Below are 67741 nucleotides of genomic sequence, written 5' to 3'. Positions count from 1 at the left end.
ACACTGTTCGTCCTTTATTTGCCTTGATCTGCTGACTGAACAAAGTCTTCCTTTTGTTCGTCTTGTCCTTTACTCGTGTGGAATCTATTGAGAGTTTGTCTGTTACTCATCTTGAACTGACCGAAAGAGTGTGTCCATAGCTGGTCTGGGATCTACTGACCAGAGTGTGTCCTTATTTATCTTGAATCTACTGAATAATAGTTTCCCTTTATTTGTCTAGTATCTACCGAACAAAGTTCGTCCTTTATTCGTCTGGGATCTACTGAACAGAGTTTATCTTTTATTCGTCTTGAATCTACTGAACACAGTCTGACCTATATTCGTATTGAGCAAAATGAACACAATTTGTCCTTTACTCGTGTGGAATCTACTGAACAGAGTTTGTCTTTTACTCATCTTGAACTGACTGAAAGAGTGTGTTCATACCTGATCTGGGGCCTACTGAACAGAGTTTGTCCTTATTTGTCTTGAATCTGCTGAAAAACATTTGTCCTTTATTCGTCTGGAATCTACTGAACACAGTCTTGCATTTATTCATCTTGAATTTAATGAACATAGTTTGTCCTTTATTTGCCTTTAATCTACTGACAGAGCAGAGTGTGTCGTTTGTTCGTCTTGAATCACTGAACAGAGTTGACTGCCACTAGAACATCAAACGGAATTCAGATACTTTTTTTAAAACTTTTTTTAATTTAAAAATACGTTCTGAAAGGGGGAGAATTTGGCGATAAGCTTCTGTGACAAAACGCATTTAACAGTCACTGACACTCTCCAAGTAGATCTTCAAGTCTACCGGTTGTCTCAGCGGGAACGGTCAAAACTTGGATTCTTTGATGTTAACAAGCTATGGCGTCTTTTTTGGTCTTGTATGAAGTAGGGCATCCGTTGTCCGGTGTAACACGAAATTTTTACTCCACGAAAAATTTACTCTGGAGTAAATATTTCGTACGAAATTCTAACTCCGAGTACACTTTTCGTACGAGAAAAGAACTCCCCAAGGCACGAAAAAATTACTCCCTCCACGAAATTTTTACTCCCCATTTTATTTTACTTCCAGTAAAAATATCGTACGCAAAAATGGGATGCGGGCGAAGGGATTATGCCAATAAGTGATCTCGCGCACACGAATGTCGCGCTACCCTCCTTCCACCCCTTCCACCACCAAGACTAACAGGGGACAAGGGAGTACAAATTTCGTACACCTGGCATGGGAGGTTAAATTGCTCGTGTTGGGGTGAAGTAATTTATTCGTTTTTTATTCGTGAGGGGAGTAACATTTGTGTACGAAATGTTTACTCGGAACTCACCTGTCTTGGGGAGTAATTTTCTCGTGCAATGGGGGAGTGCTTTTTTTCGTAAAGGGAGTAACTTTTTCGTACGAAATGTTTACTCCGGAGTAAAAATCTCGTGGGAGTAATTTTCTCGTGTTACACCGGCCAGAGTTTTGATAGTTGTTCAGATTTTCCCCTCAAAGAACAAAACTGAGCAAAGCTTACTACGAGCCGGGAACCTTGCAAAATATGTAACTCTCAAGAACTAATTCTTCCTGTCTTCTGTAGGGTTCTTCTTCTTTTGACTTACTTTGACTTATTCCTGTAGACTCCCTGTGGAGCATAGTGCCGCATCTTCTTCTTTACCTTTTCTCTTTTTTTCTTCTTTATGTCCAAGTGTGTACATTTTATATCTACAACTGCAGTCTTAGAGTATTATCGCTTGCAAAAGTACAGAAAAGAGAAAGAAAAAAAAAGAAAAACGTAGAATAAAATCCACTTACCAACGATTAGTATAACAAGCTTCATGGTTTTGTTTCTGAGGTAGCTAGAATATCCTTCACGGAACACAACGAAGACACTGAAGCCTGACACACAAGTCGAATTAGAAAAATACCCCCGAATCACTGGATTTGCTGACCATAAGCTTCACTGAGGACACAATCCAACGTCCACAAGGAAACACAAACAACCCAAACGTCATCAAAATTAAAATCTCGTCCTCCTTTAATTCATTGTCTAGCCGACAAAGTCATTCATTCGGTCAGGCTGATGGTCGAGGGATTTGTCACAAAACACTAAAAGGAAATCTTGCCAATAATAGTACAACCTTCAACACCAACACAGTAACACGAGCACAAGAACCTGTTGAATCGTTCAGCAGAGACTTGTCGAGTCCTCGACTCAATTGATCAACGCTTGTCATAGTTGAAACGCTTACGTATTTTGTCCCGGCCTTTTCCGGGAGCCCCGCGGAGATCATGAAACGGCTTAGCTCACGGCGAAAGTCCATCGCAAGAGTTGACCTCGTGGTCAGCAATGTTTGGCAACGCCTCAACCTGGGGAACGAGAGAGGAGTGGAGCCGAGCGCGTGCTGTACACAACCTCCCGGCGCGTTGGACGTGCTGTCCCCTGCTTTCAGCGTCTTTGTGTCAGCGGCCATTTTTGCTACATCGCTGCACGAAAGATGTCCTCGTTCGAGGCTGCGACACACACCGTAATAGTCGTTTCGGGGGATTATAAAAGAATAAACAACGATTTTTGTTTTCTAGGGGAGGAGGGGCCAGGGAGGGGGGTACAAGAGGAGGACTGTTGGGCGCGGGGTTAGTGGTGTGCATAAAGGTGTGTGTGTGTGACTGGGCTTCCGTGTTTTGTGGGTGTGTTCTCTCTCTCTCTCTCTCTCTCTCTCTCTCTCTCTCTCTCTTTCCAAATCCCCACTCTCTCTCTCTCTCTCTCTCTAAGCCTCCGTCTATCGCTCTCACCCTCTCTCTCTCTCTCCCCCCCTCTCTCTCCAAAAACATGTTCATTTTTACATTTAGTCAAGTTTTGACTAAATGTTTTAACATAGAGGGGGGAATCGAGACGAGGGTCGTGGTGTATGTGTGTGTGTGTGTAGAGCGATTCAGACTAAACTACTGGACCGATCTTTATGAAATTTGACATGAGAGTTCCTGGGTATGATATCCTCAGATGTTTTTTTTCATTTTTTTGATAAATGTCTTTGATGACGTCATATCCGGCTTTTCGTGAAAGTTGAGGCGGCACTGTCACGCTCTCATTTCAAGTTCAACCAAATTGGTTGAAATTTTGGTCAAGTAATCTCCGACGAAGCCCGGACTTCGGTATTGCATTTCAGCTTGGTGGCTTAAAAATTAATTAATGACTTTGGTCATTAAAAATCTGAAAATTGTAAAAAAATTATTTGTTTTATAAAACGATCCAAATTTACGTTCATCTTATTCTCCATCATTTTCTGATTCCAAAAACATATAAATATGTTATATTTGGATTAAAAACAAGCTCTGAAAATTAAAAATATAAAAATTATGATCAAAATTAAATTTTCGAAATCAATTTAAAAACACTTTCATCTTATTCCTTGTCGGTTCCTGATTCCAAAAACATATCGATATGATATGTTTGGATTGAAAACACGCTCAGAAAGTTAAAACGAAGAGAGGTACAGAAAAGCGTGCTATCCTTCTCAGCGCAACGAATACCCCGCTCTTCTTGTCAATTTCACTGCCTTTGCCATGAGCGGTGGACTGACGATGCTACGAGTATACGGTCTTGCTGCGTTGCATTGCGTTCAGTTTCATTCTGTGAGTTCGACAGCTACTTGACTAAATGTTGTATTTTCGCCTTACGCGACCTGTTGTATATTGTAGAAAAGCATGTTTTGCTTTAATATATCTTTACCCTGTGTATGTGTGTGTGTGTGTGTGTGTGTGTGTGTGTGTGTGTGTGTGTGTGTGTGTGTGTGGTGTGTGTGTGTGTGTGTGTGTCTCTCACTCTCTCTCTCTCTCTCTCTTCAAAGAAGGATTAAAACCAGGAAGCAGGTTGACTTTGAACTGAGCTTAATCCTTTTCCTACTTTGTCTTCGCCTTTTGTACCTCAGTGTAATGCCTTTTGTGCACTGTGTGTGCATTCTGCGGTGCATTTCACAGTTGCAGGTAAACATCAGTGACAGCATTCCTTCATGGGGGTTCAAGTATTTAAAGTTACGTAAATGAACAAAGCTTCGTGTTCCAGTTGAGACTTGGTTGCGGTTGAACAGTATGAAGTCCACATGTTTGTTCGCTGTGTTTTGTGTCGGAGATATTTAGATACATTTGACAAGCACTGACCAAGATCAAGTAAATCATAGTTTATCCGAGGTGTTATTTATCGCACATTCATATAGTCTCCTCTGACCCGGCTGTCCTTTTAGCATTCGGCTCTTGGGAAAAAAATCTCATTCTCTGACTCCTGGTTGGGTGTTTTGTTTTGTTTTGTTTGGTTTGGTTTGGTTTGGTTTCTTTCTTTCTGTCACCCTTTCTTTATTTTCACATTTTAGTCAATATTTGACTAAATGTATTCTGGTAGACAAGGAATCGAGACGAGGGCGATGGTATATACACAATTATATATGTGCGTGAGCATGCGCGCGTTTGTTTGTAGGAAGGTAGGAAAGTACTGTGCATTTCTTCATGAAACTTTACATGTGAATTCTTCCATAGGAATCTTTTTTTTCGATAAATGTCTTTTTGACATCTCTGAAGACGTATCAGTGAAGACGTTATACTTCGGCTTTCACCAAACAAAAATATTCAGGCGGCACTGTGATGACTTCATTACTCAATCAAGTTAATTGAATATTGGGGATACAATTTTTGACTCAGTCCGGATTGTAGGATTGTATTTCAGCTTGGAAGCTTCAAATGTGATTAATTAGTTTGTTCATTATCAATCTCAAAAATCTAATTAAAACTGAAATTGTAATAACAGATTTAGAATTGTTTGCATTGCATTCTTTGTCATTTCTTACATCCCAAAATATAATATGGAGGTCATGTTTACTCTCAAAATGTGCTCAAAATTAAAGACAATCGGTCCTATGTTTGCATGCTTCGCGGAGACCAGCTCAATCCCGGCGTTACGGTGTACGGGTTTGGGCTAGCCGAACCAAAGTAGTGTCAGTGCATGATGAATCAGTGGACCTAGGTTTTTAGTGTCGATCTTTTAGTTTCAGGTCGATAGACTGACTAAATGTTTTGATATCGCTTGACGCGACTTGCTTTGTTTTGTTTTGTGAAGATAGGCTTACTAATCAAATCCGTCCCTGTATGTCACATTACATCGGCATGTGACATCCGAAAAAAACGACTTGTCTTTCTGTGGTATGAGTAGGCTACTCTAGTCTCTGATACCATCATTGCCTACCAGTAAAAACACTACTTTGATGAGACGGTGACTGCTGCACAGTCCGAATGTAAATGTAACCCGCATTTTGCATTTGATTGTATTTCGGCATGAAACTGCACTCTGAAACAAACACGCAAGCACGCACGCACGCGCACGCACGCGGCACGAACACACACACACACACACACGCACACACACACACACACACACACACACGCACACACACACACACGCGCGCGCGCGCAAATAAAATTACAAGCAAGAACGGTATCGTCAGTTCTATTCCGTTAACTTTCAGTTTAAGACCCCTGAAAGCACAAAACGCGTGACAGTCAAGAATGTTGATGTATAAAAGAATGTATGTGTTTATTCAATATTTTTGTCAGTGTTTCCTTGATCTACCCCAAACAGACAAGTCGCTCGAAAACTGTGATTGGCTTAAATGTTAAGCGGAATAAGTGTTGAGTGACACATACCTCACACACACACACACACTCGCACTCTGCACCAAGCACGCACGCAATCACGGCTCACACTCCACACGCACACACACACGCACACACACACACACACACACACACACACACACACACACGGAGAAAAAAAAATCAAGAACCGCCATAAGTTTCTGTTAAATTCGTACGTTTGACAAAAAATAACAGCAACAAAGCAAAACTCTACGTAACCAAATCGATTTCACAACGGTTTTATTCTTCAAAAACTATATGTTGACACTTCCACAAAAGCGTATGTGTTTCTACAATAGGAGTTGGCTGGTTTTAAGGAGATGGGGCATGTGTCACTATAATCAAACAAAATGAACAGAATTCCAGCATTGGTTGACCACGAGTATCTATGTGTTTTATGTGCTGGTGCGCCACAACATTGGTTGACCTTTACATTACTTCCACTTTTATTTGAAAATACAAAAATTAAAACAAAACAAGAAAGTGTACTAGTTCATTCTATGTAACGAGTGTGTTTCGTGCGATTATTTTGTTCAGAGACACTGCTAACCGTTTTCCTTGTAACAACATGTACCCTGTGTTCCAACTGAAGGTAGGGGTCCAGTGGCCGCGGAGGCCCCGGTCGGGTGCAGGGGCAACGCCCCGCTGGGGGGTCTGGGGGGCAAAGCCTCCCAGATACTGAGAACATTTGCATTTGTGAGGTCATTTTTTGGTCTTTCCTTGCAACTGGGAATCAAAATTACACATTTTCATAATTTGAAATAGTTTTAGAAGACCAAATAAACTAAGGGAGTTGGGGGAAGAGCTTAAAAAGTCCACATATTTTTTTTCTCTCTGAGAGGTACATCGGATGGCCGGGGGGGGGGGGGGGGGGGGGGGGGGGGGGGATTCCGGAACCCCCCCCCCCCCCCCAGATCCGGCCCTGCGCCTAGACTATGTGTGACAGCTAGGTGGTTTTTTTTAAGTTCTTTAATTTGTTGTTTAAACAGGATAGTTACTTGGGAAAGAAGAAGACGAAGAAAAACTGAATAGGTGACAGGTGACCAAAACAAAATCGGGGTGAATATCTATTGTTCACTTCACTTCATTCTGCTATGATGTTCAAAGATGATGTTCAAGGGAAGTAAGTTTATGGCTAACTGTTGAAGAAACAAAATCTGGGACACTGGAGTCGAGTAATACACACCTGACAAGAAGCAAAAAGAAAATCACCTTCCAAATGCCTTATTGTCTGAAAGAAAGTTCGTACTCTTGTTCGTGTCTGTTTGTCAGTGTGATGACACCCCGATGACGAAGTTATGAGAGAGAAAAATCAACAAAACTTTGTGGAAAAATCACATATGCACTATGACAACGAACACAAAACAATTGACGACAACAACCACACACAAAAAGAAACAACCAAAGAAGCAACCATTGAAACAAAGCAGCAGCGAAAACAAAAAAGCACAGATTTTAAACTACCAAACAAAACATAAAAACATCCAAACAAAGAATAAAAACATCCAAACAAAGAATAAAAACATCCAAACAAAGAAACAACCTAACAAAGAAACAACATACACTAAGAAACAACCCACACTAAGACACAACCCAACAAAGAGGCAAACTAACATTGTAATAAAGAAGCTAATCAACCATCGCAAAGCGGCATAGCTACCTAGGGGGTGTCCCGAAGGTGGTCGCTTGTCAGTTTCTAGTCGTTCAAAACTCTCTGCCAGTTTTGCTCTCTGAAATTTCAGAACCCTTTAGTGGGCAGTGATTTTGGATCAACGCAACTACAAGACCACTGAGTTATAAGGCGTGTATACAACTCAGTGTACATAACCAATAATACGACTTGCACCTCCTTGCTTTCGATATCAAGTGCTCAAGTGAATCCATAATCCAGTCCAGAAAAAGAAACTGATTTTTTTTAAATGTCTATGCTGTAATTAAAATGTTAATGGAGCTTACTGACGTTTTCTCTCTATACATTTGCTCCCTTAATTGATTGTACGGAATCTTTTTTATTTTTTAATTTGTAATTTTTGGTGCACTGTCATTGACTGCGAAACTGGAACGTTTTAACATGGCGGCTGTTACCACCGAAGCGACGATGAAAGAGAAAATAGCGAATTATTCCAGTTTTTAGTTCCTTCAAGAAGCACTTACTCTTTAAAAAGTCTGTAAAAGATACACAAGAATCGAGAGCTGTAAAATAAGTCAAAGATGGCAGACAAAGCACCTGAATATTTGAGTGCTGAAGAGCTCAGAAATCGACTCTACCACAGTTTGCGAAACCGCGGGCTGGTAAATTCTATCAAAGTAAGTTTGCAGGCAACCCGTTGTATTTTCCCTTCATCTTTCGTGTTTTTTTGTGTGGAAACTATTACAGTTACATGTTAACGAACCACTTGTTTGATGATTTTAATGCCAAATGTTTGTTAATTGATTGGTCCACTGTTCTTGCATGTCGAGACTTGTCAGTTTGAAAGTTTCACTTTCAACTTCAAGTAATTACTAATAGTAATAGCATTGATGCAAAGAACTGAAAGAAACAACATAAAAAGTGCGTGCGTACCTTAATGGAAACACAGTGTTTTGAGACAGTAGGCCTGAGTGCATAAAGCCTTTAAAGGACAACATCACTGATCAGTTCAAGTTCTATACTTCTAACATTTAAATCTATGGAAGTAGATCAGTTTGATTTCCACTCTTGAGCAGCATTTAAAAATGTGTGTCGGTCATCTGACCGACTATCAATAATCATTTTAGATATACATATCAATTTGTCAATGACAAAAAGTTGTGATCTTAAATTACATGTCCTGAATGTGGTGTTCATCTATAATTCAGTTGAATTATCTCATTTGTTTGTACACACACAACAAAACACGCACACACACACTCGCAATGGCAATTATGATTTTGTAAATTTACGTGTGTGTATATATACCTGTATTCAAAACTGAGGAATTTGTGTATTACTAGTAACACATGTATTCACGTAAGGCCTAAAAAAAAAATAGGTGTGGTTACGGTAACCTGACCTACCCTATTTTTAGGGCCCGACCCTATAACTTTTTAATACATTTGTCAAAAAACCAAAAAAAAAACCGAGTGCAGAAAACGCAATAAAAGCGAAAGCGCTTGAGTCGCACACTTATTTCCATGTCAAGGAGGTTTAATTTGTACACATTAAAAAAAAAAAATGTAATTATACCTTCCTACCCTATTTTTTTTGGCTATGTTACCGTAACCACACCAATTTTTTTTGTTGGCCTAATGAAAAATGCAACTACTAGTTTAAGAATGTTATTAATAAGAATGTTCTTATTCTTACGGGGAGTGGCTACAGAAGATAAGCATCTGTGTGACTGTGAAATAACCTATTAACTATACACACCTGTTGATGTTTCTTTGTGTGCATCACTATTAATATTACATGTAGTATTGGAATGGTGTACTCGCCCTTAGTGGCCTTACAGGCCTCAAATCACTGATCAAGTCAAATTAAATTACCATTTAACGTCTTGAAAGAGTCCTGCATGTTCGTTTAATTTTATGGCCCAGAACATATACCTGAATTGTCTACTCCCTGACATCACATAATTATGCACCAAAATGATGTATAATTTCTGACTGTTCTTTTTCCAGTCACAACTTCGTACCAACCTCATAACTGAGCTTCAGCAGTCGGTTCAAGGACCCTTGACCATTCGTGACTTGGAGCCGTCAGAGAGTGATCCTCTGCTTTTGCGGGCAGCAAACAGTCTTGTTGCTGACCATCTGAAGAGGGCCAAATATGAGTACACACTGGGTGTCTTCCTACCAGAGAGCGGTCTAGCTCAGGATAAAGTGAGTGGGAGTGGTCCAGTGAGTGAACAGGTTTTGTAAGCTGAACCTGTAGTTTGCTGACATCAGCTGCTTGATATTTCAAGATGTGTTGTGCTTTTTTAATTTATTTTTTCATACACATTATTCAGTTTATTGGAAGGACGATTCAAGGAAATCTCTTATTTGGGAACTACTGTGACAGTTTTTTTCTGTTTGGCCAAATAAAGATATATGTTGGTTTAGGGTAACCCGACCAACCCTATTTTTTCCTGCCGACCCTAAAACTTTTTTTCATTTCTAAAAAAACCCCAAAAAACCCACTTTTGGCTCATTTTGCGAACCATACCTAAGAGAAGTAACCTCCTTTAAAATCAACTAAAAAAAATTGTACATTTAAAAAAGCCGACCTACTGACCCTATCTTTTTTGGTCACTTTACCCTAAACCAACATTATAAGATGTTTGGTGGCTTGTTGACAGACCAGCTTTTTTGTTGGTCAAAGGGGACCATATCGTCTTTTGTTTCATCTTTATCGACCAAGGCCGAAGGCCGCGGTTGATAAATATGAGACAAAAGGCGATATACTCCCCGAGGACCAACAACAAAATGCTGGTCTGACAACAAGCCACCAAACATCGTTTTTGTCATCATTTTGGTTGTGCAACAAAATGCACAATAACCCACAGGGAGACGAATTTTTAGAATCCAACTCCGGGCCACAAAGCATCGTCACAGTAGCACGAGATAACACGTCAAACTTGTATGTGACGTCAAACGTAGCTTGTTGACGCTTTTCTTCCAGTCTGAAAATGTACAGAGCTGCGATCATACCTGTGAGTTCAGTAAGTGTTGAGCATATTTCTTTTCTTTTAAGTGTTTATGACTTTTCGTTGTGGATTTTGCGATTACAGAGATAAGTTGCAAATTGACCATGAGTCGCCGCGGTAATTATCAACATTGATTGGATCTTTGAGAGTGAATGCTTACAATCGTTGTCCTCGGAAACACAAATCCAAAGCCGCGATGGTTCCACACATCAAACAATCAGCCTGATTGGCTTTTACTTTGACAATCCACGTTTCACCTGAAAGCTCAAACCCATTCACCACCTCGAGTTATTGCATGGGGAACATGAGATTTATTTCCCAGGTGTTTGTGAATGAAAACTCGTGAAAATGATGACAAATATTTTTGTTTGGCCTTTTGCAAAGTGAAAGTTGTTGGGTTTGATTGGGATACAAGCTGTACAAGATTGCCAACTGGGCAGAGAGGATGGACGGCATATCTACGTATGTAGCAATAATAGTAGCTAATAACATGTTTCTCGGAAGATGTTGTACCACATCTTTTCATGGTAAATGTGTGACTTTTTTTTAGAATGACAGGCTGTTTCAAACACTCACAGTTTATGTACTCAAATGCTTCCTTTCAGATGTTCAAACCAGAAGACTTGATGAGGCTGTTACACATCAGCCCTCAGTCTCGTCTCTACAAACAGCTGGTGAGACCACTAGACATTTACAACATTGACATAGCGAGTCAAGTATCTTGAAGATCAAAAAAAAGAGAAGAAAATTAACACAGAGCGCCTTGTTTTCCAAAAAAGGGGACTGGTTGTAGTGCTGGAAGAAGAAGGAAAGCTGTGCATCCAGTTTTCAATAACTTTTTAAAATGTTGCTAATCTTTTTATGCTCAAGATATTTTGAATGTTAGTTACAAACACGTTACTATGGAGAACAGCTAAACGAGATAAAAGTCATTTTCACTGTATACAGTCATTACAAACTTACTCTGTAACACAGATGTGTAGATTTGACTTGAAATTAAACAAATTAAAATATCATGACTTGTTTCAGTGGATGAAAGCAGAGGTGGATGCTGATAAAGGTAGGCTTTGTCCAATGAAACAACCTTGAAGATAAACACAGGAACACTTACCAACTAAAAACGGAAGCCTTTTTCAAAATATTCCATCCCACACAAAGACAGGCACACACACACATACGCACACATTCTGTCTCTTTCCTTGTTTGCTTTCTCCCTTTCTTTTTATATTTAGTCAAGTTTTGACTAAATATTTTAACATCGAGGCGGAATCGAAACGAGGGTCGTGGTGTATGTGCGTGTGTCTGTGTGTGTGTCTGTGTGTCTGTGTGTGTGTGTAGAGCGATTCAGACTAAACTACTGGACCGATCTTTATGAAATTTGACATGAGAGTTCCTGGGTATGAAATCCCCGAACGTTTTTTTCATTTTTTTGATAAATGTCTTTGATGACGTCATATCCGGCTTTTCGTGAAAGTTGAGGCGGCACTGTCACGCCCTCATTTTTCAACCAAATTGGTTGAAATTTTGGTCAAGTACTCTTCGACGAAGCCCGGGGTTCGGTATTGCATTTCAGCTTGGTGGCTTAAAAATTAATTAATGACTTTGGTCATTAAAAATCTGAAAATTGTAAAAAAAAATAAAAATTTATAAAACGATCCAAATTTACGTTTATCTTATTTTCCATCATTTGCTGATTCCAAAAACATATAAATATGTTATATTCGGATTAAAAACAAGCTCTGAAAATTAAATATATAAAAATTATTATCAATTTTTTTTTTCGAAATCAATTTAAAAACACTTTCATCTTATTCCTTGTCGGTTCCTGATTCCAAAAATATATAGATATGATATGTTTGGATTAAAAACACGCTCAGAAAGTTAAAACGAACAGAGGTACAGAAAAGCGTGCTATGCAGCATAGCGTAACCACTACCCCGCTCTTCTTGTCAATTTCACTGCCAATGCTGTGAGCGGTGGACCACGAGTATACGGTCTTGCTGCGTTGCATTGCGTTCAGTTTCATTCTGTGAGTTCGACAGCTACTTGACTAAATATTGTATTTTCGCCTTACGCGACTTGTTTCTTCTCTCATTCTCTTTCTCTCTCTCTCTCTCTCTCTCTCTCTCTCTCTCTCTCTCTCTCTCTCTCTCTCTCTCTTTTTTTCTTTTTTCTTCTCTCATGCACTCATGCATACTCTCTCTCTCTCTCTCTCTCTTTTTTTCTTTCTTTTTTCTTCTCTCATGCACTCATGCATACTCTCTCTCTCTTTCTCTTTCTCTCTTTCTCTCACACTTAACTGAAAGGCCTGGGCCTAAGCTTTGGAATCCTTATAAATTTTAATGGATGTGATTACATCGAGAAATGTTTTCTTCAATTTCAATTTTATTCAACACCAAACCATTGATATGCATAGTAGTAGAATATGATATCCCCATATATTTCTAGGGCAGATGTAATCAAATTGAGAAAATTAATTTGGCCTCTAATATTAAAATGATTGTACTCCCAGTGATCAGTCAATATGTGTTAGGTTAATCTATAATATCCCCATACATGTGCAGGGTTGCTATGGCAGATTTTATCAGAGTTGTCTGCCCTCCACTCCCGGGCCACACAGGAGAGCGGCGTACAAGTTGATCTCACTCGATCAGGACCAGTCACGTCTCTTGGTGAGATTAAAACTTGAACTTGAATGGCTATCATTTCTTCAGCATCTGCATTAGCTCCATTCCTTTTGAATCTGATACCTGAATAGCTGAGCAGATGCACACCTAGATCAGTCGAAATGACATAACGCAAGAGATACACAAGATAGCAAAACAAAGCAACCTGTTCTGGATAGATAATTGATTTGGCTTTCTCCTCGAAAATGGGTGCAATAATCTTTTTGCAGAGTGTATATATATATATGATATGTCAGATACCTTTTGGGTTATTGTTTACACAAAGCAGTCCTTCTTTGTTTATGTGGTCGGTATATTTTAATGCTGTATTTGCGGTGCAGATGCCAAGCTGCACAGTCTAGAGGAGCTGTACTCCTCCAGAAGAGACGAGCTGAGTCGCAGCAATCGCACAGCTGTAGAGGAGAGGTTGCTGCACTACCAGAGGCAGCTGGAAGATCGCTACAATTCGCAGCTCAAACTGGAGGTAAATGCCGTCATGTTTTGGAGTGTTTATCATTTAGCTTACTGAAGTCAAAACTTACCAAAGGGCATACATATGTTGCAAGTTATCACAGATGTCATGCAGAATTAATTAAATGTGTGAGGTGAACTGATTCTTAAGCTAATAATGAACTTACAGTGATTTATGGATGTGAATGTTTTGTTTGTATTGATTTTATTGAGTCACTTGAGAAAAAGTGACTCTATGTAATCGGTCAGTGTTAGTCTGTCCGGCCGGCCGGCCGGCCGGCCGGCCGGCCGGCCGTCCGTAGACACCACCTTAACGTTGGACTTTTCTCGGAAACTATCGGGCTCATATTTTGTTTAGTCGTGACCTCCAATGACCTCTACACTTTAACGATGGTTTCGTTGACCTTTGACCTTTTTCAAGGTCACAGGTCAGCGTCAAAGGAAAAATTAGACATTTTATATCTTTGACAAAGTTCATCGGATGTGATTGAAACTTTGTAGGATTATTCTTTACATCAAAGTATTTACATCTGTAGCCTTTTACGAACGTTATCAGAAAAACAAGGGAGATAACTAGCCTTTTCTGTTCGGCAACACACAACTTAACGTTGGGCTTTTCTCGGAAACTATAAAAGTGACCGGGCTCAAATTTTATGTGAACGTGACTCATTGTGTTGTGAATAGCAATTTCTTCCTGTCCATCTGATGCCTCATATAATATTCAGAACTGCGAAAGTGACTCGATCGAGCGTTTGCTCTTCTTGTTTGGTAACTTATCGATGCTTTATTTCTTTACCAGCTTTGCATTTACATCTTCAGGAGATTTTGAAATCTATGATTGATGATTTTTGACTCACATGCGAAGCAAAAGTGTGTCTATGTACTCACCCGAGTCGTCCGTCCGTCCGTCCCCCCCGTCCGGCCGGCCGTCCGGAAAACTTTAACGTTGGATATTTCTTGGACACTATTCAGTCTATCAGTACCAAATTTGGCAAGATGGTGTATGATGACAAGGCCCCCCAAAAAATATATATAGCATCTTGACCTTGCTTCAAGGTCAAGGTCGCAGGGGCCATAAATGTTGTCTAAAAAACAGCTATTTTTCCCATTTTCTCTGAAGTTTTTGAGATTCAATACCTCACCTATATATGATTTAAACTACTCACTTATCGCCCCCCCCCCCCCCCCCCCCCCCCCCGGCGCAAATCAAGATCACACGATAATCCCAAAGAAATGACACTCCTCTTTCTCTCCCTCTTATTACTTACAGTTATACTCACACACCTGCGCGCGCACACACTCACATACACCTGACACACACGCAATCACTCTCGTGCGCACATACATCACACATAGCGAAGTCATGTATTGATTTGGGCAAATAACGAGGGCAGTTTATTCAAGAGAATACCATCTGACAATGAGAGATATCATTGTGCAGTGATAAGTCCCATAAGTCCACAACAAAAAACAACAAACATTTGGTTACACTAACAACAAACACAAGGAGCCCTCACTCAAAGATTTAAACACCGTGAATAATGATTACATAACATTAACAAGGTTCGAGTCGCTTCATGCACAACCTCACTTCAAGTGAAGGCACAAACAGGCATGCATTTGCCTCAAAATTAAAAACATCATGCAACGGATTGCTAACAAAATACAACGGTGGATGCCGGGGGTGGATGGGGGGTAAGAAATAGTTGGCATATGCCCGCTGCGCCGCGCTGGTAAGGACTGACCACAATGTGTTGCTCTCCCGTTCTTATAGACCCCCGCTGATGCATCACACGTGCAAGCCCCCCGGCAACATGGACATTGCGGCTGGGCTATTCTCCTTGACTTTCACAAGTCCTCCTCTCCCCTCTCTTTCTAATTACGGGCCTAAGTGTTGATATCCTGCTTTACTACCCTCTCTTCCCTACCTGCCAACACTGATCCCTTTAGGCCTACCTCAAGTATCTAACATCCTCCTCCTCCACCCGCGGCTAATCTGTCTCGTTTAAATAGAGTTTATCTGACGCTGTCCGCTCTATCTAAACTCACACTTAAACTACTCACTTATCGCCCCCCCCCCCCCCCCCCCCGGCGCAAATCAAGAGCACACGATAATCCCAAAGAAATGACACTCCTCTTTCTCTCCCTCTTATTACTTACAGTTATACTCACACACCTGCGCGCGCACACACTCACATACACCTGACACACACGCAATCACTCTCGTGCGCACATACATCACACATAGCGAAGTCATGTATTGATTTGGGCAAATAACGAGGGCAGTTTATTCAAGAGAATACCATCTGACAATGAGAGATATCATTGTGCAGTGATAAGTCCCAAATTAGAGGTACTACTCGTTATTCAGCCCAACTAAAGACAGTATACTAGGTTAGAGGTGGGAGGTTTAGGATTGTTGTGATGTTATACATGAAGGAGTTGCCTGGGCTACATGTGATCTGTAAGATGATCTTTTGTGGCAGCTGGTCTAAGTAGCCTAAGTACGCGTTGCTTTTCCAATCCCCCATCACCTTGACAATTTCCCCCGGCACACCACAACTCAACGCCCACGCGGCACCACCCCGCCGAAAGCTGTGGCTGGAGAAGTTTCCCCCAGCAACAGCGGTAGTCAAGCGCAGTTTCTTATTAAAGTCTGATCCTTTCATCGGGAAGACCTGCGCCTTGGGGTCCATCGGCCCCAACAAAGGTAACACTATAAGAAATAGTTGGCATATGCCCGCTGCGCCGCGCTGGTAAGGACTGACCACAATGTGTTGCTCTCCCGTTCTTATAGACCCCCGCTGATGCATCACACGTGCAAGCCCCCCGGCAACATGGACATTGCGGCTGGGCTATTCTCCTTGACTTTCACAAGTCCTCCTCTCCCCTCTCTTTCTAATTACGGGCCTAAGTGTTGATATCCTGCTTTACTACCCTCTCTTCCCTACCTGCCAACACTGATCCCTTTAGGCCTACCTCAAGTATCTAACATCCTCCTCCACCCGCGGCTAATCTGTCTCGTTTAAATAGAGTTTATCTGACGCTGTCCGCTCTATCTAAACTCACACATATAGGGCAAAGTAAGCCCCATCTTTTGATACCAGTTTGGTTTACCTTGCTTCAAGGTCAAGGTCACAGGAGCTCTTCAAAGTTGGATTGTATACATATTTTGAAGTGACCTTGACCCTGAACTATGGAAGATAACTGTTTCAAACTTAAAAATGATGTGGGGCACATGTTATGCTTTCATCATGAGACACATTTGGTCACATATGATCAAGGTCAAGGTCACTTTGACCCTTATGAAATGTGACCAAAATAAGGTAGTGAACCACTAAAAGTGACCATATCTCATGGTAGAAAGAGCCAATAAGCACCATTGTACTTCCTATGTCTTGAATTAACAGCTTTGTGTTGCATGACCTTGGATGACCTTGGGTCAAGGTCACATGTATTTTGGTAGGAAAAATGTGTAAAGCAGTTCTTAGTGTATGATGTCATTGCTAGGTTTAGTTATTTGACCTTGACCCTGAATGTCAAGGTCATGTCAAGGTCAAGCATGTGAGTCGTATGGGCTTTGCCCTTCTTGTTGTTCACTGACCTGTGTTTTGTATCACTTGGTGAAATGTTTAAGAATGAAAATTTTGTTTCAGTTGGCCCGCATGAGAGATTCTGAAATTGCTGTCATGCGCATGGAGGAAAAAGAGAACGGTCGCAGAGAGCTGGAGCAGATGAAAAGGGAAGTAAGTATTTGTGAAGTGCCGTTTTGCAAAGTGGCCATTGAAGGGAAAGCATGCATATTGTAATGAGAACAAAATGTCACTCGTGCAGTGTTTTAATCTTGAAAGTGCAAAGTTAGACAATCCCTACACCAGGGCAAAATTTGTCTTGCAGTTTGAGCTAAAGAGTGGAATTATTATGCTGGTACTAGTATTTAGAGGACACTTTTAGGACCATCCAAAGGTCCTGACATTGCAGGTGTCATGGCAGGTATACTTCCCTCAAGTTTATAGACAACAGATCAACAGGTGTCTTATTGGAAGGTGTCTTGGCACAAGAAGAGCCTGGCATTACACTAGTTACAGGCACAAGAAGAGCCTGGCATTACACTAGTTACAGGCACAAGAAGAGCCTGGCATTACACTAGTTACAGGCACAAGAAGAGCCTGGCATTACACTAGTTACAGGCACAAGAAGAGCCTGGCATTACACTAGTTACAGGCACAACTTCACTTCATTTGCTTGCTTCACTGACCTTGTTTTCTCCTTTTTGAGTCACTTGAGAAAAAGTGACTCTATGTAATCGGTCAGTGTTAGTCTGTCCGGCCGGCCGTCCGGCCGTCCGTAGACACCACCTTAACGTTGGACTTTTCTCGGAAACTATCAAAGCGATCGGGCTCATATTTTGTTTAGTCGTGACCTCCAATGACCTCTACACTTTAACGATGGTTTCGTTGACCTTTGACCTTTTTCAAGGTCACAGGTCAGCGTCAAAGGAAAAATTAGACATTTTATATCTTTGACAAAGTTCATCGGATGTGATTGAAACTTTGTAGGATTATTCTTTACATCAAAGTATTTACATCTGTAGCCTTTTACGAACGTTATCAGAAAAACAAGGGAGATAACTAGCCTTTTCTGTTCGGCAACACACAACTTAACGTTGGGCTTTTCTCGGAAACTATAAAAGTGACCGGGCTCAAATTTTATGTGAACGTGACTCATTGTGTTGTGAATAGCAATTTCTTCCTGTCCATCTGATGCCTCATATAATATTCAGAACTGCGAAAGTGACTCGATCGAGCGTTTGCTCTTCTTGTTTTGAATAGTTGCAGAGGACGTATCAGGAAAAGTATGACTCATTGGTAGAAAGAGAACGCAACTCCATAGAGCGACTCCAAAAAGAACAAGAAGTAAGACGTTGTTGTGACTGAACCAGATTAATGTTGTACCCCTTTGCTGCTGCTACAGATGCCTGCCTGATGTTTTGTGTGGGATTTTGTGATTCATGTTACACTGACTGTTGAAGTAGAGTGGTAGTGAACCTTCAGTCTCTTACGAGCTGACTCTGCCAGTTGCTGAATGAGAGCTACATTAGCTTTCTCATCTAATTAGTTAATGTGTATTCACACATTTATTGCCTCAGTATCAATACACGCTGATGAGACAGAAAATCCTAACGCTCCGGATATGGTGATTGCATTTCCAGTAGAAACACCTGACACGCTCGACAATACATTGATATAAAAGTTTTGTACACAGGGAGTTTGTAAAAGGTTGAAGCGCTGTGGTATGCATGATTTCTTAGATTAAAAGAAGAGAAACATTTTTGCGCGTATATTTGTTTAAACAATGAGAATTTATTTTGCTGACAGCTGCAAGAGAAGGAGGTCTACTCTCAGCGACAGATGCTGCTTGCAGAGATTGAATCCATTCGCCAGCGAGAGGCAGAGGTCAAGAGAGAGGCAGAGGTCAACAAACGGTAGGATGCTTATTTTTGTTGGTCATTCCAAGCTAGGTCTGTACATTTGGAAGACATTTCAAATCTCTGACAAAATCAGGGACTGGGTCTTCAAAATGAAGGTCAATGTACAGACATTATGGCCAGAAGATGTGAAAACTAATGTCTTAAAACAAGGTCAATGTACAGACATTATGGCCAGAAGATGTGAAAACTAAGGTCTTCAAAATGAAGGTCAATGTACAGACATTATGGCCAGAAGATGTGAAAACTAAGGTCTTAAGACAAGGAAGGTCAATGTACAGACATTATGGCCAGAAGATGTGAAAACTAAGGTCTTAAAACAAGGTCAATGTACAGACATTATGGCCAGAAGATGTGAAAACTAAGGTCTTCAAAATGAAGGTCAATGTACAGACATTATGGCCAGAAGATGTGAAAACTGAGGTCTTCAAACAAGGAAGGTCTTGAGAAGGGGGTTCTTTTGTATCGGGGTATTAAGCTTCGGACAAAATGAGTAGGACACAGTTCAGTATGAACAAAGAGGAGAGGGAGGTAGGAAGCCAGTAAGGAGTGGCAATAGAAAAAAAAAGGTCATTCAGAGATATTGAACCACTTATAATAACGTTTAAAAAAAAAGTTACTTCTCTACGTACTGCTGTTATGTTCTTCAGGACTTGTGTTCCAAAGTGCTGGTAAGAATGACCGTGCTGAGTTTTGGAGATGTTGACGTTATCCTAGGGCCACTTGGTACCGGGAGGGTGACACTCAGCAAAATCGAAAGATTACGTGAACAACTGTTTTCATTCACCCTGCCATATAGGCAGCCTTACTCCATATTGGGAGGATTTAAGATCGAATTGTTTTCTGTTGTTGACAGAGAGAAGCAGTTGACAGAAGATCGCAGCAGAGCCAAGGAGGATGAGCTGCGGAGGCGTGAGATGGAGATACGTAACAAAGAAATTCAGTTTGACCAGCGACTACAGAATGAAATGGCACAGTAAGTCAAACTGAATAGTCATCTGAGGCATTCGAATGCCTACCATTACGTTTTTTGCCAGCATAGTTGTTTGTGCTTCTCAGCTTGGAGACAAATGTGGTTAGCCAACAAGTCGGGTGGTCATATTCAGCATTGTTGATGTTTTCACATTGTGTTTGTGTGTGTATGTGTGTTTACTATCATCAGCTGAGAAGAAAATAATGCACTGGCCATTTTCCAAACCAGGTTTTTCCAAGTATGCATCCTGGCTGTCTTTGAAATTTGTCTTTCTCCACCAACAAGCTGTCCAAACATTCAAATATTATATTGTTGTTGCAGGTTCAAACTGGACCAGCAAGCCAAATTCATTGACAGAATACAGAATGTGGAAGTCAGAGAAGCTAAAGTGAAAGGTAAGCTTGTGTATGGATGTAATCAGACATTTTGTGTAGTCGTACAATGGTACATGTGATGAAAGGACACCCTTGGGAGTAGCAAAAAGCGTCCCTACATTGCAGGTGGCCTGTCGTGGCAGGTATGTTTTGGTACAGACTAGAATAGACAAAGGGACAACAGGTGTCCTTTCTTGGGATTTGTCCTCTCATCAGAGGGGCCTCACTATTTTGAATGTTGAACAAGTTCATCTAATGGAATTACGATTTTCAATGCATTTTGCATGGTAGTGTCTGTTAGAAAGACTGCAAGCGCATTTCGGCATACATCTCGGTAAAAAAAAATATGAGTATGAATGTCTCTAACAGAGGATAGCACAGTGATGCACTGAAGATGAAGCTACTTCCAGTGTGCCTGCATTGAGTTTGGGTGGTGTGTACAAGAAAGTGCTTAACTGGGTGGGACCCAAGCGCTGGGTGGGACTGGTCAAAATTGAAATGTGTCTTGAGATCGCATCTTCCAAGCAATACATTTTTCCTTTAGTTGAGGCAGAAGTATACTCGCTGAAGAGATATTTGAATTAATCCATGGAGAAAACATGCCCCGTAGCTTTCAAAAGATTTTGTTTGCGTGTTGAATTATTACTGTGCTCATTGGTATGGCCATGTTTCCAGAGGAGGAGCGAATTTTATCCGAAGAGAAGTCCAAGGTGCAAGCACAGAAAGATGAACTTCGAGATAAAACTCACAGAGTTAATGAACTTGAGGTAAGATTTGTTTGTCTATTTCATTGATGGCTTAATTGTGTGCTTGGTTTATTTCAGAGTAGGTACAAATAGATCAAAATCTACACAAATATTGAGTTAAAGGAGAATTGAAGTCACTTTTTGTTGTAGTCTTGTTTTCATGAAGTAAAAGTAATAAAAATCTCAAAATTGCGTGCAGCTTTATATCTCTTTACATGTCTCAGGTAAATTTTAAAATATTGATGTGCTTCCATGAACAAGGTGACAAATAAGCGCAAATGAATGCTGAGAACTGGCATACTTCAGGAAAAACATCAGATGCATTTGCAAGCATCCCACTGATTTGTGTTTGATCCTTGATTTCTATGATGAATGATTCTTTGTTTGCAGACGTCACTCCAGGAAGCCAAGCATTCAGAAGTTTCAGCCACACGACACAACGAATTCATCAATGCCAAGTTACGGGATGTGAGTACCTTTGTCAGCAGGGTTTAGAAAACACTATGTCAGAAGCAGCGTCTCTGTGGAGCCTGAGATAACAAAACAACTACAAACAGATTTCATTTGCATTAAGATTTTAGATATTATTGGTGTCTCTGGAATTCATCATTGCATCTTTAATGTTCAAACACTTTATTTATTACTCGATATCACTTTCTGCTAAGATGTACTGTGGTACCTGCGATGTAAGGAGAATTTTGGAACCAGCAGAAAGTGAATTCCAATGGTCTGTCATGGCAGGTATAATCTGGTCATGATACAGTAAAACCTCCCGCTAACGACCTTGAAAATGTCCAGAAAATTCGGTCGTAAAAAGAAGGGGTCTTTATTGGGAGTTTAGGAGGTCTAATTTTTTTCACAGGGGTGGCAACTGTTGGGCAGTTCAGTCGTAAAAGTTGTGTCCGTTATCCTATTTTTGTTCCCATTTGATGTGCATATGGATAAGCATGATGTACATGCATACACCAGCGCACAGACGGGCAGACATAACACAAACACACACACACATACACACGCGCGCGCTCTCATAGGTAAAACTCAGTAATTGACCTCGGGTAAGAAAGTCAGTGTCTGTAACCTGGGACAGGAAGAGTTTTCTGTCAGACATCAAAGGAGACCGTCCCAGAGGGTAAAACTTGCTCATTGGCAAGCATGGGTCATTGACCCGAGGGTCAGTTGGTGAGCACACACTCACAGAATACGTACACAGCAATTCATTATTGAGTTGTCGTTATAACTGCCCTTACCCACCCCTCCCCCCTACTTCGAGGGCAGTCCTTCAATTGTGACAGCAATAGATGAGAAGATGACAGCCATGGACTTGCACGCACTACTGACTACAGACTACCACCCCTGACTCTTGATGCGTGACTAATGGCGTGCGTGTTCCGCGTGTGCTGGGTAATTACGAACTTTAACACTTACTGGTTAAAAGGTCAAAGTCGTTATTGACCCTATGTTGGTAGGTCGGTCGTCGTAAAAAGGAGGGCGTCATTCTTGGGAGGTTAGTTACAGTGTGAAAAGCATCCGTGCCGACAAATTCGGTCGGCAAAAGGAGGGGGTCGTTCTTGGAAGAGGTCGTTACGGGAGGTTCCACTGTTGTAGACAAAGGGACTGCAGGAGATGTCTTTTTGTGGGAAGTATCCTCTCACTGGATTGGCTTCACATCGCAGATACATGTGTACCACTTTATTAAATACTTGTCATTTGGAAAAAGCGTAATGTGTGTATTTCATGGAGTTTAGGGTGACATATCCAAGAGCGTGCTTGCTTAATTTTCACAGCTTTTAAGGAAAGAGGTAACGCCTTACAACTAGTGTACGTCACCTGTGGGTTTATTAGTTGCTGTCTGTCGCAGATGTCAGACTACAAAACACTGAAAGAACAAAGTGTTTCACAACGAAATGAGCTGGAAACCCTCAGAACGTAAGTCATTTTGTTGATAAGTTGTTAGTCTTGTTTTGTTTGTTTCCGTCTTTCTTTCATACAGCGTTCTTGCATTTTAGATAATGTAAGGACTTTGAATGTAATGAAAACAAGAAATTTGTTTTAAAAAAGAAAAAGCAATAACAAAGAATGCATGTGTGTGTTTTCTCTTTGAATGATGTACATGTAGTATACTTTTTCAAGGAAAAGATGAAAGATTGAAGTAACCTTCAGGGCGGGGATGTAGCTCAGTCGGTAGGGCGCTGGATTTGTATCCAGTTGGCCGCTGTCAGCGTGAGTTCGTCCCCACGTTCGGCGAGAGATTTATTTCTCAGAGTCAACTTTGTGTGCAGACTCTACTCGGTGTCCGAACACCCCCGTGTGTACACGCAAGCACAAGATCAAGTGCGCACGAAAAAGATCCTGTAATCCATGTCAGAGTTCGGTGGGTTATAGAAACACGAAAATACCCAGCATGCTTCCTCGGAAAACGGCGTATGGCTGCCTAAAAAATGGCGGGGTAAAAAACGGTCATACACGTAAAATTCCACTCGTGCAAAAAAACCACGAGTGGACGTGGGAGTTTCAGCCCACGAACGCAGAAGAAGAAGTAACCTTCAAGAATCATAACCAAATGAGGCAAAAAGCTACTGATAAGATTAAAGAAACATCGGGATGTATGTGCTGGTAATCTGATGTTGCATTTTGTTTCAGGCGGCTATCGGAGGTGCTCAATATGAATGAGAGAGAACGCGGACGTAAGTTACTGAATGCTGTTACCTGCATTCTGTTAGTATTTTCATAAATTCTTCTGTTTGTATGATGTATTGTTATCTTGAAAAACCTCTCAAATTAAAAGCAAAGCGTGTAAGGACTGAAAAAGACAACTCATGGTTCACAGTCATGGGCTCAGTTTTCTTCTTTTAGGTGTATGCTCTTTGCATTTTCACCATTCTTTCTGTATGTATGATTTAGTGTTAGCTTGAAAAAAAACCAAGAACTTTCAAATCAGAAGCAACTGAAAAGGACACCATCCCCCTCCCCCCTTCCACACACACACACACACAGACACACACACACACACACACACACACACACACACACAAGAAACATGCAAATGCATCTTCATGTGATTGTATTTCTTCATGCCCAGGTCAAGAAGAGCTGTTGAGAGAACTTCGCCGACCTTCACCAGAGACTCTGATGATGCAGCGCGACCTTGAGAGAGCGCGTGAAAACCTACGCCAAGAACAAGTGGTCTTTGAGCAACAGAAAAATCTGCTGGAGTCTAGGCTTAAAGATGAGGTCAGCTTCAGTCTTCATTTTGTTGTATTTCCCTCTTGCTGGCTTGCCTTGATTGAAAATGCCTTGCTAGAATAACACTAACAATGACAAAGTTGAGATCATCTGCTTCTTAAGAGCACCTGATTTCAACTTTTTTTGTTTTGTTTGTGGTCTGTGTGGGAAGCTGGAATATGCACTTACCTACTGAAAGTTTCCACATCTGTTTGTGTGACAGCTGGACCGTAACCGAGAGCTGGTTCAGCGCCTGGAGGAGCAGATGCTTCAGATGAAGGAAATGAACCGTGAAGTGGTGGACCTCCGGAAGCAACTGGCCATGACGCAGACAGGTGGGGACCTTATGCTTGTTCTTCAGGCAGTGATTGTAATAAAGGAATTTCACATCAGTTTTTTGTTACTTAGATGAATCTTTGCTCCACAAAATCTGCTGATAGCACCACGGCGAGCATCCAGAACAAGTTGAAGCATGCAGTGATTATGTAATATTTTTATGCGTAAACCTGATTAAGAAAAGAATAGCCCAAAGCTTTGACTAGTTGCCAATTGCTTCATGGTCTTTTGAACTTGTTTAAATGTTGTCTGTTTCAGTTTTGAATAATGAGGTCTATGGCAAGCCCAAGGATTGTACTGACCACCAGTGAGTAATGTTTTTTTGTTTCATTCATTTCGCTTCTTTATTTCTTATTTTCCTTTTAACGTGTAACTTGCAAAGTTTATGTTAATATTCAGTGTAAATTCCATGCTGACTAGACAGGAATTATGAAATAGTGTGAGAAGCATTATCAGTTGACATTTAGTCACACACATATATATGCACATATTCAACATGGGCTTGCACATAGTGCACATGCAACACACCCACAGCTGTACACACACACACACACATACACACTCACAAACACACACACACACACACACACACACACACACACACACACACACACACACACACACACACACACACACACACACACACACACACAGGCAGGTATGAACAAAGGCAGGCAAGAAGAAAAAAAACACTTTGTCTTTCTTTTATGTCTGTCACTGTCTTCTGTTCCTTTTTATCTAAACTGACTAATTTGAATCACATGAACTTACAAAACCTATGTCTTTCAACATCCTAGGTCTCTCTTGAACACCTCGCGTCGCTCAACTGGCCCAGCTCCTCATGGGTCCCACAACTCGTTGAGAGCGGTTTCGTCTGACCTTGACCCTCGTGGCAGCAGGGGACCTCTCACCTTCGCTGCGGACCGTGATGTTTATAATGAGGTTGATTCTGACCTTGACCTAGCTCCATCTTCCAGGCATCGAAACTTGTCTGAGTTTTCTGACGATCACTCCTCAGCAGGTTCGGCAGATATCGTGGCAGAGACACGATACAGGCTGAAAGGATTGGAGAAGGAGGCCCATGTGAGGGTTTTTTTTATGGGAAAAAATACACTTTAAATACTGGGTATTTGAAAATTGAAGGTCAAACATGTTTCCAGAATGTTGTGTACATTTTTAGTAATCATAAAGCTTGGATATTTTAAACAAAAATGAAAGATTCTGGGGACAGGAATTTGTAATTTGTGGTTTTATTTTAGCTTTGAGTTGGGAATGAATTACAAAGAGAGGACAACTCTTGGTTGACTTCTACTCCTTGCACGCACGTAGGATTTGAATTTTTGGAGCTGTGTAAAGGGATGGAGCAGCATCTGCAAGTCTGAAGTGGAAAAGTACAAGTGTGTGATATGAATATGATTACCTAACGTCTTATGTCAAGAAGCAAGACATTTGCCTGAATTACAGTGGAACCCTCCTTTGAGACTCGTTTTAAAACCACCCCCTTGTGAAACACTAGGTAATCTTTTATATTGATTATTTCTCATTCATCTTCAGAACCTAGAGCGTGCGTACCAGGACTTTCACTTCCAGATGACCAACGTCAACACCTTGCCGTCTGACCCTCCTCCTGCACACCAGCCCGCTAGCGCCAGTCATCGCTCTCAGGGCTTGGCAGGTAATACAGTGTTGTAGATGATCGAACGTGTAGCAAAGACCTGTACGAGTACGTGTAGATATTGCGTCACCGGTGACTCACTTTTTTTCTCCAATGTTCCAAATCATACGTTGTTTTGCTCCCACCAAGACTGCAGATCTTGGCAAACGCGTGACGTAAAAACTAGATTTGATGATGTTACCCGTACACGTTCCTGTGCCACATCTAGATCTTGCTAATGTCTTCTTCCATCTTTTGTCTTTTTTTTTTGAAAGCTGATATTAATAGGGCGAAGTCTACTTAATAATAATAATAATAATAATAATAATGGATATTTGTTATAGCGCATAATCATATATATGCTCAATGCGCTTTACAATATTAATTTCTGCCGTGTGAGATGGTATTTTTTACACGAAACTTGATGCATGAAGCTTTTTGCGCAGAATTTTCAGTATTTTGAGTATTTGCGAAGTCAACGTCAGGCTTAATTAAGGACACATGCAGACGCATTCATATTATACACAGTCACAGATGTTTGGTCTAATGCACAGACGCATGAATAGACACATAAAATTAGAGACAGGAGCAAACAACTTTAAATTAAAATGTGTCTTTTTTAATCTCAACAGAGAGCTATTTATCATGCACTGATCAATCTTCACACTTTAAAATTTTGAATATTAAACGGAATACAGGCCTTGTGTAGCATTGATCTTTGACTGTCAAGTTTTGTTTGTGATCAGGTTCCGGCAGCAGACCGATGGAGTCACCACCACCGAGCCCCATCCCTTACTCTCAACCCTTGTCTTCCACGCCGCACAAAAGACGTCCTGATCCCAGCTATCATGATGGTAGGTTGCTGTTCTTCCCTCCAGTTGTATGTTGGTTTTAATTAAAACGAGAGCACCGGAGAGTTTTACATGGGATTTTCATTGGCATTTTTAGTGTCAAAATGTTGTTTGGTTTTCTAAAGTGACTACTTGAAGTAACAGTTTTCATCTTCTGCATCCGTTGCTGCAACTCGCGCGTTCACTCATGTTTTTCTGCATAAGTGATCTTTTACGTATATGACCATTCAGGAAGTTATACTTTATTTCCTGGGGAGTAACATTTTTCAAAACCAGACTTTTGTAAAAAGCTTCCCGACTTGGACTTTCAAAGCAGTAAATATGAGAACAAGTTTGTGCATGAACCTTTTAGTGAGAATGTTTTGAGCAGGTTATTTTTATTTCAAGTGATCAGCAGAAAAGTGGAAGCAGTGTAGCATCCTGTGACTTGCCTTGATGAAGAATATGCTCAAAATATATATATTACTAGATGATTACCCGCTTCGCCGGGAAGAAGTAGAGCCGAATACCAGGCAAGAAGATAAACGCGCAAAACACTGGAGACCTTCTAAAAATAGTAACGTGCAGTGACCTTCTAAAAATAATAACGTAGTAACGGGAATATGGATTGACGCCACACGGAGGAAGGGAGATAATCGCGGCTGAAAACACTGGAGAAGATAAGGAAGAGTTACTGGTAGTGGATCCAGACCAAAAAAACCAAAATCGGTTCAGCGCTGCGCGCTGAGAGCACGTGTTGAAATATTTCATCGATGAGGTTGCGTCCGGGGTGTAGCTGAAAACGGTGTCCAAATTCGAAAAAGATCCACCGAGAACTTTGGCCGTGCATCGCGAACAGACAGACAGACAGACACTAGTCGTATATATATATTATTTGTATCCACTCTGCATGTTGCTTTTCTGATTGCAATTTCAACATAGTGTGTTGTTTAAAAGATGGTCTCATTTTCTGTTCATTACCTAACCTTGCAGTTGCATAAATCATTGACCCAATATGACAAATCTTTGTTTGCAGACAGTTTTGCACAGCTAAGTGGAGGGAGAATGCAGGAAGCCAGAAGTGCCCCTCCCCAGCTTGATTTTTCCAACATGTCAGACGATGTTGATGGCAGAGAGTGAGTTTGAAACAAAAAGATAGTAATAGTTGCATGTGACAATGCTTAAAAGCTAGATCGAATTTTATAACTTTGATATCCTTGTGGCAGACAGTGTACTGGAGTAAAAGTAATAAAGGTGTGAACCAAAGAAGAGTTAATGTTCACCTCGTGGTAAAGATGTCTTCAAAAATGTTTTAGGCAAACAATTTCATATCTTTCACATACACCCTTGAATAAGGATATTAACTCATGTCTTTCACTCACTTCTTTGAGTTTTTTTGCACGTGTATGATGTGTTGGTTTAATTACAGCGCTTCTGATATATTTCCAAATTAGCTTGAAGTCTTGTAGTAGATGAAATTGTCGCATAAAGTAAGACAACCTTGATTGTCAACTGTTCATTCCTCTCATTTGACACATAATAACCTTTCAAAGTTTGTATAGTGTTTTGTTTTGTTTTTGTAGGAGGACATTATTTTAATCAAAGTGCATTGTAAGAACAACACATGAAGCTTGGAGAGTAAGGATTTTCACTGATATTTTACTTAAATGATAAGGGATTGCAATAGAAACTTGAGTACCAAGAAAGCTACCAGAAAAATTTACTGCAAATAATTATGCACGCTGTTTGACCCTGAACTGTGATAGCGGTCTGGAGACCAAACATGTGAAGTCTCGCCCCATCACAGTGGATGACCTTGAGGCAAGACCAGGGTCACCCAGTATGCTGGTTGTCGCTGAGTCGGGGTCGGCTGGCACGAGCAGTCCACCACCACAGCAGGGTACTTGTTTTTTTTCTTTTCAGTCGTCCCTGACAGCGCTTTAAGTGTAGACTTGAGACTTTAATGGCTTATTTGACCAAAAAAGTGCATCCCAATACGGCAAACTGTCTCTTGGAAAGCGTGCTGTTGGCGGCAAAAAAAGAGGTTCAAGGACTGTCTAAAAGCATCTCTGCGAAACATAAACATGGACATCCAGTGCATGTACACAAATATTACATACAGAATGCAAACCAATTAAAAAATATTTATTTCACTGAAATACTCCTTATAAGATTCCCTTTTACAGCCCTAGTTTTTCAGACTTTTTGTTCATAATGTCTGTAAATTTACCCCCATTTTAACAGTTCCTCCCTTTACAGCCCTAGTTTTTCAGACTTTTTGTTCATAATGTCTGTAAATTTACCCCCATTTTAACAGTTCCTCCCTTTACAGCCCTAGTTTTTCAGACTTTTTGTTCATAATGTCTGTAAATTTACCCCCATTTTAAACAGTTCCTTCCTTTTACAGCCCTAGTTTTTCAGACTTTTTGTTCATAATGTCTGTAAATTTACCCCCATTTTAAACAGTTCCTTCCTTTTACAGCCCTAGTTTTTCAGACTTTTTGTTCATAATGTCTGTAAATTTACCCCCATTTTAACAGTTCCTCCCTTTACTGCCCTAGTTTTTCAGACTTTTTGTTCATAATGTCTGTAAATTTACCCCCATTTTAACAGTTCCTCCCTTTTACAGCCCTAGTTTTTCAGACTTTTTGTTCATAATGTCTGTAAATTTACCCCCATTTTAACAGTTCCTCCCTTTGCAGACATGATTTTCTCAGAATCTTGGAAGTTTGAAAAGGAAGTTCCATTGTATATGTACCTTCATTATTTTCAGAAGAGAAGAGGCAACCAACAAGACTAGATCCTCTTTCAACACCAAGCGGTGGCTCTAAACCACCAGGCACTCTACAGCCAGTCTCCCTAGACTCTGCATGGAAGCAACCCTCTGCTTCACTGGACGATGCTTGGAAGAGTGAGTGAAGTTGTTGCTGTATACATTATTTTTGTATTTTTGACCTAAGTGTGACAGATGACAAGATCAAGACAGTCATTGTTCTACAAGACAGCGCAAGTTAAGATCTGTGTCAAATGTTGTGTTTTGATAAAAAAAAATTTTTAAAAACACAAATAACATTTATGAATTGACCCATTTTAGTTTAAATTGTTTTTCTTTTTTACTATTGAAAACCAGTCTTGGCTAGTCACCTAGATAAACAAATTTAATGGGACCCCTACATCACATGGCTTAAAGAAAGAAAATCCAGTGTTCAATCATTGCATTTCTGTCTGTCCTGGTCTTATTTATTTGTCCATGCTTGGGGAATACGTTAATAGTTCAAGGTTTCTAGGTATCGTAAGTTTGTCCACTATGGAATCCATACCTAATTCTTCAAACAGGATTTATAGTAAACTGGAAACTACCTTGCATTTCTGCTTGAGGCAAAATCAGTATCTGCAGTGTTTGTGTATTTGATGATAGTTAACTAATTCATACACTGTCTTTGCAGCCCCAGATACAAGGGCTGACAGAGAAGCAGAGAGGAGAAAAGAAGAGCAACAGAGAGAGGAGGAAGAAAGGAGGAGACAAGAGGAGGAGGAGAGAAGAAAGAAGGAAGAAGAAGAGGAAGATCAGAAGAAGGAGGAAGAGGTAGGGTTCTTTTTGCCTGCCTTACAGGGTACCGGGTCAGTGGCCGAGTGGTTAATGCATAGTGTACAGCATGTGGACCTAGTTTTTGAACCCTGCAGTGGCACGACTGTTCCTAGATAAGAATTAAAAATATACAGAATGCTTGAAAATCACATCTGCATAGCCAAATATATTTATGCTGGAACGGCAGACAGAGAAAAACCCACTGCTTTTCAGCACCCCTAAAAGGAAGAATGCTTTTCTTTAGTTTACACACATTTTTGTTATGCATGACAGGAGAAAGCTGATGGGGACGCAGCAGGCATAGACCCTGTGATGCTGCAGTACATGGCTAGGGTTCAGGCAATGAAAGAACAAGAGGGGCAGGTGAGTCATTCGGGAAGAGTTAGTCCTACCTTTCGGGAAACAATAAGAATGGACAGAAATGGACGAAGAGAAAATACTAATATCTCTCTCGGTGCTTACGTCATTATTCAGGTGATCTAAATATTGCTAGCTTTTTTTAAGGTTCAAGGTTAAAAGTTTTAATTCAGCATTTTGCCCACAGTGCTTTCAACTATCACAATACACAGCTAGATGACACACACAAAGCATGAGAAATCCATTGTAATCTTGCATGTACCTGTCTGTCATAAAAAGACTGGAGATAGGTGGAATATGTGATTTTCGGTTTTGTTGTTGCAATAAGTTTTGGATTATGAATAATGTTTCCAAGTGTATGTCTTTGTGCTCATCCTTGTTGTTTCAAGTGAAACATGGAAAGTAGCATATACTTATGTACAGTGGCTCCCCCCTTTTAGGATCTCCAAAAAGGGCGGGGATGTAGCTCAGTCATGGCGGGGATGTAGCTCAGTCAGGGCGGGGATGTAGCTCAGTCAGGGCGGGGATGTAGCTCAGTCAGGACGGGGATGTAGCTCAGTCAGGGCGGGGGATGTAGCTCAGTCAGGGCGGGGATGTAGCTCAGTCAGGGCGGGGATGTAGCTCAGTCAGGGCGGGGATGTAGCTCAGTCGGGGCAGGGATGTAGCTCAGTCGGGGCGGGGATGTAGCTCAGTCAGGGCGGGGATGTAGCTCAGTCGGGGCGGGGATGTAGCTCAGTCGGGGCGGGGATGTAGCTCAGTCGGGGCGGGGATGTAGCTCAGTCAAGGCGGGGATGTAGCTCAGTCGGGGCGGGGATGTAGTTCAGTCGGGGCGGGGATGTAGCTCAGTCGGGGCGGGGATGTATCTCAGTCGGGGCGGGGATGTAGCTCAGTCAGGGCGGGGATGTAGCTCAGTCAGGGCGGGGATGTAGCTCAGTCAGGGCGGGGATGTAGCTCAGTCAGGGCGGGGATGTAGCTCAGTCAGGGCGAGGATGTGGCTCAGTCAGGGCGGGGATGTGGCTCAGTCAGGGTGGGGATGTGGCTCAGTCAGGGCGGGGATGTAGCTCAGTCAGGGCGGGGATGTAGCTCAGCTCAGTCAGGGCGGGGATGTAGCTCAGTCAGGGCGGGGATGTAGCTCAGTCAGGGCGGGGATGTAGCTCAGATTTGTATCCAGTTGGCCGCTGTCAGCGTGAGTTCGTCCCCACGTTCGGCGAGAGATTTTTTTCTCAGAGTCAACTTTGTGTGCAGACTCTCCTCGGTGTCCGAACACCCCCGTGTTTACACGCAAGCACAAGACCAAGTGCGCATGAAAAAGATCCTGTAATCCATGTCAGAGTTCGGTGGGTTATAGAAACACGAAAATACCCAGCATGCTTCCTCCGAAAGCGGCGTATGGCTGCCTAAATGGCAGGGTAAAAACGGTCATACACTTAAAAGCCATGGGAGTTTCAGCCCACGAACGAACAAACAGGACCTCCAAAAATCTGCGAAAATCAGGTCTTGAAAAGGAGGGAGTCTTAAAATGGGGGTACATTTACACAGGTTCTGAACAGAAAGTCTGAGAAAACAATTTAAGGTCTTAAAAGGGAGGGAGTCTTAAATTGGGGGGTCTTAAAAGGGGGTTCCACTGTATTCATATTTGTCTTCTGTTGAAGTACACTGTGTATGTTTGTGTTGGCGTATGCCAATCTCATTGCAGGGTCCAAAGGAAACCCCCAAAACTATGGTTGTCAAGGTAATGTTCAGTTTCATTTAAAAGTTAATTAATGAGTTGGTTAGTGTGTTTATGTGTTTCCTTTGGTTTTATCAAAATAGACAATGTTTGGAAGTAACTCTGTCGGGTTTTTGACTCACATGCGAAGCAAAAGTGAGTCTATGTACTCACCCGAGTCGTCCGTCCGTCCGGAAAACTTTAACGTTGGATATTTCTTGGACACTATTCAGTCTATCAGTACCAAATTTGGCAAGATGGTGTATGATGACAAGGCCCCAAAAAACATACATAGCATCTTGACCTTGCGTCAAGGTCGCAGGGGCCATAAATGTTGCCTAAAAACCAGCTATTTTTCACATTTTTCCCATTTTCTCTGAAGTTTTTGAGATTCAATACCTCACCTATATATGATATATAGGGCAAAGTAAGCCCCATCTTTTGATACCAGTTTGGTTTACCTTGCTTCAAGGTCAAGGTCACAGGAGCTCTTCAAAGTTGGATTGTATACATATTTTGAAGTGACCTTGACCATGAACTATGGAAGATAACTGTTTCAAACTTAAAAATTATGTGGGGCACATGTTATGCTTTCATCATGAGACACATTTGGTCACATAAGGTCAAGGTCACTTTGACCCTTATGAAATGTGACCAAAATAAGGTAGTGAACCACTAAAAGTGACCATATCTCATGGTAGAAAGAGCCAATAAGCACCATTGTACTTCCTATGTCTTGAATTAACAGCTTTGTGTTGCATGACCTTGGATGACCTTGACCTTGGGTCAAGGTCACATGTATTTTGGTAGGAAAAATGTGTAAAGCATGTGAGTCGTATGGGCTTTGCCCTTCTTGTTATGAGTTGTAAGAGACTGAATACTCTTGGTTTTTATTGAGGCTAATTTTTTCACTTTGCATTATAGGCCAGTTACCAGCGAGGGGTGTGTCTCCACACATGCTCCCCTTGGGGGAAGCGGGGGGGGGGGGGGGGAGTTGGTCCTCGTTGAAGGCAATGTGATGCAAAGAAATTCGTTCTTTGTTTTATATATATTTGATCACTACCTTACTGCATAGCTTGGTGAGTCGTAGTAAGTTATGCAGCTAACACAGATTACAGTTCACTTTGTAGAACAATCTGTTTTTGTACCTGTCCTGGTCTGTTCTTCTGAAGGCTAGGCATGGTTGGTTGGCTGGTGATTGATTGTGTTCACATCTGTGGTCTGAAAATGAACAAACCAGATTTTTGAAGAGCATTTTATTTTATGCTCCAGTAACACTTTGATTTTGTTTTTCAGGGGGGCAGCCCATCACAGTCAGAAGACATCTCAGTGGTTGATGATGCTAAAAGGTTTGTGTAGCTTTTCTCCAACTTTATTTGGCCGACATGACTTTTTTTAAAAAACTTCTTTCCACTGTCGGTAACACTAGACGTAGTCTTCTATTTCTTTGTATCTAAGTAGTTGTTCTTGTTTATGTAATATGTTTCTCTGTATCTATGGCTCTCTATTTGTGTGTGTGCTTCCAAATGCATGCATACGTATGCTTGGTTGCTGTTGGTATGTTTAAAAAAAAAAATTATTACCTCACTAGGTCTGCCGTGTTATTATAATGCATTGTGTTTCTAATTTCAGTGATCATGATGAGTTTGATGACGACATCTGGTGAAGTGCTATGTCATTCCTGCACAAGTACTCAACTGTGATAGCATTATGTATTTTTGCATGAAATACTAACTTGCCTTATTATAGCAACTTCGGTCATAATCTTTCAATGGTTGTACATGTATATATTTTTTAACTCACATTATATATAATTATTGACACAGATTAAGGCAGTGTACATTATCAGTCAGATTTTGTCTGTTCATTTGTATTCTTAATGTGTATGGGCATGCAAGCGTATTTTGCCAAAAAGGTGCCTAGGGAAGATTTAGATATGCTGGGTATTATGAACTATTAATGCCCTTCTTTCATAGACACCATAGAGCGTTCTTTGGTCAAGTTTCTTGAGCTTTAATGCATTGTGAAATCATTGTAAGGTTTGCTCACTGCATGAACAAGTAGTGCTGAATATGGCATTGGGAATTACTGTTGAATGACATTTTTGTTGTTCCATTTCCAAAATAAAAGATGACAAGTTTGGTTATTGTTTCCTGCAACAAAATACAACTTTCATGCTTCAATTCATGGCACTTTCTTTTGTTTGTTGTTGGTGGTTCTTTTTGGTGGTGTGAGTGTGTGTTTGTGCGCCAAAGACCAATCAATCATACGGATAACAAAGACCACTCCTGCATTGCCATGATCAAACGTTATTGTTCATACTGCAATAACAAGTGCATAATTTTATTCCCTTCTCCCCTTCAAAGATATTGGATTGTGTGAGAAACACCAGTGCCTGCAATCGTGAATTCTAGATACACAAAGTGAATATAATTTGCTGAATAAAATACAATTGCTTAATAATCAATCACAATCTTTATGAACATTCCTGAGCATATTGGTTTTCTTTCAAGTACAGTGTCTGAATCGAAAATTTCAAAACTAAATTTTCATTTAATTAATATACTTACTCAACTCACATAAATGGCATTAACTTCAGTTCATTGCTAAGATATTGAAGTAGTACTCGACCCTGGTAAGGGGGGAAGTAACTCCCTAAGAAAAACAATCCGTAGTCAAGGACGGGAGTCACCTCCCCTACCGGTAACCCGCACATGCGCGGTCCTGCTACCGGCCGTCATTCCCCCACGGAAACACACACCTGTAACACATATAATGTTAGCGGGGATGGATGGGAGGGTATAAACGATGTGAGTTGAGTAAGTATATTAATTAAATGAAAATTTAGTTTTGAAATTTTCGATTCAATCACATATTCTTACCTCAACTCACATAAATGGCAGATTGCACATAAAGGCGGTGGGATACTCACATTAAACTCTTGGAAGTATCTGGCCTGCGGCAACCATGGCTGGGAGGCAGTTGGTACCGTCCGGGTGAGTGCTGGCAATGTCCCGGAGGTAGTAGCTGAGGAAGACATCTTGAGACGTCCAGTATGCAGCTTTGAGGACGTCTGACATCCTACCAGACTTGAGGACAGCTAAGGAAGTTGCCCACGCTCGAGCCTCGTGAGTCCGAGGTGATCGAAGAGGAAGGACTGACTGCCCCCCCCCTTGTGTCTGCCACCACTGATAGGCATGCCTTATAAGTGTGGAAGACCATCTGGTAAGCGTGGTTTTTGCAATGTCTTTATTTCGGGCTGTATTAATCGAAATAAACAACAACTTCTGAGCTGATGCTCGAATCGGAGCGGTACGCAACAAGTAAGCCTTAAGCGCACGTACCGGACAGTTAGAAAGATCCGGATCGCCGGGGGCTAAAATGTCCCGAAGAGGCCGAATGGAAATGATCGGTGAAAGTTGGTCAGGTTTTTGATTTTTGGCGAGAAAATCGGGACGGAAACGCAGTGCAACCGAGCCGTCTCTTTCAAAAGTGATATCACGGTCTAAACCTGAGAGGCCGTGGATCTCGCTGCCCCTTCGCGCGGAAGCGAGCAGTATGAGCATGAGAGTTTTGCGCGTAAGGTCAGAAAGACTAGCGTCTTGTAAAGGTTCAAAAGCACTAGAACGGAGAAATTCGAGTACTAGCAGAACGTCCCAAGCCGGAACAGAAGTTCTCTCCGTTGCAGAACTGAGGGCCGCGCCCTTTAGCACACTCGCGATGACTCCCCCGAGGGAGATGGAGCGACCAAGCTGCTTAAGAGTAACCGAGATGGCTGAGCGGCGAACGCGCAAAGTGGACGCGGCGCGTCCCTGAGCGGAGAGCCATGCCAAGTGGTTTGCGACCTGCATTGACCGCGGGGCGACCGGGACAACATTGTTAGCTGCACACCATCGAGTCCAAGCTAGCCAGTGCGATGAATAAACAGAGGAGGTGGAACGCCTGTGAGCCTTCTGGACTAAGTCCAAAGTAAGATCTGAGGCGCCTGAGCGCTTCAGTGATCGCCGAACAGTCGCCAGGCGTGAAGATCCAGGAACTCGGGGCGATCGTGAAGAATGCCCGTCCTGGGCTGTAGAAGCTCCCCTCGCCGGAGGCTGAGCGGAATTGGCGGGCCGCTGGCGAGCCGCAGGAGGTCCGGGAACCAATGCTGACTGGGCCAGCGCGGTGCCACGAGAAGAAGACGAGGCCGCTCTAAGTCGGCTTTTCGCAGGACCCTTCCGATGAGTGGAGTGGGAGGAAAGGCGTAAGCCACTAGCCCTGTCCAGCTGATCGTCATCGCGTCGATCTTCCACGCTTCCGGGTCCGGAAACGGGGAGACAAAGATCGGAAGGCGACGCGAAAACCTCGTGGCAAAGAGGTCGACCATCGGTCGCTCTACCTGCGCCCAAAGGCGGAGGAGCGCCTGATGTGCGATGGTCCACTCTGTGTGGAGGATCTGAGAGGACCGGCTGAGGGCGTCGGCCAGGACGTTCAGGCAGCCGGGCAGGTAGCGAGCCGAGACCAGAATCTGATGGCGAGCGCACCAAGAAAGGATCTCGCATGCTCGGCTGGACAACAGTTGAGATCGGGAACCGCCCTGTTTGTTGAGGTAGGCAGCAACTGTCGTGTTGTCGGTATGAATCAACACATGGGTGCCCTGAAGGGCGGAGAGAAAATGCTGAAGCCCCAGAAAGACTGCCTCGAGCTCGAGGCGATTGATGTGCCAAAGCCGCTGCTCTTGTGACCACCGACCGGACGTCGTGTGTGTGTCCACGTGAGCCCCCCAACCCTTCTGAGACGCGTCCGAAAAGAGATGCGTGGAGGGAGGAGGAAGCGCTATGGGCACTCCCTGCAGAAGCCAAGGGGTGTTCATCCACTGAAGCGTGGTCTGCTGAAACCAGACCCCGAGCGGGACCGAAACGTCCCAGCCTTGTGAAGTCGGATTCCAGACTGAACTGAGCGCCGCCTGAAACGGGCGCTTGTGGGATCTGCCTAGCGGAATAAGGGACGACATGGACTCCATCTGGCCCTGTACAGACGCAAGCGTCCGGGCTGGAGCTGACTGAAGCCCTAACAGGGAAGACAGAAGAGCCTGCAGTTTGTCCACCCGGCGTTGAGTGGGACGGACTGTCCACTCCCGTGAATCGAACGCCATGCCAAGGTAAGTAAAGGTCTGCGACGGAGTCAGCTCGGACTTGGTGTGGTTGACTCGGAAGCCGAGATCCTGAGCCTGGGCAAGGACAAACTGGGTATGCTGAAGGCAGAGCGCTTCCTGCTGATGAAGGATCAGCCAGTCGTCCAAGTATGCCCTGAGCCGAACCCCGTGCTGCCGAACGAGGGCACAAAGTTGGCGCACCACCATGGTGAATACCCAGGGAGCAAGTGACAGCCCGAAGGGAAGGGCTCGAAACTGGAAGATTCGGTCCCCCCACAGAAAACGCAACCACTTCCGGTCCGCCTCGTGCATGAGGATGTGGAAGTAGGCGTCCGTCAGGTCGACGGACGTCACCCAGTCGCCCGGGCGAAGCGCCTCCCTGACGGTCGCCGGCGTTTCCATGGTGAACCGAATTTTGCGCAAATTGAGAGAGAGGTCTAAGACTGGCCGCCACCCCCCGGAAGCCTTGGGAACAACGAAGATTCTTCCGTAAAAACCCAAGGAGGAGTGGTCGAGAACCTCCTCTATAGCCTGCTTCTGCAGCAAGAGAAGGATTTCCGCCTGAATTGCCTCCCGAGCGTCGAGGCTGGCCGGAAACCGGAAATTGGCCGGCGCTCTGGACAAAGGGGCCTTGCCTTCCTGCCAAGGAAGGCGGAACCCCGATCGAATCACCCCCATGATCCATAGGCTGCTTGTCCGAGACAGCCACACTGGAAGGGCCCGGGAGAGGCCGCCTGCTACCGAAAGGGTAGAGGCTGGGGGGGTGACTGGATCGGGGGGGTCTCATTGGGGGTTGGGCTTGCGCCCAGACCCCCGCTTCCCAAAGGAAGGTTTACGCTGGTAAGGGCGGGAACGTGAACCACCCCTACCTGCCTGAGACGACTTCTGCCCCGAGGACTTGCCTGCGGCTGGTGCAGAACTCCGTGGTTTGTTACCGTGCTGCTTAAGAGCGAGTTCCGTCAGTTGCACCACATGATGGTCACGAGCCTCCTCCGTTTGCTGCCGGAGGGCATCCAAAGAGCGTGATCCCAGCAACGCACCCTCTGAGAAGGGAGAGACTCTCAAAGAGTCTATGGTGGCCTTATCCGTCAGGCGTGAGCCGTTAAGAAAAGCCTCGCGCCTCCAAAACACAACCTGAGAGTAGAGCCGAGCAGCAAGAGTCATCTGACTGTCAGTGACCTTCGCGAGGGCCGCCAAGAGCATGGCAGCATCAGCCTCAATGGCATCGTCACGGAACCTAAAAGGTTCGATGGACGAAGCGATGGCTCTCGTGAGAGACCGGATGAGCGTTTCCGCTAAGGAGGTCAGTTCGAGGGAAGAACGCCCGCTCTCCTCCAGCCCGAGTAGACTCTGTTCCGTACACACGGCAGTCCTATCTCGGCTATACCCGTCCTGCCGTAAGCGAGCCAGTTCCGGAGTCACCGGAAGTGGAGCTGTGGGCAGCGAAAACGAGGAGAGAAGAGAATGTGGCCTGCTAGGCAGCCGCGATCTTCTTGAATTAGCTGGGAGGCCGCCGCCTGCCTGAGCCGAGGCTAACCAAGGCTGAGCAGACGGGGGGACTTCCCCATGAGCAGCCAAGAGAGGGTAGGGTGTGTGAGCGTCCGCCAACACCTGAGCCATCACAAAAGGGACGGAAGGAGATTCAATGAACCGGAACTTCGCCTTCGTGTCCCCCGCGCCCGCAAAATCTGCCAAAGCAGAAGGAGGGGGTGCGACCACAGTAGAATCGGCGGAGACACCCTCAGGGAAATACCGTGAGGTTATCTCCGCAGCCAACTCCAGAGTAGGACCCAGTTTATTGGGAATCCGTAAAGGGGTAACAGATTCAGAGCAATCTTCATCCCCTTCCTGTTCCTCTCCAAAACCTTCCTGATCTCCATCAGAAGGAGGGTCCGGCAAACCGGAAACCCACCCGTCCACGGAAGCGGAAGTGGCAAGAGTCGGTTGAACAATAGACGGAAGCGCCGCAAACTGTCCACCAACAGCACCGCCGACAACCGGAACCGCCGCGGCGGAACCGGAAGTCGGGGCCGGAAGTCGATGCGTAACCAGGGACGGGATAGCAGGGACACTGCCACCGGAACCACTAGCCCGCTGTCCTCCACCGGAAGTGCCTGCCACAGCACAACCGGAAGTCGAGGACGACAACCCACGGGCAGGCCCGACCGGAAGCCCCGAGGGGCAACCAGAGGAGCCTACCCCCTGCGAACTCGAACCAGGAACGGCGGCAGCCGGACCAAGAGCTACAGGTCGATGACCGCCGACAGAATCTTGTAGGCCAGAGCTGGACAGACAAGACGCTGCTGCCTGCCCCCCAGAGGCCGGGACAGCCGAAACTGATCCCAGGGGGGCAGGCTGGCGCGCTTCGCCGCTCCCTAGCGCACCCGCCACGTGATGGACGGTGTACTGCCGGGGAGGAGCCGTCTGCGAACCCGGCGACGCAAAAGCGTAACCCGGGCCCGCAGGCAAGTGTGAGCCCCCAAAAAGATGGGGACTCCCACAAACGCCGCCCAACGCCGAAGCGCTGGAACCGGGCGGCGCTAAGGCCGCGAACCCCCCTGAAAAGGCAGGGGAATCCGCAACCAAACCAGAAAAATCCGGCCCGAGATCAGCCGACGTGATCGTCGCTGACGGCCGCAGCCTAGAAAGAGAGGCCACCCCCCCCCACGCCAGGCGGGAGGGGAGCGACAGGTCTTTCCGCAGAATGTAAGGCAACTAGGTCGTGCTTCAAGGTAGCAAACATTGCCAGAATTTCTTCTCGAGACACGGACTCGCTAGACCGTGGCGTCTGCGAGCGCGAGAGAGGAGAAGTAGAGCGTTCCCGCGTGGGAAAAACCGGTGACGGTGACGTGGAGTCGAGCGAAACCCGTTCTGTTTTCTTAGTCACCGGGTCAGTAACCAGAATTAAAGACGTAGCCTGTGACGAAGTTACCGAGGCACGCGTCTTTGATTTAGACTTAGACTTGTCCTTATCCTTCTCTTTCCCCGGTGAAGAGAGCAGAGAAACAAGTTTGCCCTTGCTTTTAGAGTTTTTGTCCGCCATTTGCAATATCAAACACGCGCACGTGGAGAAGAATTACAACAGCGAAAATACTCAAACAAACGCAACGCGTAGCGAAGAGAAGTGAAACGATCTTACCTAAAGAAAGCAACGCAAAGACCAGGGTCAAATGGCCTTCCACAAAAAGGCCAAGGCAAAAAATATGCCGGAGTACAACAACACGTCTGTGCAGTAGTGTTGAAGTGGGTGGAATGACGGCCGGTAGCAGGACCGCGCATGTGCGGGTTACCGGTAGGGGAGGTGACTCCCGTCCTTGACTACGGATTGTTTTTCTTAGGGAGTTACTTCCCCCCTTACCAGGGTCGAGTACTACTTCAATATCTTAGCAATGAACTGAAGTTAATGCCATTTATGTGAGTTGAGGTAAGAATATGTGATTGAATCAAGAGTTGCTAGCCACGAAGCTTGTCACTTATGTTGCAGTTTGCCTGTCATTTCTGGTATATTCTGGTAAATACAGAAGACACAACAGAAAGTGTCCTGAGATGGCCTGTCGCAGGGGCCCCGACACATCCCAGGTAACACTGTACTTTTTAAGGAAGTTTGGATGTCCTTTTCTGCTAACTGACCTGGGGTCAATGAATTCAAGTGACCTGTACCATGTCTGGCACCTTGTGTTAGACACAGCTTTATAGAATCAAAATGGCAGTGTGCTCCCTGCCCCCCCCCCCCCCCCTCCCCTCACCAAGACCCAACACAGGCCAATTAAACAGCAGTGAAAAATGGGCAAATGTGCAATATTTGTCACGCATATTTTCGGTGTACTTGTTTCCAAATTGCATGGGTGGGACTGAAAAATGTCATTAATCCTTAAGAATTTTTAAGGGGGGGTCTGGGGGCCCCCAGACGCTGAAGGATTTGTATAATTAACAACCAAAAAACCGTCACCACAGACATTACGAATCCAGATTTCCGGCATATATCGGAAGAATCCCACCCATTAAATTGTCCCATATATCATTGCCTCACATCCCCACAAGAAGCACAGCATCACTCTACCAATATATCATTTAGACGGGCGCAGTGGCGTGGTGGTAAGACGTCTCCTAATCGGAAGGTCGTGTGTTCAAATCCCGGTCGCTGCCGCCTGGTGGGTTAAGAGTGGAGATTTTTCCGATCTCCCAGGTCAACTTATGTGCAGACCTGCTAGTGACTTAACCCCCTTTGTGTGTACACGCAAGCACAAGACCAAGTGCGCACGAAAAAGATCCTGTAATCCATGTCAGAGTTCGATGGGTTATAGAAACACGAAAATACCCAGCATGCTTCCCCCAAAATATAGAGTGCTGTCCCTTCTGCGCCGATCGGCTGCATTTCAGGGCTCTCATATTTTCGTACTGTGCGCCTTGAGTCGCCTTGTGGGGAGATATGTGCGCGATATAAATTCTCGTATTATTATTATCATTAACTGCACACTTTACCTTTTATTATAGCAATGTTTGGCTCAACCACTCTCTTTAGGAAGAGGAATCGCTTTTCAGTCACAAAACATTTCTCAATTTCCTTCAAATGTTCATGTAAAACAATTGTTATTAAAATTTTTTCTTAGTTACTTTTTTCATGTATCTTGTTTGTTCACATACTTGTCTTAGGTTTACTGAACAAGAGTAAAAAAAACCAAATGCATCGCAGCATGTATATACAAACAAGCACAATTGAACAAAAAGCTTAAAATGCTGGAAATGAAATATTAAAGTCTTACTTGTCTGAGAAAATATCTCATCTTTAAACTCAACAAACAAAATCAAAGCGGAATATGAACACAAAATAAAAATAGAACAAAAAATCAACACAAGATTAAAACAGCTCAAAAGCAGGCTAATCTTCAGGCATTAATTTGTGTTTATACATCTAAAATGAATATTTTCTCTAAAAAACAGTCATCCGAACTTCCAAGATGTGTCTTTTTAATGCAGTGTTGTATTATGAACAATGTGACACATGTAACAATACATATGTTTCAATATGCACATCGATGAGTATTCTGCCCACCTCTGACAAAACACCGTAAGTCCATTTTTGTCAAAACTTAGATTTTTATGTCATCATTATGAGCACATCAGCGCGCATTTTATCAGTAAATATCAAGTCTCAACTACGTTTAGTTCCTGAGATATCATAAAGTAAGTCCATTTAAAACGATTTAAGTTCTCAAAAAACAACTGCAGAACACAGCAACTTCCCTTACTGTGTTCTGCCGTTGTTTTTAACAAACCCGAGTTCAAAGAAAACATCCACTATTTTCTTACCACTATTTTTTAAATGGACTAAAGCTAGAAATTCAGAATTCATCCAGACGCTTTATTCTAGTAACATTTCCAGCAAAAATGCTTTTGTTTTAAATATAAAGCGAAGAACAGAAAACCGCGTTTTTCTCTAAACGTGATTTTTGGACTTACTGTGTTTTGTCAGAGGAGGGCAGTATTGCACAGTGGAAGGGTAAATATGTGTACATGCAATGATAACAATTGAATTGCATATGTATGCATTGTCTGTCGGACAGCGATAAATGGTTTTGATCTTAACTGCTCTATTGACGATTCTGCAATATTTTGTTAAATAAAAAAAATAAAAAGTGCAACAAATTCTGAGCCTGTCATAATACTTGTAACTTTAGATTTGTTTTAAATGCATCATGCATAGTACTTTAGAATACCAGTGATGTATTCATTGCAACATATACTATACCCTTATACCTGCATGGGGAAGATTTTAAGTTGTTCTGAAACGCCTAAACTATGTCATTTTTCTTTTCTTTCTTTATTTGGTGTTTTACGTCGTTTTCAACCACGAAGGTTATATCGCGAAGGGGGGAGATGGGATAGAGCCACTTGTCAATTGTTTCTTGTTCACAAAAGCACTAATCAAACATTTTCTCCAGGGGCTTGCAACGTAGTACAATGTATTACCTTACTGGGAAAATGCAAGTTTCCAGTACAAAGGACTTAACATTTCTTACATACTGCTTGACTAAAATCTTTACAAAAATTGACTATATTCTATACAAGAAACACTTAACAAGAGTAAAAGGAGAAACAGAATCCGTTAGTCGCCTCTTACGACATGCTGGGGAGCATCGGGTAAATTCTTTCTCGTCCCAACCTTCTTCTTCTTCTTCTTCTGCGTTCGTGGGCTGAAACTCCCACGTACACTCGTGTTTTTTGCACGAGTGGAATTTTACGTGTATGACCGTTTTTTACCTCGCCATTTAGGCAGCCATACGCCGTTTTCCGAGGAAGCATGCTGGGTATTTTCGTGTTTCTATATAACCCACCGAACTCTGACATGGATTACAGGATTTTTTCGTGCGCACTTGGTCTTGTGCTTGCGTGTACACACGGGGGTGTTCGGACACCGAGGAGAGTCTGCACACAAAGTTGACTCTGAGAAAGAAATCTCTCGCCGAACGTGGGGACGAACGCTGACAGCGGCCAACTGGATACAAATCCAGCGCGCTACCGACTGAGCTACATCCTCGCCCTCGTCCCAACCAATATGGGACTCCCCCTAACCCGCGGGGGGTGAAACTATGTCATATTATCTATGTCTCTTCCTCTGGAGATGGAGAACGGATGCCTGAATGGCAGGTGATTGAAAACAGAATAATATTTGGATGACAGTTCGAAGTGACTCTGTAGCAAGTGGCCCTGCTAGCAATAGTGCTAATTTTGTGAGACTAACTTGTCTTAGAATTAGATCCCCTGAAAAATCTCGTTTTGACTAAATGTTTTTAACATAGACTGGGAATCAAGATGAGGGTGGTGGCGTGCTCAGAAAGTTAAAAAGAATACAAAAGAGCGCGCTTTCTTATTAAGCGCTGTACGCTACTGCACTATACTGGCTTGTCACTTCAAGTGAATGCGGGCCGCTATGTTTTGCATGTGAATGTCTGCGCTTTTGGTCTCGGATTTTTGTGTGTGAAATGGAGTGCGTTCAGTATCATTCTGTAATTTGACAGATTGACTAAAAATTTCGCTTCACGCAACTTGTTTTCTTTCTTTTTTTCAATTTGCAACCCAAAAAAGATCTCTAATATACATGTATATTGTAAGTGAGTCACTAAGTAATACCTTGATCAACACATGATCTTTCATCATTAAACAATTGGGGGGGGGGGGGGGGGGGGATAATAACCGGTCATGTACACATGCAGCAGATCAAACCTCCTAATGCTCACTTTAACATTAACATGAAATGCAAGGAATTATTCATGACTAATAGATAAAGGAAAGGGGAACAAGTGGAGGTGGGGAGGGTGGCGTTAAAAGGTGGTAGATATTCAGTCAAAAGAGACAACTAGGGAATCACAGAGCATTGTAAAAGTCAATTTTTATCAAACTGTGTAAATAAATGGCATATCTCTTCTAAAAGCAAACACATGCAAACCCACATCAAAAGCTTAGTTATAAAATGCATCTGCACTTGTGTATCCCACCACATTCCAGAAGAAAACATAGCAAATGAAGAATTATTTTTACACAATCAACAAAAAACAATATAAAAATCAATTCCAAAAATATCAATTTCATGCACATTGGTTATGCTGTCTTTCAGTATTTGCAAAGGAATCAAACCTTATGACAAAAGTAAATAAACAAGCATTTCTTGTACATTTGGTATAAATCACACTGTCAATAAATAATGCAATACTGGTAGGATTAATTAAGTATAAGTAGTGACAGTACGTTGAAGTATCTTGTGGTTTTTTTTCACATATAAAAATGCACAAAAATTGCCAATCAACATATGATACACATACTTCATTTCATAAACATTTTACTTCATACGCTAGCTATGTTTGAGACACATACACAAAAGAAAAGCAGGAAAAATGGCATGAAATAATTCATTCAATGAATAATATACCTTGCGTGCGTGTGTATGTGGTGTTTGTTTTAGACAAGACCAGCATGGCTTTCCATAGCAATGTAGCAAGAGTGGATATAGTGGAAGTATAGTCCAGCTGACCATAATTATGACAAGCAACAGATTACATAAGTGTCTTTTATTGGGAGACAACCCATCTTCAGAGGGACATTACATTTTAGTTACCTCTTTACCACTACAGTATCTACCTTTCAACAAAAACGCTTCATTTAACTTAAGAACACACGATTCACGATTCAATTTCCTCTTGGCATATCAACAAGGAAAGCCCAATCTATCTGAACAAATATCATACAGGGTGACCCAAAAAAAAGAGTACCCAAACAAAACGTCATAAATTGAACAAAAATAAAGCAATCTTCATAAAATTTATTTACACACACAAGTAGCCTCTGCATGATTTGCACAGAAAATTTTAGCGTTCTAGCTTGTCTTTCAGGAAAGTTATGCTCATTCTACAGAACATGCTCCAAACGCCGCTGCAGGCAAACTTGAACACGCCGCGAAGTTATCAATCACCCGCACACACTCCTGTTGCGAGATTCCGCGAATGGTTGTTGTGATGGCTCTCTTGAGTTCTGTGATTGTCTGTGGGTTGTTCCTGTAGATGTTGTCTTTCAGGAACCCCCAAAGATAGAAATCGCGCTGACCGAAGTGTCTCTGGAACTGTACTTGCACATCTCTGTATGATTTTGTGCGAAAATAGGTCTCTATGCAAAACGTCCGTTGATCATTAGTATAGTTCATTGTGAGAACAGCTTTTATTTCATCCAACCATGCAGTGGATTAGCTTGACTCACCTCAAAAAGAAAGAAAAAAAAGTTAAAATTGACAAAGTTATTCAATTTTGTTTGGGTACTCTTTTTTGGGGGTCACCCTGTACATTATTATCTATGCCTGTATGCAATCTTTTGAGAACAAAAACAACCTCTGCTAAGCAACACTTTCCAAACTCAAGAACCTCAGCAGTGTCAAAAACCAAAATGGTTCACACAGTGTAAATGGTCTGGTTTTAGCAACTAACCCTTTCTTCCGCACCTGGCCATCAAGAAAAAGGAAAGAGAGAATGCTTTATGTCCTACAGGCTAAATACTTCGCCTCTTAAGGACAAGATATAGGTTATATGATTCGAGTTTTACGCCCTCATGGCTTTTGACGAGATACACAAGTGTATGCGTGTTTAGGTGGTATCAGCCATCTACACTTATGGCAGAATGACCGAGGTCTTTTACATGCCATTGTACGTGATGACACGGGGGTGGGACATGGCTTCCGTCTCTGGGTCTGCACATAAAGTTGACCCGTGTCCGTCCCGGCCCGAATTCGAACCTGCGACCTTCCGATCACAAGTCCAGTGCTCTACCAACTGAGCTAACGGGCCCCCCTGGCCATCAGGATACATGTACTTAGTTCTTCATTTGACTAGAGCGGTGAAGGCAACGGCACATGTCAGAGCACAGCCAGGGAGAGTTAAAGGCACTTTCTTTTCTTTCTTTATTTGGTGTTTAACGTCGTTTTCAACCACGAAGGTTATATCGCGACGGGGAAAGGGGGGGGAGATGGGATAGAGCCACTTGTTAATTGTTTCTTGTTCACAAAAGCACTAATCAAAAATTTGCTCCAGGGGCTTGCAACATAGTACAATATATGACCTTACTGGGAGAATGCAAGTTTCCAGTACAAAGGACTTAACATTTCTTACATACTGCTTGACTAAAATCTTTACAAACATTGACTATATTCTATACAAGAAACACTTAACAAGGGTAAAAAGAGAAACAGAATCCGTTAGTCGCCTCTTACGACATGCTGGGGAGCATCGGATAAATTCTTCCCCCTAACCCGCGGGGGGGTAGTTAAAGGCACACTCCTCGTGTAAACAGTTGGACTCACCATCTCCGATCTGGCCAGTCTTTTACATGGGATAAGACCATCCCTCCACTTGCTCACATGCCACAATTCAACAGCCCAGGTTGTTCCTGTGCACAGTTGGATTTGTTTTGATATAAATTAATTTTGTAAAAGCCACCAGTGGCTTTTTAATAAAACTACTGAAAGCAAAAAAAGATGCATACAAACTGCAGAGACTGCACAAGAACACTCTTAAATATCAGCATTGTCCATAAGCAGTCTGCTTGTTAACGTTCTTAATGTTGTTACTGTTTAAAACGTGTATACAGGAAAAATTAATAAAAACACGCTTAAACCAAATATCAGCGTTGATACCGCCACCCCTTATCTGAAGTCTCCTTTTGAGGGATAGAGAGTGTAAACATCAATGCAATCAACTGTCATGTTGCTTATTTTCATGTTCTTCAGTTCATATACCCTTCTGTAGAATACATTAAAATAAAAAATAAAAAATATAAATAAACCCCAAACCTGTGACCTTAATTGTTCTCGGTATCCACATTCACTCAGCCTTTGCATTTTTCAAACCAGAACTTGTTCATTTCCAAGTTCTTGCATATGTATATACTCTGTAAATACCCACATTTTTAACTGGTGAGTTTTCCACATTCGTATCATTAAGGCACCAACATTGCGATAAGTTAACTCCTTCCACTCTTCATTCGCTATATGGCTTCTTTCATTTTTTCTACATGCTTTACAAAAGAAACCTTGTTCACTCCTTCATTTAAAAGACACTGTAGTTCAGTCCTATTCTATTCAGTTCAAATCAAACCGTTCTCCCATCAACTGCAGACAGACATAACTGTTGCCTGCACAAGTGAAGCCGTCCTATGTTGACTGACCAGATTGACGAGGAGGTGTTCCAGCAACCCAGCAAGGAACATACACTTCTTTATTTTCTTCAATTACTTGATAGACATGCCCACTGTCTGCGCACATGGAGCACAACTCTCGAGGACTGAGGTGCACACAGTGTTCAAATCATTTCCACAAAGTCTGCAGGGAACATTCCTTTCTTGCCATATAGTTCCCCCCACTGCCACTCGGATTCCTCGGACACCATAGCACCAAGGATTATTTCATCCCCAGCCTGAAAAAGAAGAAGAAGTAAGGTTGTTGGAAAGCAAATGCAAGAACGTATGTAAATACTCATGCTCACACAGACACACGTACACACACACACACACATACACACATACACACACATACACACACACACACACACATAATAATAATAATAATAATAATAACGGGCATTTATAAAGCGCCTTTATCAGAAGTTCAAAGCGCGTGACAATACATGTATACAAAAATCATACAATCACTGTCAAATTCAAACAACACATCATGCACATCTCACATCCCCAGACTCTATACTAAGGAACTATCCGTAGTGTTGTTGGAACAAGTGAGTTTTCAAATTGGACTTAAAAGATGAAATGGATGGAGAGTGACGTAATTGAAAGGGGAGTGAATTCCATAACTGAGGTCCATAATACGAAAACGTGCGGAAGCCATGAGCCTTGCGTTTAAAGCGACCTTGACGGAGAAGTCGAGCATCATCAGAAGAACGAAGGGTGCGAGAGGGAGTGTAGAGAGAGACCAGTTCAGAAAGATAGGCAGGTGCCGATTCAGAGATGATGTTGTAGCAGAAGCAGGCAGCTTTATACCTAATACGTTCAGATACAGGAAGCCAGTGAAGTTCTTTCATGAGAGGAGTGCAGGGTTGTCGATGCTGTGCTCTGAAAATGAGACGTGCAGCAGAGTGTTGTACTTTTTGCAAGGGTTGGAGAGTGGAGTCAGGGCAGCCTATGAGAAGGGAGTTGCAGTAATCTAATCTGGACAGAATGCAGGATGTAACGAGAGTTTTAGTGGCATCAACAGTGAGAAATTTTCTTATGGAACCTATTCTTCTGATCTCAAAGTAACATGTCTGACAGACTTTTTTTTATGTGTTGTTTCATTGAGAGGTGGGAGTCCATGATGAACCCAAGATTCCTAGCACTATCAGAGAGAGAAATGTCACTAGAACCTACTGTGATGGAGGCTGGAAGGGAAGTGGTCGAAGAGGAAGCTCCTGAGAAAAGAAGAAATTCAGTCTTGTCATCATTTAACTTGAGCATATTGTTTGTCATCCATGATTTAATATCTGAAGTGCAGTTTTGGAGAGTGTGCGTCACCGCTTGGATTTCTGTAGGCTTGCATGCTTGTTGGAGTTGTGTGTCGTCTGCAAAGAGGTAGTGATTGACTGCGTGTTGCTTGATGACAGCAGAGAGAGGAGTGGTGTATAGTACAAATAAAACTGGGCCTAGAACTGATCCCTGGGGAACGCCGAAACAGAGAGGAGATGGAGGAGATGAGAGATTATTGACAGACACATACTGACTACGGCCCTGTAGATATGAACTAAACCAGTGAAGAGCGGTAGAGTGAATGCCAAAAACAGATTCGAGACGAGAGAGCAGAACAGAGTGATCGATCGTATCGAACGCAGCTGAGTTATCCAAGAGAAGCAGAACTGATAGGTCATCATTATCCAGAGCAGAAAGAATGTCATTCACAACACGAAGCAAAACATACACATGTGCAAATAGAGAGAAAGATTTCCAGACACTTGTTCATACGCCAGCATGCATGTAACACACGTTAAGGCTTGTTTTCAATCCGCCAATGCCTGTCTCAATCAGTCTTTTCTCTCTTATGAACACTCATGAAGAAATGAAATGAAATAAATCAGAACACATACAGTGATGCACACACCACCACACACACAGACTCGCGCACACACAAACACACACACACAGAAGGAGGCATCTGAACAGACAAAACAATATATACACCTTAAATGAGAGTTCATTATCAGCTTGGCCATCAAAGTCGAACAAAGCCCTCCCAGCTACCAGCCCAGAGTGCATTTCCAGGCCAGTGTGGCAATCTGTGTCATCAAACCCTGTTAAGGGGGATGCACTTGCTCCTGCTAAAACAAACAACACAGTATTATTATATATGAAAACTAAAGATGAAGAATCAAAAAACAGCTAGCAATATATAAATTAATATGGTTTACACTAAAATAAACCCTTTGACTTCAGTCCTTTAGGCTACCCTCTGATATAAATGATGAATATATAAATCATATGCTTGATCGGAGCTGACCTTCAGTTATTTTGTCAAGTGAAAGCTTTTCATGCAGTATGCCTGGGATTCATAATTTTAAGTTCCACTGGGACAACATTCCGCATGATCGTACTATGTTGTTTCACAAAAACTTGAAAACTCACCAGCTTCTAGATGGACAAAAGTTGCTGGAAACACGCCCTCTTTGCCTGCCAGTCTCCCTTTCAACCAATCATTGCTCACTTCTTCCAGGACCTCAATGAGGTCACCTTCATGGAAGTCAAGATCACCCTCCTGCGTCTGCTCAAAGCTGTACAGTGCAGTGCAGTAACGCTTAGGCTGTCAAACACAGAACACACAATTCAAAATAAATCATCTCAAAACTAAGGAGTTTTCAAGGTATGCTTGCTGAGATATGAAAAGTGTTGTGTGTTGCCATAACAGTGAAACCCTCTTTTAAGATCTAACAGGCTGTAAAGCAAGCAAATCTAAAATAGAGGAAACTAGAAAATCTTATGAACAAAACAGAGAAGTCTTAGCGTGGGGATCTTAAAAGGGGGGTTCCCCTGCACAACAGAGTGTGAATAAACAGAATATGATACTAGTGTCGGACAATCTTCTTCTTTTCATAACCTGATTCAGCATTTTCACATTGAAATAACTCTGCCTCCTATTATGGAAAACAAAGAATGAATGTTTTATTCTACTGCACTTTCAGCAATTCCAGAGCCCTGTTAATTGCAGAAACATAAACATGATTTAAAATGTAAAATGTTGTCCTCATGAAGTTTCACATTTTAAATCATGTTTATGTTTCTGCAATTAACATGAAGACAACATTTTATCTGAGCAACAAAAAAAAACTTCAGCAGGGATGATAGTCTGTTCTTCAACCTCATCAGGCTGCGTACTGGCCACAACAGGCTCCATGTTCACATGAACCAAAAGTTCAAGCTGGCGCCATCTCCAACCTGTGCCTGCGGTCAAGAGGACCAAACAGCGGAACACATCTTACAGCGATGTCCCTTACTAGACGAGGAACGAAAAGAAGTTAGGCCGTCACCAACTCCCTTGCAGACCAAACTATATGGCAGTCGACAGGAGTTGGAGAAAACGACAACATTTATCACCAGTGCTGGACTGATTGTGTAACCTCTGCGAACGCCAAGAAGAAGAAGAAGATAGTCTGTTCTGAGAAAAAAAGTTCTATTAATTACACACACAAACCTTGCCATGTTTGTTCCTGTCAGAATTCTCTCTCTGCTGTGATGAATGAACTGAGGTTTGACTGGATGTGCTGGATTTACGTAATGGAAGATGGAGGTTAACGGCATCCACAAAAGATGCAGGGAAACTCCCCTCGCTGTTCCCACAACGTCCAAACAACCACTGATCATTCACCTTGCTCTGGACACAGATTTTGTCCCCAGCCTGTGAAAAGAGAAACAGAGTGTAAAGAAGATTGCGTATTTACATACATTTTGGAAAGAATGTTTATTTTATTTCATGAAGGAATGAAACAAAAACAACACCCACTGCATTGGAGCATCGGTCTTACAACGTCTTATAGACGAATCCCACTTTATTATTACTTTTGATCACATATGTGACCCTCCACCACGGCATGAGTCGCATGTCACCTTTTCATGATTTTCATATTTTTACATTTTCTTGAAGTTTTTTTTTATTCTCTATCCAGTGGAGAAACCCGTTTTAGAAAAGAGTGAACACTTTTCGAGTTATAAGTCTGTGACTATGGTGACCCTCACACTGTTACTAGACACCCCCCGGACTTATATTATGCCTAGCACAGAACCGCGTGAGGTGACATGCGACTCATTTCGTGGTGGAGGGTCACATATTAAGTAATTTCTACTTACTTCCCTTCCTTTTATTCTCCAAAAAATTGCCAGCCAGTAAACAAAACCAACAAAAAAAAACCACAGCATTAACACCAGAGAGATACTGATATCTGTTGCCATCCAATCTTAGGTGGCAATATGATGACTATAACTAAAGGAGCGTATCATCACATTTTACTTGCATCTCAGCACTTAATTACTCTTTGTGTAACATTCACCCTTTCGCAGAAAATGATACAACTGTATTTACCTGAAAAGACAATTCTCCATGTTCCCCACTGAAGTCAAAGAGGGCTGTCACCTCGCTTCCTTCCTCCACCGGCTTTGCTACATTTCCCTTCCCTTCTGGCAAATCCTCAATGATTTCCACAAAGGATGCTGGGAAAATTCCCTGCTTTCCGTTCAATTCTCCCTTCAGCCAGTCACCTCCGCAGTGGGCCAGCAGTTGGATGACATCACCATCTTCAAACGCCAGATCTCCGTGACCTTCACCATCAAAGTCGAAGCGCGCTCGGCAACGAGGTCCTCGAAGTAGATCTGGTTTCTCTTCCAAAGCACTATCAAACACTTCATCAATGATGTCATCAATCGCTGATGCTGGAAGCTGTGAGAGAAATTGTAGTGTTAATTAAATCTTAAGAACAAAAAAACTTGACTAAATGTAAAAAACACTGCAGACTTGGTCATTATTTTCAAGGAAGTGTACTGCAAAGGCAGACAAAGAATACGCTAAGACATGATGGATGCAAAAAGTCCAACACTGTTGTGATCCATACACTCACACAAACAGATACATACCTATCTATTTGAGAAAGCCTCAAGTCCTACCAAAACTCCTACATTTCCTCCAATCATCCCCTGCATGCCACATCTCAACTTTTCTTTTCTCAGGTCCCCCATTTCCTTCCCTTTTTTTCCCAGTCACATGAGTGCATGTACAGAATAAAAGCTTTGCCTGAACTTTTCCTGGACTCTTGCTCCAGACCTGCACTTTCTTCCGGCACACTGTGTGCTACAACTTCTTCTTCTTCTGTGTTAATGGGCTGAGGCTCCCACGTACGTGTTTTTGGCACTAGTGGGATTTTACGTGTATGGCTGCTTTTACCCCGCCATTTAGGCAGCCATACGCCGCTTTCGGGATGTGTGCTAAAAAACCTATCAAAACATCAGAATTTCAGCTTCCAGCATTGCCACATGCACTCAAGCTGTCATCGTTTTATTCAAGTTACCTCATCATGCAGGGGGTGGATGATGGTGACAAAGTTCTGCGGAAACATTCCTTCCTTGTCGCCCACCTTCCCCATCAGCCACTCCTCGTCCACACGCTTCAGCAGCACCACTGTGTCTCCCTCCTGCCAACACAATGCTCAATATGCAAATCAGTATGCAAACAGATATACAGTGGAACCCCCCTTTCAAGACCCTATCACCCCCTCTCCATTATAAGACCGTGATTTGTAAGATTTATCCTTCATGGCATTTGTAAATTTACCTCCATTTTAAGACTGCCTGCTTTTTTTAAGACCTTATTTTTGTCAGATTTTGGGAGGTTTGTTTGTTTGTTTGTTTGTTTGCTTAACGCCCAGCCGACCACGAAGGGCCATATCAGGGCGGTGCTGCTTTGACATATAACGTGCACCACACACAAGACAGAAGTCGCAGCACAGGCTTCATGTCTCACCCAGTCACATTATTCTGACACCGGACCAACCAGTCCTAGCACTAACCCCATAATGCCAGACGCCAGGCGGAGCAGCCACTAGATTGCCAATTTTATAGTCTTAGGTATGACCCGGCCGGGGTTCGAACCCACGACCTCCCGATCACGGGGCGGACGCCTTACCACTAGGCCAACCGTGCCGGTGATTTTGGGTGGTCTTAAAAGGGGGGTTCTAATGTATTCACAAATAAACTCGATTCAAAGAAAGGAAACTGATGACAATTTACGCATAAATTACTCATGAACTTGGTCAAACTACGTAGCAGAGACAATGACATTAAATGGTAAACACCTGCAGCAATTGATTAGCTACAACAACAAATATAGCAGCAAAGTATGCGCACACATGTCAGAATAAAAAAAAAATGTTTTTTTTAAATATTCCATATTCCACACATATTTTAAATGAAAAATCTACATATCGACTCTCCATAACAACAAACTACAGACAGAAATGGAATAAGCACTGACACCACAACCTATTCTTTCCACTGTTCAGCCTGCAGTCACAGCAAACTAAAACATGCACTAAGAAAGTGTCAGTCACATAGCTCAATAGCAACAACACTGCCAATGAAGGCCTCAAACCTGAAATGACATTTCGTCATGGTGATTGGCGACGTAGTCATGTACGGCAATAGCGTGTGGTTGACTGGCCATGTAGCCATACAGAGGGTGAGCCAGTCCTGGGCGTTTCGGCAGTGCTGGGAGTGCTACAAAAAACCACACAAAATATCACATAAAAAATAAATTGGCTTACAGGACGGTTTAACAGATAGACAAACAAGCAAATACACACACACATGAGCATTCTTGCAAGAGTATAGATACATACATACGTGAACACAAGTAACACATGTTGACATGCAGATATATACACATAGAAAGAAACTGGCTTACATGCAGGTTTAGCGTCCTTTGGTGCAGCCGGTCGCATGGGTTGTGGTCTTCCTGGCTTTTCACTGCAAGAAGAGAACAAATAAATAAAGACCCTGCTCCAAATGTCTTGAATTCTATCAAATACCCGAGCGTGTTAGTGTTACCTATTAAGAAACAAATACAATGTATGGCATTAAAACACCTAGATAAGTTAATGTAAAACAACAAGGACATTTACCACAGGCAAAGACAAAGACACAGACAAAGACACACACACACACACACACACACACACACACACACCATTTTAGGTATTCAATCATATGTTCAAATCACAAGCGAAATATTAAGCTGTATCATTATTTTCACCAAACTATGCAGTTCTTCAAACTTCTAACCTTTTGACATTATTGGCAGCAGAAGGTTGTTTAGCAACAGCAGACAGGGGTGCTTTGATCGGAGGCATTGACATGGGTCTTCCTGGTGGTCCGCTTGGTCTGGCTGGCCGTCTGTCCACCTCCTCTGTTATGTACAAATATTGTTACTGTCATGATTAGTTTTACAAAAGTACAGTGGAACCTGACTTTTAAGACACTCCCACCCCCCAATTCAAGACTTTCCCCTTTCTAAGACCTTGATTTTTGTTTGAAATTCTGTTCATAACATTTGTAAATTTACCACCATTTTAACCCTTTTCTGACTGACACAGCCTTTATCTAGCAATCATGCCTGCCTGAGACTGCCTTTTAGAAACAGCCAAAAAATGGATAACTTCAAATAAAAGCAAATAACTAACCGTTCATCACTTGTGCTGGGCTGTGGTTCATTCGAGTCGTCCATCGTAACTCTAACACCGTGCACTAATTCCTCCGAATCGTCTATTTCTGCTTCTTCAATATCATCGTCGTCTTCAATGTCACTATCAGAGTCAAGTTGGAGCTCTCTCACAACCTCTTGTAAAGAAAATCTTCGATTTCGATTCATTTTCGGCAGATAATGCTCCAAATTAAACGTGATCGGGAAAACACAGGAAGTGGTCAAGGGAAGTAACCACTGAAACACTTTTATGCACTGAAAACATGGACTGAGATGTGGATTTGTACGGAGTTTTGCTGTTACGTTTATATTCGTAGCTCGGCAGTAGAGACTGTTTAGCTGTTACGACTATAGTCGTAGCCTGTCAGAAAAGAGTTAAGATGCCCTCCCCTTTAAAGTTTAAGACCTGATTTTCTCAGATCTTTGGAGATTCAACAAATTCCATTTAGAAAACTGCAGCAAACTCAGGATCTGTTAAGATAACAAGCTTATTGACAGTCCCATTGAGACCACTTGATAAGACAATAATGAAATTTCACATCGACACTTACCTTCTCTTTCTTCAGCAGAATCCTTGCTCTTGATAGGCGGCGTGATCCTAGGGATGGACCTAGCAGCTGCGCCGCCTGGCTCTGCACCACCACCAGAACATGTCATCTCCCTGGGAGGTGCTGGCTTGTGTGCAGGTCTAGCTGGAGCAGGAGATGCAGGTCTTTGAGGAGCCGATTCAGAGTCTGGAGAAAGCGGGCTTGGTTGACCTTGGTGATGTTTTGAAGGCGGACCCCCTGGACGTGGGGGTGGAGGTCTAGACGCTACTTTCTCCTGAGCTGTATGGTCTTCCTTGTGCACAAATTCGTGAGTTCTCTTTGCCTCATCTTTGGGAGAAGCTTGTGTTGGAGCAGGTCGATGCCTGGGAACAGGAGGGGGAGTGTGTTCCAGCTTCTCCGCCTCTTCAGTGTCTCTAGATTTCTGCTTGTGGTGAGGGAATCCTATGATGGTCACAGGGCGTTTAGAGGGCACCGGAAGTTCTGCAACAGGCTTCTTGGCATCTTCGTTCAGTGGAAGCTCGGACTGAGGTCTTGACTGAGAAGCTTTTCCTTTGCTTCGCATCTGAACATCCTCACTGTCGTCAGCTGCTGCATGATCTGCCTCTGCTGATTCAGCAGCAGACCTGGTAGGGCGGATGATGGTTGGGCGTTTGGCAGCCAGTGCAGGTTTGCTCCCCTCTGAGGACTCAATCTTTGCGGGAAGCTCAGGTTTTGCAGCTACATCAGGGGGATGCAGTGGAGTTTCTGCTGTTGCTTCATTTCTTGGAGATTTGGGTTTGGCTGCAGGTTGTGGTTTGGGTTGCACTCCAGGCTTGGGTTTAGGAGCCAGAACAGGGGGCTTTTTCACATCTGTGTTATCACTGTCTGTGCTTCGTTGATTAGGCAGTGTTTCAGAATCTGGTGATTTCTCAGGAGCGACACGCTTTAATTTTACACCAAAGGGGTTTGGCGCTGCACTTTCAATCGGGCTGGCATCTTCCACGGAATTCTGTGCTCTGTTCTGTTTACTGGGTTTGTTCACTTTGGCATACATTGCATCAATGTCATCCACCACAAAAGGTTCTCCAGCTTGACACTTCTCTCTCGGAGACAAGTCAGGTTTGTCTGACTGACCAGAGTCAACATGGCCCATTTTCACCAAAGTCTGCCTCTTAGTCTTGACCGACTCCACATCTTCATACACATGTCCTTGCTCCGGAGACAGGCTGCCTACAGAGGATGGTGAAGGCACTGAGGGAAGGGGACGTCCCAACATAGGGGAGGGGGGATGTGCCGGCTGCGGCCTTGTCTTAGGCACAGGGGGAGGGGGGCGTGATGGCTGGGCCTCCAGAGAAGACTGGATTTCTATGTGCTTGTCTAGCGTGTCTTCTAGCGGTTCGGACACAGCGTACAGAGAACCCTCAGCATTATGATCAGCAAGAGGAGGGGGTTTAGACGGAACCAAGGGTGGGGGAAGAACCCCTGATGATGACCCGGGGGGACGTGAGACAGGCACAGGGGGGGCGGCGGAGGAAGGTGGAGGCGGTTTAGATGGCACGGGATGATCAGGCAGCCTAGGACTACCACCTGGCGGGGACACGTGAGGTCTGGAGACAGGCACAGGGGGTCTGGGTCTCTCCGGAACGCCCACAGGCTTTTCAGCTTCTGAGGCTTTTCTGTCAATCGGTCCGTGATCCCTGGGGCTGGTTTTGGGTCTGGCGGAAGGCACAGGAAGGGGTGTGGTGGCAGCATGTCCACTATCATCTGACCGTGGAGAGTCTGTGGGGGAGGAGTCTCGTGGATTGGCAGCTACAACAGCCACAGGTCTGGAAGGGGGGACAGGAGGCTTGGGGCGAGACGGGTGTTGACTAGATGCCTCCTCAGCTTCATCTGAAAAGCAACACCTTTGACTTAAAAATGGTGTTTAATATAATTATTTCAAATTGTTTCTTTTTATGCATCCCTAAACAAGTTTTAACTCCTCTCTAGCAAGCAAATCGAAAATTTTATTGTAAATTTTCATTTAATAAATATACCTACCCGAATCACATGTAGCAGTTGACTCAGTCTAAAGTGCTAGGTCTGAAAAGGCTACCCGTCTAAGGGGAGCAACCCCAACTAAAAAAGTGTAAACGTAGCTATGGTAATGACGACGCACCCAGGGAGTTACCTCCCCTCCTGCGTACTACGTCACTACTGCTACTGACCACGTGACCCCTATCATTCGACTCGAAGAATAAAATCTCCCAATCATAAGCGGGGTAGGTGGGAGGGACTACGATATGTGATTCGGGTAGGTATATTTATTAAATGAAAATTTACAATAAAATTTTCGATTAAATTACATATTCCTACTCCGAATCACATGTAGCAGATTGAAACAACAAGGCGGTGGGAAAGAAAAAATTCAAACTCACTCTCAAATCCTTGTCAAGAGCTGACCTCCTGCCACCATGGCAGGCAAAGCTCTAGATCCATCCTGGCGAAGAGCCGAGATGTCACGCAGGTAAAAATTCATGAAGACATCCTCGGAACGCCAGTATGCGGTGTGGAGCACCTCCTCCAGTCTTCTTGATCGTAACACGGCCAAGGAGGAGGCCCAAGCTCGCGTCTCGTGAGCCCGAGCTGATTCCAGAGGAAGGACAGGCTGTGTCCCCCCTTCATTGCGGCGGCTCCACTCGTAAGCATGCTTAATGAGCGCCGACACCCACCGGGCCAGAGTCGTCTTAGTAATATCCTTATGTCTCTCCGTATTGAGAGAAATAAACAAAAGCTTTTGAGCTGCGGATCTAAGAGACTGAGCACGGGCAAGGTAGATGCGAAGGGCTCTAACAGGGCAATTTACTAAGTCTGGATCATTCGGAGCCAGAATAGTGGACAAAGGCCTGACATGAACCAAAGGAGAAGCTCGCTCGGGAGCCTGGTTTTTCGCAAGAAACTCAGGTCGAAACCGCAAAGTAACGGACCCATCTGATTCAAAGGAAATGTCGTCCGAATTACCGGAAAGAGCGTGGATCTCACTGCCCCTACGTGCCGATGCTAGCAGCAAAAGGAAAAGGGACTTGCGTGTAAGATTCGCAAAACTGGCATCTCTGAGAGGTTCAAAATCCGCTGAACGCAGAAACTCCATGACCAATAAGAGATCCCACTTAGGAACGGGCGTACGAGACTTGACGTCAGCAAGGGAAGCGCCCTTGATGACTCCAGCGATCACGCCACTAACATCTATAGAGCGACCTATCTGGCGTAGGGTCGCCGAGATGGCCGATCTTCTTACTTTCAACGAGGCAGCAGAAGCTCCCTGAGAGGACATGAAAGCAAGATGGTTCGCCACATGCATCGTGCGGGGCGCCGTAGCATCCAGCCGATGCTCGTGACACCAGGTAACCCAGGCCCTCCAATGTGACTCATAAACGGACGAGGTAGATGCTCTGTGCGAGCGTCCTACCAGGTCCATGGTCAGATCTGATGCCCCTTTGCGCCTCAGAGAAGACCGCACAACCTCCACGCGTGAAGATTCAGCATCTGAGGCTCTGCGTGGAGGCTGCCGGTGTGAGGCTGTACCAGTTCTCCTCGCGTGAGAGCGAGAGGAATGGGAGGGCCCTGGGCGAGTCTCAGCAGGTCCGGGAACCACGGCTGAGACGGCCAAAGAGGAGCGATCAGCAGGAGGGACGGGCCCTCCTGCTCCGCCTTCCTGAGAACTCGTGTGAGTAACTGGAATGGCGGGAACGCGTAAGCCTCCAGGCCTGACCAGGAAATGTCCATCGCGTTCGTCTCCCACGCCTCGGGATCCGGGAATGGTGAGACGAACACTGGTAGTCTCTTCGAGAACCTGGTGGCAAAAAGGTCCACCTGAGGTTTCTGCACAAGAGACCAGAGACGATCCAGCGCTCCGTGAGTGATGGTCCACTCTGTTTGAAGCGCTCTGTCGGAGCGGCTGAGCGCGTCCGCCAGAGTGTTCAAGCTTCCGGGCAGGTACCTGGCCGAAAGCCTGATTTGATGCTCTGAACACCAAATCAGGATCTCGCAGGCCCTGACCGAAAGCGACGGAGACCGCGACCCTCCCTGCTTGTTGATGTAAGCTGCCACTGTCGTGTTGTCTGTAAACAGACGAACATGCTTGGCCTGAAGGGAGGGCCGGAACTTGTCCAGAGCTAGAGCCACGGCTTCTAGCTCCAGCAAGTTGATGTGCTGCATCCTCTGATCTGCCGACCACAGACCTGACGCAGTCAGCTGGTCTGTGTGAGCCCCCCACCCCATCAAGGACGCGTCCGTGAACAGGTCCAAATCTGGGGCAGGAAGGGCTATCGGCACGCCCCTGCACACCCACTCCGTGTCCAGCCACGGAAGGGTAGCGGATTGGAACCATCCCTGGAGAGGGATGAGGGCATTCCAATCCACCGTGGGAGAGTCCACGAACGGCTTCAGCGCCAGCTGAAAGGGACGTTTGTGGACCCTCCCCAAGGGGACCAGGAGAGCCATGGACTCCATCTGCCCTAAGATGGAGGCCAAAGTCCGCAGGGAGGCCCTCGGGAGAGGCAAAGTGGAGCGTATGCACGCCTGGAGCTTGTCCACCCTCTTCTGAGAGGGCTGAACAGTCCAAGCCACCGTGTCGAAAGACATCCCCAAGTAGGTGAACGTCTGACACGGTGTCAGCTCCGACTTTGATCGGTTGATCGAGAAGCCAAACAAGTTGGCCTCCCGAAGAACCGATTGGGTATCCTGCTCGCACCCCGCCTGACTCTGACTCAGGATGAGCCAATCGTCCAGGTAGGCACGTAGCCGGACACCCCGCGACCTCACCAGCGCGCAGACCTGTCTCACGACCATGGTGAAGACCCAAGGGGCGAGAGACAGGCCAAAAGGAAGGGCGCGAAACTGGTAAACCTGACTTGCCCACCGGAAACGAAGCCATTTCCGGTCGGCTGGATGCATAAGAATATGGAAGTATGCATCCGTCAGGTCGATGGAAGTCGCCCAATCTCCCGGGCGGAGAGAGTCCCTGACCGACGCTGGCGTCTCCATCTTGAACCTTATCTCCCTCAAAAAGGTATTGAGGAACGACAGGTCCAAGACAGGACGCCATGCCCCTGAGGCTTTGGGGACGGCGAAAAGCCGTCCGTAAAACCCAGGGGAACTGTGGTCGAGGACTTTCTCCACTGCGCCCTTCTGCACCAGGGAGTCTATTTCCGACCGAAGGACGGAAATGGCTTCCTGCGAGGAGGGAGGCCTGAACGCCGGCGGACGCCTGACCAGAGGTGCCTTGCCATCTTTCCAGAGAAGACGGAAGCCCGACCTCACGACCCCCACGATCCATTGACTCTGTACAGACACGAGCCAGTGGGAAAGTGCCCGGGAAGGGCCCCCCGCCATCACCAGAGTGGAGGGCGGGGTGGGGGGGAGATCGGGAGCACTTCATTGGGGGTGAGGCTTGCTTCCAGAGCCGCCTCTCCCCCTGCCGGAAGACGGTCGTCTTCTCGAGCCCCGAGAAGAGGAACGTCCCCGACCCTTGTCTGCCGGTTTGGGAGGGCCAGCAACCTTAGCCTGCTTCGGCTGAGAAGGCTGAGACTGCTTGGACTGCTTAAGGCTGTGCAGGGAAAAGTCAGAGAACTGCTGGTCCCTGTTAGCCTGAATTTCCTGTCTTCGGGCATCAAAAACGAGATGCCCAAAGAGGGAACCCTCCAAGACCGGTGAGGCACGCAAAGTGTCCTTGGTCGCCTGATCCGAAAACTGAGAGTGTGACAGGAAGAGATCCCGACGACACATAACAGAGTGCGCATAGTGCACAGCAGAAAGTCTCATCTGTTCTTCATTGACCCTCGCAAGAGCGGCCAACAAAGTGGAGACGTCATCCGCATCCTGATCCTCGCTGAGAGAGAACGGATTCAGCGAATCAGTGAGGGCACGAGAGAGGGCCCGAATGAGAGTCTCAGCAATGGAGGCAAGCTCCAGCTGCTGACGCCCTGCCTCTTCAGAAGCAATCAGCGTGTTCTCAGAAAAGAGCACGCCGTCATCCTTCTTGATAGGCTTGGCCAACAAGGCCAGCATCTCCGGAGGAACTGTCAAAGATGAACGCGGGAGAGCGAAAGCATCCAACAAGTTCCTAGGAGACTTCTGCAAAACCAGCCGCTTGTGAGACGACAGAGCGAATGCAGAAGCCTGAGAAGGCGAAGCCATCCACTGCTGAGCCAGCTCCGGAACTGAGCCGTGAGGCACAAGCAGCGGAACCGGAAGTGAAGGAATTCCGCTTCCGGAAGGAGATGGCTTGGCCAAAACTTGAGAAAGCTGAAAGGCTATGGATGGAGACTCCAAAAACCGGAAGTATGAGTCATCCTCCTTCCCAGAGCGAAAATCAGCCATCGCGGACGGTGCCGTCGAAGCGGCAGCCGAAGAGACCGAAGCCCCTTCCGCGAAATATCTCGAAGTGACCTCAGCAGCGGCCTCAAGAGCCACTTTGAGTCTCTCCGGATAACCAACACGTGCAGCCTCGCTGGCGACGGACTGAATATCCGAAACATCCGGCGAAGGACCGAAGTCCACGTTGCTGGTAGAAGGGCGGTGAACACCGTAACCGGAAACCGGAAACCCGTCCACTCCAATGCCATCCGAACTCATGCCCTGAATAGGGAAAGAGTACGAGGACGGCATGCCCACAGCCGCCGGAACCGGAACCGCAGTCGAAGCAACAACCGAAGACGGAAGCGCTGACTGCCCCGGCCAGGGCTGAGACACCTGCCCAAAGGGCTGGTGATGCCCCCCCGCGACCGCCACCCGAGAGGAAGCGGAAGCGGAAGAAGCAGCAGATCCGGTCTGAGCCGGAAAAGTATCAGACGCGACCGCGAAAGGCGGAAGCGCAGACACTGTGGACGGCGGCCGGAAGGCCGATTGCCCAGAGGGCCACGTCCGGTCAACCCCGGAAACGACCCCAGCGGGTGCGTACATCGGGGGACCTATGCTTCCGGCGAGTGCCGGAAGCGCAGCAGACGGAACCGGCTGGTCGACTCCGGAAACGACCCCAGCGGGTGCGTACGTCGGAGGACCTACACTTCCGGCGAGTGCCGGAAGCGTCGAAGCCTGAACCAAATGCCGCCATTGCTCATCGACACGATGGTCTTCCGTGAAGCCAAAGTGAGAACGAACAGGGGTTTGCGGGTCGTGAACCCGCAGAAAAGGGCTGCTTCCCAGCAGGGAGCGTCCAGCGGCCTCACGAGGACCTACGGACAAGCCCAACTTACTTGTGTCGCCAACCACAGCGGTAGAAGGCACAGAAGCAACCGCCTCGGTCAAGGACAGCGTCACAGCCGGAAGCGGAAAGGAAGCCATCGACGGAACAACGGAAGTCGAAGGCTGAGAACGCACCATCTCCTCTCTCACCAACGTGCGAAGCTCGGGAACCAGCGAAGAAAGCAACGATGAAACCAGCGACGTCGAATCTGCAAGAGGCAGAGAAGACGAGCGAGAAACAACGGTACGCGTAGGTTGATTAGACTGCCCCCCAACCGGCTGGTCATTTGGGGCAGAAATAGGGACCGTCATAACAGCATTGTTAGCCGCGTCAGAAACAACAACCAAAATAGGCTTAGGGACAGAAGTGGAAGACTTGGGTTTAATTTTCCCCTTCGCATCAGCCTTGCCGCGCTCGCGCTTTTTGTCTCCGTCAGACATGCTGACAACAAAATGGAGACACAAAATTCCAAAATGGCTACCACAAAATACGTGACCAACACGTGGCCGAAAATTTCAAGTAGCAACTGAAAAATTACGTTCGATACAAGTAAAGGAACGAGCTCACCAACTACCAGTGCAGCGGGTGAAGAGACGGGTGTGGGTGCCGGTGGGTGTCTAAGCAAACACCAAACAGCGAACTTCCACTAGAGCCAAAAAATTCACGACCTGCTCCCTAGAAAGCTGAAGTGTCGAATGATAGGGGTCACGTGGTCAGTAGCAGTAGTGACGTAGTACGCAGGAGGGGAGGTAACTCCCTGGGTGCGTCGTCATTACCATAGCTACGTTTACACTTTTTTAGTTGGGGTTGCTCCCCTTAGACGGGTAGCCTTTTCAGACCTAGCACTTTAGACTGAGTCAACTGCTACATGTGATTCGGAGTAGGAATATGTAATTTAATGGGATGCCTGAGTGAAAATAATATCTGAGTCTGTTTCAGCTTTGAATGAAGGGAAACAAAAGAAAATGGAACCATCACAACTTTGCTGCTGCACACCATATGTTTCTACCAAGTAAATGTTTAAAGGAAAAAGGTTCATCTCAACAAACTTTACAGACATCATGTGTGTGCATTTTGTACGCTTTGTACATTTTGTTTGACTGCCACAGAAGAAAAGGTAGGCGCTGCATGGTTAGTTATACTCACCAGTTCTCTCTGCAGTTCTCTGCCCATCCTCTGCCACAGGCTTGGGACGTGAAGGAGGTCGAATGATGGACACTCTGGTCGGCTTTTTCGGAACTACATGACCTTCACCGTTTTCTACATCCTCCGCACCAATCTTCTCATCACCTTGCGAATCATTGTTCAAGCGAGGCGATCTTTCTGGCTTGGGTGGGGCGTCGAAGCCCATCAGATCACCTACTACGGCCGTTTCTGTCATCAAAGGTGAACGCTTTGGCAATGGGGGTGGGGGAGATGTCTGATTCTGCACAGGAGCCGTCTCGCCTGTGGAGACGGCAGATTTCGGCCTACCAGGTCGCAGAATGGTAGGTCTGGAAGGTTTGGGTGGAGCGTCTGAATGGTTTGCATCAGGTTTATCAGGCAAAGCAGATTTTCCTGGGACTGGAGGGGGAGCATGATGGGGGGCCCCGGGTCTGGATGGGGGTGCAGGTGGCCTAGGTTGTGATGGTGCCGATGTTGACGCTGGTGGAGGTCGATTTGGTATATCTGAGAGAAAAGCGTCTTTGTAGTTATGTACTAAAAGTACTCAATGTCTTTGATCAGCTAATTTAATTGCTGATCTAGTTTAACATAAATGACAAACTGCACCCTTAAGAAACTGTTTGATTAGGCTCAGTGGTCATGTTCTTGTTTCGCTGGGCAAGTTATTTACAAAATGATAAAAATAACTGAATCACTGGTACTATGTGTTTTTCCCCATTTTTTGTCCTCCATCTGAGCCTTTTACCTTTTTCTTTACTATTTCTAATTTTTTTCTCTCTTTTTAGTGTGACAAATTTCATCACCAAGATTCACAGTCACAGGTTGATTTTTTCTTCTAAGTACATGTATTTAAATGTGTCTTTTTTTCTTTTTTACCTGGCACACTCCCATTACTGCTTGGTTTAGATGAAGTATCAGTAACGGCAGAAGTCTTGTGAACAGGCTTAGGAACTGCTGTATTATCCAAAGCTGTCATATCCCTGAATCCTGCTTGGTTCATGGGGCGAGCCTCCACAATAGTGATTTCTGGCCGTCTGGAATAAATAACAGATACAGGCATCTCAAAAGAGTCAAATAAACAACAGACTTTAAAGATTCTGAGATCATGTTGTTAAGCTTATCTTGTACCAAATTCTCCCTGTCTGGCAAAGTCAGCTGTCCCTGTTTACCTCTTCTTCCTCTCTTCTGCAACTAAAGGAAAAGAGGGACAGAACAAAAATCTACACAGGTAACTGGAAACAGCCTTTATAGTCGCAGATTTGGTGTCCTGGGCACCAGTGCTTTTAACAGTGAAACTCAAAGCCCAAGGAGTTACACTGAGCAACATCAGTGGCGGATATGGTGCAGACACAACAGCTAAAAATCTATCCAGCCAGCATACCAGCAGATGTTAGCCTTTAAACACACACACGCAAAGATAAAGAAAAACAACAACAGTTCAAAAAGCACTTACTTTCGAACTGAGCCCCGAGACTTTGGTTTCCCATTATCTTTGGCTGGGGGGTCAGGTTTTCTGGTGGGGGCAGGTGAAGGGGCCGAGCCTGACAGACCTTTGGACAGAACAGGTGATGGTGCCCCTGTGTCAATAAAAACAAGGAATGAAACAACACACACACATTATTCAACTACAAAGTATACAGACACACAGACACAGACACGGACACAGACAGATACATGCACACACATTAAACTATGATGCCTTAAAACACACACACACATTGACAGACTGACAGACAGACGGATTAGACAGAACTACACACCACTGTCAAGAGCATGACAAATGAATGCCAAATAACACTTTAAATGAATGAACAGGGTCTGCCAAACCATACCTGAAGCAGCAGCAGGGGGCCGGGGAACAGCAGGTGGGGGTCTCCCCCCAGGGGCAGCAGGAGCAGGTCTGACCGGGGCAGGGCGAGTGGGGACTGGCCTGCTTCCATCTGAAAACATACCATGACAGAGATCCCAAATGTGCCACCAGTTTGAACAGCCAAGAGACTATCCAATCACAACCCCCCCATTTGTCTATCAGAATACTGTTATGTGTGGAGATTTTTCCGATCTCCCAGGTCAACTTATGTGCATACCTGCTGGTGGCTTATCCCCCTTCGTGTGTACACGCAAGCACAAGACCAAGTGCGCACGGAAAAGATCCTGTAATCCATGTCAGAGTTCGGTGGGTTATAGAAACACGAAAATACCCAGCATGCTTCCTCCGAAAGTTGCGTATGGCTGCCTAAATGGCGGCGTAAAAACGGTCATACACGTAAATTTCCTCTCGTGCAAAAACACGAGTGTACGTGGGAGTTTCAGCCCACGAACGCAGAAGAAGAAGAAGAAGAACCCCAACGTAAGGAATGTTACTACTACAGTATTGCTACACTTACACAATCATGAAACATGAACTATGTAGTTCTAAGTGTAGATTTCTGTTCCAGGGCTTATCTAAACTTTAGAAATAGAAATAGAATTGCTATGTTTGGTTGTTTGTTTGTTTGTTCTTTACGAAAACAAAACAAAATTTGACACACAAGGCAGAGGATTACAATAAATAATTGGTTGATTTGATTGTGTTTACCAGATGCTTAGATTGAGTAAAAGTGTATGTCATAACTTTCTTACTTGTTTAAAAATAAATAAACGTATAAGCAGGAAGGTCAAAAGCTAACAAAGTTGAATTTCTAATACTGTAATACTGTACAGTAGTAATTATAGACTGGTTTGTATACTGCAT

The 67741-nt window shown here is 44.2% G+C and overlaps 3 protein-coding genes across 4 annotated transcripts in view; 1 reads left to right on the top strand and 2 right to left on the bottom strand.

Annotated features, from left to right (window-relative positions):
* The window catches only part of LOC138969306 (uncharacterized), a 12718-nt gene extending 10563 nt beyond the window's left edge, over window positions 1-2155 (bottom strand). Inside the window, exon 1 of the mRNA XM_070342065.1 lies at window positions 1775-2155. Within this exon, the coding sequence (XP_070198166.1) occupies window positions 1775-1799 (25 nt within the window). The 5' untranslated portion in view covers window positions 1800-2155. The remainder of the gene's footprint in view (window positions 1-1774) is intronic.
* Window positions 2156-7701: 5546 nt separating this feature from the next.
* LOC138969305 (centriole and centriolar satellite protein ofd1-like) lies at window positions 7702-34898 on the top strand. Its single transcript, XM_070342064.1, has 29 exons — window positions 7702-7948; window positions 9281-9481; window positions 10893-10961; window positions 11317-11347; window positions 12852-12959; window positions 13295-13437; window positions 17081-17170; window positions 18257-18340; window positions 18803-18909; window positions 19769-19888; window positions 20207-20280; window positions 20935-21026; window positions 21396-21473; window positions 22864-22931; window positions 23646-23689; window positions 24085-24236; window positions 24451-24562; window positions 24822-24870; window positions 25361-25646; window positions 26118-26238; window positions 26964-27071; window positions 28084-28183; window positions 28814-28947; window positions 29821-29958; window positions 30494-30633; window positions 30910-30999; window positions 32690-32725; window positions 33998-34050; window positions 34334-34898. Exons 1-29 carry the CDS (start codon window positions 7853-7855, stop codon window positions 34365-34367), a joined length of 2958 nt encoding a protein of 985 aa, XP_070198165.1. The 5' UTR covers window positions 7702-7852; the 3' UTR covers window positions 34368-34898.
* A 7817-nt stretch (window positions 34899-42715) lies between these two features.
* LOC138969304 (SH3 domain-containing protein 19-like) overlaps window positions 42716-67741 on the bottom strand; it is a 26387-nt gene continuing 1361 nt past the window's right edge. The window contains exons 2-16 of one of the 2 annotated variants that reach the window (XR_011456419.1): window positions 66840-66947; window positions 66461-66584; window positions 65884-66041; window positions 64990-65511; window positions 56643-58508; window positions 55674-55797; window positions 55297-55358; window positions 54985-55109; window positions 53906-54028; window positions 52927-53280; window positions 52042-52245; window positions 50979-51153; window positions 50538-50674; window positions 44388-48787; window positions 42716-43998 (exon numbers count right to left, since the gene is read on the bottom strand). Coding sequence is in view for 1 of the 2 variants with exons in the window: in XM_070342062.1 (XP_070198163.1) it covers window positions 48674-48787; window positions 50538-50674; window positions 50979-51153; window positions 52042-52245; window positions 52927-53280; window positions 53906-54028; window positions 54985-55109; window positions 55297-55358; window positions 55674-55797; window positions 56643-58508; window positions 64990-65511; window positions 65884-66041; window positions 66461-66584; window positions 66840-66947 (4196 nt within the window). In the remaining variant the exon portion in view is untranslated. Of the gene's footprint in view, window positions 48788-50537; window positions 50675-50978; window positions 51154-52041; window positions 52246-52926; window positions 53281-53905; window positions 54029-54984; window positions 55110-55296; window positions 55359-55673; window positions 55798-56642; window positions 58509-64989; window positions 65512-65883; window positions 66042-66460; window positions 66585-66839; window positions 66948-67741 lie in introns of both variants that reach the window. The other variant, XM_070342062.1, reaches the window with a different exon arrangement.

Source organism: Littorina saxatilis, linkage group LG6, assembly GCF_037325665.1.
Source record: "Littorina saxatilis isolate snail1 linkage group LG6, US_GU_Lsax_2.0, whole genome shotgun sequence".
NCBI classification, from domain to species: Eukaryota; Metazoa; Mollusca; class Gastropoda; order Littorinimorpha; family Littorinidae; genus Littorina; species Littorina saxatilis.
The sequence above is the reverse complement of the archived record's forward strand: the minus strand, read 5'-3'. Positions and strand labels throughout refer to the sequence as shown.

Bases quoted from the DNA above. Each gene is read 5' to 3' on its own strand.
- LOC138969305 (XM_070342064.1), top strand. From the start codon at position 7,853: ATGGCAGACAAAGCACCTGAATATTTGAGTGCTGAAGAGCTCAGAAAT. The intron at 10,962-11,316 runs GTGAGACCACTA...GACTTGTTTCAG, and splicing joins CTCGTCTCTACAAACAGCTG to TGGATGAAAGCAGAGGTGGA. The intron at 25,647-26,117 runs GTGAGGGTTTTT...ATTCATCTTCAG, and splicing joins GATTGGAGAAGGAGGCCCAT to AACCTAGAGCGTGCGTACCA.